The 72,089-nt window shown below is 46.2% G+C and overlaps 1 protein-coding gene across 1 annotated transcript; it reads right to left on the bottom strand.

Moving 5' to 3' along the window:
• Positions 1-20,496: 20,496 nt before the first annotated feature.
• Positions 20,497-64,955, bottom strand: fat1b (FAT atypical cadherin 1b). The gene is made up of 30 exons (XM_055888519.1): positions 61,672-64,955; positions 61,138-61,256; positions 60,905-61,000; positions 60,709-60,808; positions 58,514-58,575; positions 57,991-58,371; positions 56,718-56,928; positions 55,817-55,956; positions 51,728-52,003; positions 50,606-50,816; positions 46,381-50,436; positions 46,053-46,249; positions 45,393-45,546; positions 45,026-45,259; positions 42,710-43,096; positions 42,371-42,585; positions 42,046-42,183; positions 41,718-41,861; positions 41,043-41,240; positions 37,685-38,510; positions 37,046-37,168; positions 36,654-36,811; positions 33,709-34,028; positions 33,428-33,588; positions 33,134-33,287; positions 29,279-29,389; positions 28,722-29,010; positions 28,291-28,636; positions 27,907-28,023; positions 20,497-21,605 (listed from the first exon to the last, which is right to left on the bottom strand). The coding sequence occupies exons 1-30, from the start codon at positions 64,952-64,954 to the stop codon at positions 21,427-21,429; spliced, it is 13,386 nt and encodes a 4,461-aa protein (XP_055744494.1). The 5' UTR covers position 64,955; the 3' UTR covers positions 20,497-21,426.
• Positions 64,956-72,089: the final 7,134 nt, after the last annotated feature.

Here is a 72,089-nt window from a genome sequence, read left to right as displayed (position 1 = left end):
AGAGGTAGATCAAGGATACTGGTGGTAGTAGAGGTAGATCAGGGATACTGGTGGTAGTAGAGGTAGATCAGGGATACTGGGGGTAGTAGAGGTAGATCAGGGATACTGGGGGTAGTAGAGGTAGATCAGGGATACTGGTGGTAGTAGAGGTAGATCAGGGATACTGGTGGTAGTAGAGGTAGATCAGAGATACTGGTGGTAGTAGAGGTAGATCAGGGATACTGGTGGTAGTAGAGGTAGATCAGGGATACTGGTAGTAGTAGAGGTAGATCAGGGATACTGGTAGTAGTAGAGGTAGATCAGGGATACTGGTGGTAGTAGAGGTAGATCAGGGATACTGGTGGTAGTAGAGGTAGATCAGGGATACTGGTGGTAGTAGAGGTAGATCAGAGATACTGGTGGTAGTAGAGGTAGATCAGGGATACTGGTGGTAGTAGAGGTAGATCAGGGATACTGGTAGTAGTAGAGGTAGATCAGGGATACTGGTAGTAGTAGAGGTAGATCAGAGATACTGGTGGTAGTAGAGGTAGATCAGGGATACTGGTAGTAGTAGAGGTAGATCAGGGATACTGGTAGTAGTAGAGGTAGATCAGGGATACTGGTAGTAGTAGAGGTAGATCAGGGATACTGGTGGTAGTAGAGGTAGATCAGGGATACTGGGGGTAGTAGAGGTAGATCAGGGATACTGGGGGTAGTAGAGGTAGATCAGGGATACTGGGGGTAGTAGAGGTAGATCAGGGATACTGGTGGTAGTAGAGGTAGATCAGGGATACTGGTGGTCGTAGAGGTAGATCAGGAATACTGGTGGTCGTAGAGGTAGATCAGGAATACTGGTGGTCGTAGAGGTAGATCAGGGATACTGGTAGAGGTTGATCAGCGATACTGGTAGAGGTTGATCAGGGATACTGGTGGTAGTAGAGGTAGATCAGGGATACTGGTGGTAGTAGCGGTAGATCAGGAATACTGGTAGTAGTAGAGGTAGATCAGGGATACTGGTAGTAGTAGAGGTAGATCAGGGATACTGGTAGTAGTAGAGGTAGATCAGGGATACTGGTGGTAGTAGAGGTAGATCAGGGATACTGGGGGTAGTAGAGGTAGATCAGGGATACTGGGGGTAGTAGAGGTAGATCAGGGATACTGGGGGTAGTAGAGGTAGATCAGGGATACTGGTGGTAGTAGAGGTAGATCAGGGATACTGGTGGTCGTAGAGGTAGATCAGGAATACTGGTGGTCGTAGAGGTAGATCAGGAATACTGGTGGTCGTAGAGGTAGATCAGGGATACTGGTAGAGGTTGATCAGCGATACTGGTAGAGGTTGATCAGGGATACTGGTGGTAGTAGAGGTAGATCAGGGATACTGGTAGTAGTAGAGGTAGATCAGGGATACTGGTGGTAGTAGAGGTAGATCAGGGATACTGGTGGTAGTAGAGGTAGATCAGGGATACTGGTGGTAGTAGAGGTAGATCAGGGATACTGGTGGTAGTAGAGGTAGATCAGGGATACTGGTAGTAGTAGAGGTAGATCAGGGATACTGGTGGTAGTAGAGGTAGATCACGGATACTGGTAGTAGTAGAGGTAGATCAGGGATACTGGTGGTAGTAGAGGTAGATCAGGAATACTGGTGGTAGTAGAGGTAGATCAGGGATACTGGTAGAGGTTGATCAGGGATACTGGTAGAGGTTGATCAGGGATACTGGTGGTAGTAGAGGTAGATCAGGGATACTGGTGGTAGTAGAGGTAGATCAGGGATACTGGTGGTAGTAGAGGTAGATCAGGGATACTGGGGGTAGTAGAGGTAGATCAGGGATACTGGTAGTAGTAGAGGTAGATCAGGGATACTGGTAGTAGTAGAGGTAGATTAGGGATACTGGTAGTAGTAGAGGTAGATCAGGGATACTGGTGGTAGTAGAGGTAGATCAGGAATACTGGTGGTAGTAGAGGTAGATCAGGGATACTGGTGGTAGTAGAGGTAGATCAGGAATACTGGTGGTAGTAGAGGTAGATCAGGGATACTGGTAGTAGTAGAGGTAGATCAGGGATACTGGTAGTAGTAGAGGTAGATCAGGGATACTGGTAGTAGTAGAGGTAGATCAGGAATACTGGTAGTAGTAGAGGTAGATCATGGATACTGGTAGTAGTAGAGGTAGATCAGGGATACTGGTAGTAGTAGAGGTAGATCAGGGATACTGGTAGTAGTAGAGGTAGATCAGGGATACTGGTGGTAGTAGAGGTAGATCAGGGATACTGGTGGTAGTAGAGGTAGATCAGGGATACTGGTGGTAGTAGAGGTAGATCAGGGATACTGGTAGTAGTAGAGGTAGATCAGGGATACTGGTGGTAGTAGAGGTAGATCAGGGATACTGGTGGTAGTAGAGGTAGATCAGGGATACTGGTAGTAGTAGAGGTAGATCAGGGATACTGGTGGTAGTAGAGGTAGATCAGGGATACTGGTGGTAATAGAAGTAGATCAGGGATACTGGTAGTAGTAGAGGTAGATCAGGGATACTGGTGGTAGTAGAGGTAGATCAGGGATACTGGTAGTAGTAGAGGTAGATCAGGGATACTGGTGGTATTAGAGGTAGATCAGGGATACTGGTGGTAGTAGAGGTAGATCAGGGATACTGGTGGTAGTAGAGGTAGATCAGGGATACTGGTGGTAGTAGAGGTAGATCAGGGATACTGGTGGTAGTAGAGGTAGAGCAGGAATATTGGTAGTAGTAGAGGTAGATTAGGAATACTGGTGGTAGTAGAGGTAGATCAGGGATACTGGTGTTAGTGTAGGTAGAGCAGGGATACTGGTAGTAGTAGAGGTAGATCAGGGATACTGGTAGTAGTAGAGGTAGATCAGGGATACTGGTAGTAGTAGAGGTAGATCAGGGATACTGGTAGAGGTAGATCAGGGATACTGGTGGTAGTAGAGGTAGATCAGGGATACTGGTGTTAGTGTAGGTAGAGCAGGGTTACTGGTGGTAGTTGAGGTCAGGGATAATAGTGACTGGGCAGCAAATAATAATAAATAATAGGAGCAGTGTAAAAGGTGAATGTGTGTATGCATGTGTCATTGTGTGTACCTGTGTTTAGGTGTGTGTGCGTTATATCGGCATTGAACACATCACCCTCCCTAGGAGAGGGGGTGACCTCGACAATTTATTGTTAAAATGAGAGGCTGCCTGGATCTTAAATTTAAAAACCCTTGCTCCCTTCGGTCTCAACGTAGACTTTGATCTTAATCCATTCTTGTGATTTTGCTATTCATTGTAAATGTTTGTAGGCCTATGTAGCCAAATTGTATCTATGATCGTATGCTATCCATTTGTTTTTTAAAAATATGTTCTATTTATATCTGTAAATTAACCAATGATATCAAGCCACACCCGGCCATGATTACAGACACCTGTGTGTGTCCTTTGACACTATATAAACTAGTGACCCGCAGTGTTTGTCATTATACCCTGAAGAGGACAGTTTGTCTGTCCAAACCTTGGTTATTAGGTTATTAAATTAATGTATCTGAGCTCCTAGTGTGTGGATCTCCTTTTCTTTTTCAAGTGTTCTACTCCGCTAACCAGCACCTCGCCTAAACAGGTGTTCTACTCCGCTAGCCAGCACCTCGCCTAAACAGGTGTTCTACTCCGCTAGCCAGCACCTCGCCTAAACAGGTGTTCTACTCCGCTAGCCAGCACCTCGCCTAAACAGGTGTTCTACTCCGCTAGCCAGCACCTCGCCAAAACAGGTGTTCTACTCCGCTAGCCAGCACCTCGCCTAAACAGGTGTTCTACTCCGCTAGCCAGCACCTCGCCTAAACAGGTGTTCTACTCCGCTAGCCAGCACCTCGCCTAAACAGGTGTTCTACTCCGCTAGCCAGCACCTCGCCTAAACAGGTGTGCATTTCTTGTGCCTCCAGATTTATGTGTGGATAGAGACCTGTGAGTGTGCATAGAGTCAGTGCAGATAGTCCAAGGGTGAGGGTGGGCAGCCATTGATTAGCTGTTCAGTCTTATTGCTTGGAGATAAACTCAGCAAAAAAAGAAACGTCCCTTTTTCAGGACCCTGTCTTTCAAAAATAATTCTTAAAAATCCAATTAACGTCACAAATCTTCATTGTAAAGGGTTTATGAACCATAAACAATTAATGAACATGCACCTGTGGAACGGTTGTTAAGACACTAACAGCTTACAAACGGTAGGCAATTAAGGTCACAGTTATGAAAACTTAGGACACTAGAGAGGCCTTTCTACTGACTCTGGAAAACACCAAAAGAAAGATGCCCAGGGTCCCTGCTCATCTGCGTGAACGTGCCTTAGGCATGCTGCAAGGAGGCATGAGGACTGCAGATGTGGCCAGGGAAATAAATTGCAATGTCCGTACTGTGAGATGCCTAAGACAGCGTTACAGGGAGACAGGAAGGACAGCTGATCGTCCTCACAGTGGCAGACCACGTGTAACAACACCTGCACAGGATCGGTACATCCGAACAGTACACCTGCGGGACAGGTACGGGATGGCAACAACAACTGCCCGAGTTACACCAGGAACGCACAATCCCTCCATCAGTGCTCAGACTGTCCACAATAGGCTGAGAGAGGCTGGACTGAGGGCTTGTAGGCCTGTCGTAAGGCAGGTCCTCACCAGCATCACCGGCAACAACGTCGCCTATGGGCACAAACCCACCGTCGCTGGACCAAACAGGACTGGCAAAAAGTGCTCTTCACTGACAAGTCGTGGTTTTGTCTCACCAGGGGTGATGGTCGGACTCGCGTTTATTGTCGAAGGAATGAGCGTTACACCGAGGCCTGTACTCTGGAGCGGGATCGATTTGGAGTTGGAGGGTCCGTCATGGTCTGTGGCGGTGTGTCACAACATCATCGGACTGAGCTTGTTGTCATTGCAGGCAATCTCAACGATGTGCGTTACAGGGAAGATATCCTCCTCCCTCATGTGGTACCCTTCCTGCAGGCACATCCTGACATGACCCTCCAGCATGACAATGCCACCAGCCATACTGCTCGTTCTGTGCGTGATTTCCTGCAAGACAGGAATGTCAGTGTTTTGCCATGGCCAGTGAAGAGCCCAGATCTCAGTCCCATTGAGCACGTCTGAGACCTGTTGGATCGGAGGGTGAGGGCTAGGGCCATTCATCCCAGAAATGTCCAGGAACTTGCATGTGCCTTGGTGGAAGAATGGGGTGACATCTCATAGCAAGAACTGTCAAATAAGGTGCAGTCCAGAGGAGATGCACTGCAGTACTTAATGCAGCTGGTGGCCATACCAGATACTGACTGTTACTTTTGATTTTGACCCCCTCCTTTGTTCAGGGACACATTTCTGTTAGTCACATGTCTGTGGAACTTGTTCAGTTTATGTCTCAGTTGTTGAATCTTATGTTCATACAAATATTTACACATGTTAAGATTGCTGAAAATAAGTTTGCTGAAAATAAACTTGCTGAGTTTAGAAGCTGCCTCTGAGACTGTTAGTCTGAGACCTGATGCTCTGGTAGCGCTTGCCAGACGGTGGTGGAGATAACAGTCCATGGGTGGGGTGGCATAAATCTTTGGCAATTTTCCTCAGACACCGCCTGGTATAAATATCCTGGGTGGCTGGGAGCTCGCCCCCTGTGATGTACTTGACCGTCTGCACCACCCTCTGTAGAGCCTTGGGGCCGAGGGCAGTGCTCTCAATAATGCATCTGTAGAAGTTCTTGAGGATCTGAGGCCATGCCAAATCTCTTCAGCCTCCTGAGGGAGAAGAGGCGCTGTTGCACCTACAATATCTCTGTTCATTGCCAGATTATGCCGTGAGTAAAATATCTATATTATTTTGTGACACAAATGCATGTGTGTAATGGGGAAATCTAAGATGAATAAAGTTTTCCAGTGATTAACACAATGCATAGCATATTGATGTTTTCAGTTTCTGTAATACAGTACACATGATTTCCAGTGTACTATTTGTGACACTCATGCTAATTACTTCTGTTCCTACCTTTGACCTGTGAAACTGCCAGTATGAAATGTCTGCCAGTGTTGAATGGTATGGTTAAAGTTTGGCTACATTCTGTGCCGGAGACACTTATAATGTATCTGTGAACCTGTTTGATTCTGTACCAGCTGATGACTTCCTACAAGCCTCTTGAGCTGATGTTCAGAGAACGTTTGGTACAGTCTGATAAGGATATAAAGGGCACGTCTCCAAGAGGTTTGTTTCTGTTCTGTGTCACCCTGTTGATTTACGATTGACTATATCTGCTCTTCTCTTTTATTCACCTAAACATCCCCTTTAAAATTTGTATAGGCAATGGTACAAACCATGAATGAATGAATGAATGCGGTCTCTTCTGAATGGACAATAAGCACTCAGTGCGGGGAGTAAGCGAAGAAGAGTTTGTGTGAGAGTTAGGCATCCATGTTATTGTTGTGAAACGGTCTGCTAAAGTGACTGGGCCAGGGCTGACCTGGGGAGACAGCGTTGGTTTACTGCTCTGACTGGGTCAGGGCTGACCTGGGGACAGTGTTGGTTTACCTCTCTATGACTGGGTCAGGGCTGACCTGGGGACAGTGTTGGTTTACCTCTCTATGACTGGGTCAGGGCTGACCTGGGGACAGTGTTGGTTTACCTCTCTATGACTGGGCCAGGGCTGACCTGGGGAGACAGCGTTGGTTTACTGCTCTGACTGGGTCAGGGCTGACCTGGGGACAGTGTTGGTTTACCTCTCTATGACTGGGTCAGGGCTGACCTGGGGACAGTGTTGGTTTACCTCTCTATGACTGGGTCAGGGCTGACCTGGGGACAGTGTTGGTTTACCTCTCTATGACTGGGTCAGGGCTGACCTGGGGACAGTGTTGGTTTACCTCTCTATGACTGGGTCAGGGCTGACCTGGGGACAGTGTTAGTTTACCTCTCTATGACTGGGCCAGGGCTGACCTGGGGACACAGTGTTAGTTTACCTCTCTATGACTGGGTCAGGGCTGACCTGGGGACACAGCGTTGGTTTACCTCTCTATGACTGGGTCAGGGCTGACCTGGGGACAGTGTTGGTTTACCTCTCTATGACTGGGTCAGGGCTGACCTGGGGACAGTGTTGGTTTACCTCTCTATGACTGGGCCAGGGCTGACCTGGGGACAGCGTTGGTTTACCTCTCTATGACTGGGCCAGGGCTGACCTGGACACAGCGTTGGTTTACCTCTCTATGACTGGGCCAGGGTTGACCTGGGGACACAGCGTTGGTTTACCTCTCTATGACTGGGTCAGGGCTGACCTGGGGACACAGTGTTGGTTTACCTCTCTATGACTGGGCCAGGGCTGACCTGGACACAGCGTTGGTTTACCTCTCTATGACTGGGCCAGGGTTGACCTGGGGACACAGCGTTGGTTTACCTCTCTATGACTGGGTCAGGGCTGACCTGGGGACACAGTGTTGGTTTACCTCTCTATGACTGGGCCAGGGCTGACCTGGGGACAGTGTTAGTTTACCTCTCTATGACTGGGTCAGGGCTGACCTGGGGACACAGCGTTAGTTTACCTCTCTATGACTGGGCCAGGGCTGACCTGGGGACAGTGTTAGTTTACCTCTCTATGACTGGGCCAGGGCTGACCTGGGGACAGTGTTAGTTTACCTCTCTATGACTGGGTCAGGGCTGACCTGGGGACACAGTGTTGGTTTACCTCTCTATGACTGGGCCAGGGCTGACCTGGGGACAGTGTTAGTTTACCTCTCTATGACTGGGCCAGGGCTGACCTGGGGACAGTGTTAGTTTACCTCTCTATGACTGGGTCAGGGCTGACCTGGGGACACAGTGTTGGTTTACCTCTCTATGACTGGGCCAGGGCTGACCTGGGGACAGTGTTAGTTTACCTCTCTATGACTGGGCCAGGGCTGACCTGGGGACAGTGTTAGTTTACCTCTCTATGACTGGGCCAGGGCTGACCTGGGGACACAGTGTTGGTTTACCTCTCTATGACTGGGCCAGGGCTGACCTGGGGACAGTGTTAGTTTACCTCTCTATGACTGGGCCAGGGCTGACCTGGGGACAGTGTTAGTTTACATCTCTATGACTGGGCCAGGGCTGACCTGGGGACAGTGTTAGTTTACCTCTCTATGACTGGGCCAGGGCTGACCTGGGGACAGTGTTAGTTTACCTCTCTATGACTGGGCCAGGGCTGACCTGGGACACAGTGTTGGTTTACCTCTCTATGACTGGGTCAGGGCTGACCTGGGGACACAGCGTTGGTTTACCTCTCTATGACTGGGCCAGGGCTGACCTGGGGACAGTGTTAGTTTACCTCTCTATGACTGGGCCAGGGCTGACCTGGGGACACAGCCTTGGTTTACCTCTCTATGACTGGGCCAGGGCTGACCTGGGGACAGTGTTAGTTTACCTCTCTATGACTGGGCCAGGGCTGACCTGGGGACAGTGTTAGTTTACCTCTCTATGACTGGGCCAGGGCTGACCTGGGGACAGTGTTAGTTTACCTCTCTATGACTGGGTCAGGGCTGACCTGGGGACAGTGTTAGTTTACCTCTCTATGACTGGGCCAGGGTTGACAGCGTTGGTTTACCTCTCTATGACTGGGCCAGGGCTGACCTGGGGACAGTGTTAGTTTACCTCTCTATGACTGGGCCAGGGTTGACAGCGTTGGTTTACCTCTCTATGACTGGGCCAGGGCTGACCTGGGGACAGTGTTGGTTTACCTCTCTATGACTGGGTCAGGGCTGACCTGGGGACACAGCGTTGGTTTACCTCTCTATGACTGGGCCAGGGCTGACCTGGGGACAGTGTTAGTTTACCTCTCTATGACTGGGCCAGGGCTGACCTGGGGACAGTGTTAGTTTACCTCTCTATGACTGGGTCAGGGCTGACCTGGGGACACAGCGTTAGTTTACCTCTCTATGACTGGGCCAGGGCTGACCTGGGGACAGTGTTAGTTTACCTCTCTATGACTGGGCCAGGGCTGACCTGGGGACAGTGTTAGTTTACCTCTCTATGACTGGGTCAGGGCTGACCTGGGGACACAGTGTTGGTTTACCTCTCTATGACTGGGCCAGGGCTGACCTGGGGACAGTGTTAGTTTACCTCTCTATGACTGGGCCAGGGCTGACCTGGGGACAGTGTTAGTTTACCTCTCTATGACTGGGTCAGGGCTGACCTGGGGACACAGTGTTGGTTTACCTCTCTATGACTGGGCCAGGGCTGACCTGGGGACAGTGTTAGTTTACCTCTCTATGACTGGGCCAGGGCTGACCTGGGGACAGTGTTAGTTTACCTCTCTATGACTGGGCCAGGGCTGACCTGGGGACACAGTGTTGGTTTACCTCTCTATGACTGGGCCAGGGCTGACCTGGGGACAGTGTTAGTTTACCTCTCTATGACTGGGCCAGGGCTGACCTGGGGACAGTGTTAGTTTACATCTCTATGACTGGGCCAGGGCTGACCTGGGGACAGTGTTAGTTTACCTCTCTATGACTGGGCCAGGGCTGACCTGGGGACAGTGTTAGTTTACCTCTCTATGACTGGGCCAGGGCTGACCTGGGACACAGTGTTGGTTTACCTCTCTATGACTGGGTCAGGGCTGACCTGGGGACACAGCGTTGGTTTACCTCTCTATGACTGGGCCAGGGCTGACCTGGGGACAGTGTTAGTTTACCTCTCTATGACTGGGCCAGGGCTGACCTGGGGACACAGCCTTGGTTTACCTCTCTATGACTGGGCCAGGGCTGACCTGGGGACAGTGTTAGTTTACCTCTCTATGACTGGGCCAGGGCTGACCTGGGGACAGTGTTAGTTTACCTCTCTATGACTGGGCCAGGGCTGACCTGGGGACAGTGTTAGTTTACCTCTCTATGACTGGGTCAGGGCTGACCTGGGGACAGTGTTAGTTTACCTCTCTATGACTGGGCCAGGGTTGACAGCGTTGGTTTACCTCTCTATGACTGGGCCAGGGCTGACCTGGGGACAGTGTTAGTTTACCTCTCTATGACTGGGCCAGGGTTGACAGCGTTGGTTTACCTCTCTATGACTGGGCCAGGGCTGACCTGGGGACAGTGTTGGTTTACCTCTCTATGACTGGGTCAGGGCTGACCTGGGGACACAGCGTTGGTTTACCTCTCTATGACTGGGCCAGGGCTGACCTGGGGACAGTGTTAGTTTACCTCTCTATGACTGGGCCAGGGCTGACCTGGGGACAGTGTTAGTTTACCTCTCTATGACTGGGCCAGGGCTGACCTGGGGACAGTGTTAGTTTACCTCTCTATGACTGGGTCAGGGCTGACCTGGGGAGACAGCGTTGGTTTACCTCTCTATGACTGGGCCAGGGCTGACCTGGGGACAGTGTTAGTTTACCTCTCTATGACTGGGCCAGGGCTGACCTGGGGACACAGCGTTGGTTTACCTCTCTATGACTGGGTCAGGGCTGACCTGGGGACAGTGTTAGTTTACCTCTCTATGACTGGGCCAGGGCTGACCTGGGGACAGTGTTAGTTTACCTCTCTATGACTGGGTCAGGGCTGACCTGGGGAGACAGCGTTGGTTTACCTCTCTATGACTGGGCCAGGGCTGACCTGGGGACAGTGTTAGTTTACCTCTCTATGACTGGGCCAGGGCTGACCTGGGGACACAGCGTTGGTTTACCTCTCTATGACTGGGCCAGGGCTGACCTGGGGACAGTGTTAGTTTACCTCTCTATGACTGGGTCAGGGTTGACCTGGGGACAGTGTTAGTTTACCTCTCTATGACTGGGCCAGGGCTGACCTGGGGACAGTGTTGGTTTACCTCTCTATGACTGGGCCAGGGCTGACCTGGGGACAGTGTTAGTTTACCTCTCTATGGCTGGGTCAGGGCTGACCTGGGGAGACAGCGTTGGTTTACCTCTCTATGACTGGGTCAGGGCTGACCTGGGGACACAGCGTTGGTTTACCTCTCTATGACTGGGCCAGGGCTGACCTGGGGACACAGTGTTAGTTTACCTCTCTATGACTGGGCCAGGGCTGACCTGGGGACAGTGTTAGTTTACCTCTCTATGACTGGGCCAGGGCTGACCTGGGGACAGTGTTAGTTTACCTCTCTATGACTGGGCCAGGGCTGACCTTGGGAGACAGCGTTGGTTTACCTCTCTATGACTGGGTCAGGGCTGACCTGGGGACAGCGTTGGTTTTCCTCTCTATGACTGGGTCAGGGCTGACCTGGGGACAGTGTTGGTTTACCTCTCTATGACTGGGTCAGGGCTGACCTGGGGACAGTGTTGGTTTACCTCTCTATGACTGGGTCAGGGCTGACCTGGGGACAGTGTTGGTTTACCTCTCTATGACTGGGTCAGGGCTGACCTGGGGACAGTGTTGGTTTACCTCTCTATGACTGGGTCAGGGCTGACCTGGGGACAGTGTTAGTTTACCTCTCTATGACTGGGCCAGGGCTGACCTGGGGACACAGTGTTAGTTTACCTCTCTATGACTGGGTCAGGGCTGACCTGGGGACACAGCGTTGGTTTACCTCTCTATGACTGGGTCAGGGCTGACCTGGGGACAGTGTTGGTTTACCTCTCTATGACTGGGCCAGGGCTGACCTGGGGACAGCGTTGGTTTACCTCTCTATGACTGGGCCAGGGCTGACCTGGACACAGCGTTGGTTTACCTCTCTATGACTGGGCCAGGGTTGACCTGGGGACACAGCGTTGGTTTACCTCTCTATGACTGGGTCAGGGCTGACCTGGGGACACAGCGTTGGTTTACCTCTCTATGACTGGGTCAGGGCTGACCTGGGGACAGTGTTGGTTTACCTCTCTATGACTGGGCCAGGGCTGACCTGGGGACAGCGTTGGTTTACCTCTCTATGACTGGGCCAGGGCTGACCTGGACACAGCGTTGGTTTACCTCTCTATGACTGGGCCAGGGTTGACCTGGGGACACAGCGTTGGTTTACCTCTCTATGACTGGGTCAGGGCTGACCTGGGGACACAGTGTTGGTTTACCTCTCTATGACTGGGCCAGGGCTGACCTGGACACAGCGTTGGTTTACCTCTCTATGACTGGGCCAGGGTTGACCTGGGGACACAGCGTTGGTTTACCTCTCTATGACTGGGCCAGGGCTGACCTGGGGACAGTGTTAGTTTACCTCTCTATGACTGGGCCAGGGCTGACCTGGGGACAGTGTTAGTTTACCTCTCTATGACTGGGCCAGGGCTGACCTGGGGACAGTGTTAGTTTACCTCTCTATGACTGGGTCAGGGCTGACCTGGGGACAGTGTTAGTTTACCTCTCTATGACTGGGCCAGGGTTGACAGCGTTGGTTTACCTCTCTATGACTGGGCCAGGGCTGACCTGGGGACAGTGTTAGTTTACCTCTCTATGACTGGGCCAGGGTTGACAGCGTTGGTTTACCTCTCTATGACTGGGCCAGGGCTGACCTGGGGACAGTGTTGGTTTACCTCTCTATGACTGGGTCAGGGCTGACCTGGGGACACAGCGTTGGTTTACCTCTCTATGACTGGGCCAGGGCTGACCTGGGGACAGTGTTAGTTTACCTCTCTATGACTGGGCCAGGGCTGACCTGGGGACAGTGTTAGTTTACCTCTCTATGACTGGGCCAGGGCTGACCTGGGGACAGTGTTAGTTTACCTCTCTATGACTGGGTCAGGGCTGACCTGGGGAGACAGCGTTGGTTTACCTCTCTATGACTGGGCCAGGGCTGACCTGGGGACAGTGTTAGTTTACCTCTCTATGACTGGGCCAGGGCTGACCTGGGGACACAGCGTTGGTTTACCTCTCTATGACTGGGTCAGGGCTGACCTGGGGACAGTGTTAGTTTACCTCTCTATGACTGGGCCAGGGCTGACCTGGGGACAGTGTTAGTTTACCTCTCTATGACTGGGTCAGGGCTGACCTGGGGAGACAGCGTTGGTTTACCTCTCTATGACTGGGCCAGGGCTGACCTGGGGACAGTGTTAGTTTACCTCTCTATGACTGGGCCAGGGCTGACCTGGGGACACAGCGTTGGTTTACCTCTCTATGACTGGGCCAGGGCTGACCTGGGGACAGTGTTAGTTTACCTCTCTATGACTGGGTCAGGGTTGACCTGGGGACAGTGTTAGTTTACCTCTCTATGACTGGGCCAGGGCTGACCTGGGGACAGTGTTGGTTTACCTCTCTATGACTGGGCCAGGGCTGACCTGGGGACAGTGTTAGTTTACCTCTCTATGGCTGGGTCAGGGCTGACCTGGGGAGACAGCGTTGGTTTACCTCTCTATGACTGGGTCAGGGCTGACCTGGGGACACAGCGTTGGTTTACCTCTCTATGACTGGGCCAGGGCTGACCTGGGGACACAGTGTTAGTTTACCTCTCTATGACTGGGCCAGGGCTGACCTGGGGACAGTGTTAGTTTACCTCTCTATGACTGGGCCAGGGCTGACCTGGGGACAGTGTTAGTTTACCTCTCTATGACTGGGCCAGGGCTGACCTTGGGAGACAGCGTTGGTTTACCTCTCTATGACTGGGTCAGGGCTGACCTGGGGACAGCGTTGGTTTTCCTCTCTATGACTGGGTCAGGGCTGACCTGGGGACAGTGTTGGTTTACCTCTCTATGACTGGGTCAGGGCTGACCTGGGGACAGTGTTGGTTTACCTCTCTATGACTGGGTCAGGGCTGACCTGGGGACAGTGTTGGTTTACCTCTCTATGACTGGGTCAGGGCTGACCTGGGGACAGTGTTGGTTTACCTCTCTATGACTGGGTCAGGGCTGACCTGGGGACAGTGTTAGTTTACCTCTCTATGACTGGGCCAGGGCTGACCTGGGGACACAGTGTTAGTTTACCTCTCTATGACTGGGTCAGGGCTGACCTGGGGACACAGCGTTGGTTTACCTCTCTATGACTGGGTCAGGGCTGACCTGGGGACAGTGTTGGTTTACCTCTCTATGACTGGGCCAGGGCTGACCTGGGGACAGCGTTGGTTTACCTCTCTATGACTGGGCCAGGGCTGACCTGGACACAGCGTTGGTTTACCTCTCTATGACTGGGCCAGGGTTGACCTGGGGACACAGCGTTGGTTTACCTCTCTATGACTGGGTCAGGGCTGACCTGGGGACACAGTGTTGGTTTACCTCTCTATGACTGGGCCAGGGCTGACCTGGACACAGCGTTGGTTTACCTCTCTATGACTGGGCCAGGGTTGACCTGGGGACACAGCGTTGGTTTACCTCTCTATGACTGGGTCAGGGCTGACCTGGGGAAACAGTGTTGGTTTACCTCTCTATGACTGGGCCAGGGCTGACCTGGGGACAGTGTTAGTTTACCTCTCTATGACTGGGTCAGGGCTGACCTGGGGACACAGCGTTAGTTTACCTCTCTATGACTGGGCCAGGGCTGACCTGGGGACAGTGTTAGTTTACCTCTCTATGACTGGGCCAGGGCTGACCTGGGGACAGTGTTAGTTTACCTCTCTATGACTGGGTCAGGGCTGACCTGGGGACACAGTGTTGGTTTACCTCTCTATGACTGGGCCAGGGCTGACCTGGGGACAGTGTTAGTTTACCTCTCTATGACTGGGCCAGGGCTGACCTGGGGACAGTGTTAGTTTACCTCTCTATGACTGGGTCAGGGCTGACCTGGGGACACAGTGTTGGTTTACCTCTCTATGACTGGGCCAGGGCTGACCTGGGGACAGTGTTAGTTTACCTCTCTATGACTGGGCCAGGGCTGACCTGGGGACAGTGTTAGTTTACCTCTCTATGACTGGGCCAGGGCTGACCTGGCGACACAGTGTTGGTTTACCTCTCTATGACTGGGCCAGGGCTGACCTGGGGACAGTGTTAGTTTACCTCTCTATGACTGGGCCAGGGCTGACCTGGGACACAGTGTTGGTTTACCTCTCTATGACTGGGTCAGGGCTGACCTGGGGACACAGCGTTGGTTTACCTCTCTATGACTGGGCCAGGGCTGACCTGGGGACAGTGTTAGTTTACCTCTCTATGACTGGGCCAGGGCTGACCTGGGGACACAGCCTTGGTTTACCTCTCTATGACTGGACCAGGGCTGACCTGGGGACAGTGTTAGTTTACCTCTCTATGACTGGGCCAGGGCTGACCTGGGGACAGTGTTAGTTTACCTCTCTATGACTGGGCCAGGGCTGACCTGGGGACAGTGTTAGTTTACCTCTCTATGACTGGGCCAGGGTTGACAGCGTTGGTTTACCTCTCTATGACTGGGCCAGGGCTGACCTGGGGACAGTGTTGGTTTACCTCTCTATGACTGGGTCAGGGCTGACCTGGGGACACAGCGTTGGTTTACCTCTCTATGACTGGGCCAGGGCTGACCTGGGGACAGTGTTAGTTTACCTCTCTATGACTGGGCCAGGGTTGACAGCGTTGGTTTACCTCTCTATGACTGGGCCAGGGCTGACCTGGGGACAGTGTTAGTTTACCTCTCTATGACTGGGCCAGGGTTGACAGCGTTGGTTTACCTCTCTATGACTGGGCCAGGGCTGACCTGGGGACAGTGTTGGTTTACCTCTCTATGACTGGGTCAGGGCTGACCTGGGGACACAGCGTTGGTTTACCTCTCTATGACTGGGCCAGGGCTGACCTGGGGACAGTGTTAGTTTACCTCTCTATGACTGGGCCAGGGCTGACCTGGGGACAGTGTTAGTTTACCTCTCTATGACTGGGCCAGGGCTGACCTGGGGACAGTGTTAGTTTACCTCTCTATGACTGGGTCAGGGCTGACCTGGGGAGACAGCGTTGGTTTACCTCTCTATGACTGGGCCAGGGCTGACCTGGGGACAGTGTTAGTTTACCTCTCTATGACTGGGCCAGGGCTGACCTGGGGACACAGCGTTGGTTTACCTCTCTATGACTGGGTCAGGGCTGACCTGGGGACAGTGTTAGTTTACCTCTCTATGACTGGGCCAGGGCTGACCTGGGGACAGTGTTAGTTTACCTCTCTATGACTGGGTCAGGGCTGACCTGGGGAGACAGCGTTGGTTTACCTCTCTATGACTGGGCCAGGGCTGACCTGGGGACAGTGTTAGTTTACCTCTCTATGACTGGGCCAGGGCTGACCTGGGGACACAGCGTTGGTTTACCTCTCTATGACTGGGCCAGGGCTGACCTGGGGACAGTGTTAGTTTACCTCTCTATGACTGGGTCAGGGTTGACCTGGGGACAGTGTTAGTTTACCTCTCTATGACTGGGCCAGGGCTGACCTGGGGACAGTGTTGGTTTACCTCTCTATGACTGGGCCAGGGCTGACCTGGGGACAGTGTTAGTTTACCTCTCTATGGCTGGGTCAGGGCTGACCTGGGGAGACAGCGTTGGTTTACCTCTCTATGACTGGGTCAGGGCTGACCTGGGGACACAGCGTTGGTTTACCTCTCTATGACTGGGCCAGGGCTGACCTGGGGACACAGTGTTAGTTTACCTCTCTATGACTGGGCCAGGGCTGACCTGGGGACAGTGTTAGTTTACCTCTCTATGACTGGGCCAGGGCTGACCTGGGGAGACAGCGTTGGTTTACCTCTCTATGACTGGGCCAGGGCTGACCTGGGGACAGTGTTGGTTTACCTCTCTATGACTGGGTCAGGGCTGACCTGGGGACACAGCGTTGGTTTACCTCTCTATGACTGGGCCAGGGCTGACCTGGGGACAGTGTTAGTTTACCTCTCTATGACTGGGCCAGGGCTGACCTGGGGACAGTGTTAGTTTATCTCTCTATGACTGGGCCAGGGCTGACCTGGGGACAGTGTTAGTTTACCTCTCTATGACTGGGTCAGGGCTGACCTGGGGACAGTGTTAGTTTACCTCTCTATGACTGGGCCAGGGCTGACCTGGGGACAGTGTTGGTTTACCTCTCTATGACTGGGCCAGGGCTGACCTGGGGACACAGTGTTGGTTTACCTCTCTATGACTGGGCCAGGGCTGACCTGGGGACAGTGTTAGTTTACCTCTCTATGACTGGGTCAGGGCTGACCTGGGGACAGTGTTAGTTTACCTCTCTATGACTGGGCCAGGGCTGACCTGGGGACAGTGTTGGTTTACCTCTCTATGACTGGGTCAGGGCTGACCTGGGGACACAGCGTTGGTTTACCTCTCTATGACTGGGCCAGGGCTGACCTGGGGACAGTGTTAGTTTACCTCTCTATGACTGGGCCAGGGCTGACCTGGGGACAGTGTTAGTTTACCTCTCTATGACTGGGCCAGGGCTGACCTGGGGACAGTGTTAGTTTACCTCTCTATGACTGGGTCAGGGCTGACCTGGGGACAGTGTTAGTTTACCTCTCTATGACTGGGCCAGGGCTGACCTGGGGAGAGAGCGTTGGTTTACCTCTCTATGACTGGGCCAGGGCTGACCTGGGGACACAGCGTTGGTTCACCTCTCTATGACTGGGCCAGGGCTGACCTGGGGACAGTGTTAGTTTACCTCTCTATGACTGGGTCAGGGTTGACCTGGGGACAGTGTTGGTTTACCTCTCTATGACTGGGTCAGGGCTGACCTGGGGACAGTGTTAGTTTACCTCTCTATGACTGGGCCAGGGCTGACCTGGGGACAGTGATAGTTTACCTCTCTATGACTGGGCCAGGGCTGACCTGGGGAGACAGCGTTGGTTTACCTCTCTATGACTGGGCCAGGGCTGACCTGGGGACACAGCGTTGGTTCACCTCTCTATGACTGGGCCAGGGCTGACCTGGGGACAGTGTTAGTTTACCTCTCTATGACTGGGTCAGGGTTGACCTGGGGACAGTGTTGGTTTACCTCTCTATGACTGGGTCAGGGCTGACCTGGGGACAGTGTTAGTTTACCTCTCTATGACTGGGCCAGGGCTGACCTGGGGACAGTGATAGTTTACCTCTCTATGACTGGGCCAGGGCTGACCTGGGGACACAGCGTTGGTTTACCTCTCTATGACTGGGTCAGGGCTGACCTGGGGACAGTGTTGGTTTACCTCTCTATGACTGGGCCAGGGCTGACCTGGGGACACAGTGTTGGTTTACCTCTCTATGACTGGGCCAGGGCTGACCTGGGGACAGTGTTAGTTTACCTCTCTATGACTGGGTCAGGGCTGACCTGGGGACAGTGTTAGTTTACCTCTCTATGACTGGGCCAGGGCTGACCTGGGGAGACAGCGTTGGTTTACCTCTCTATGACTGGGTCAGGGCTGACCTGGGGACACAGCGTTGGTTTTCTGCTCTATGAGGCCAGGTGTGAAGAGACTGCAAGGGACAGTTAATATGTTAAATATGGTTATTACCACCTGGGCTCCTCATTAACATGAATACATTTTTGTTTATTTATTTGTGTGTGAGAGAAAGTGTGTGTGTGTGTGTGTGTGGCGAGAACAGTGTTTCTGAGTCTGTGTGCATGTGAGAGAGAGTGTGTGTGTGGTGGGGAGTATTTGGGTCATTGTGTGTGAGAATAATTGTGTGTGTGTGCATGCATGTGTTCTGCCCAGGGATTTACATGTGTGTGTGCCTGTGTCACATGTTCCTGTTTGTCAGTCAGTCAGTCAAGGTGAAGCAGGCTGCCACATCACGTTACACACAAGGCTCTGCTCCTCTCCCCTAAGGGCCACCCACTACATGTCACAGAATTTATGTCACTGTCTGACAAAGATTTGTGCTACATGTAGGCCAGAAGTAGACCTGTTTAATCCAAATTATAAACTGGGTGGTTCCAGCCCTGAATGCTGATTGGCTGACAGCCGTGGTATATCAGACCGTATACCACGGGTATGACATTTATTTTTACTGCTCTAATTATGTTGGTAACCAGTTTATAATAACAATAAGGCACCTCGGGGCTTTGTGGAATATGACCAATATACCACGGCTAAGGGCTGTGGTATATTGGCCAAATACCACACCCCCTCGTGCATTATTGCTTAATAATACCATCCTGTAGTTGGTAATGCCCTCCCTCCTTTCTGGTTTGATAATGTGATGAAGTCTGACACATCCATTCAGAGTAACATTGACATCTGAGCTAGACCACATGAATCCAGGTTACTTATGGTGTCTAATCCACACCATTCCCAAGAAAAGCTTTCTGGGGTTATACTGCCATCTTGTGCTGTGCAATGAACATCTTTAGCTCTCACTATAAAGAACCTACTCTAAAACAGGGGCGTCAAACTCACTTTCCCTGTGGGCCGCATTCCATCTTCACCAGGTCTGGAGGGCCGCACTTAAAATAGATTATTAATCCTAGCTGTCAAAATTTGCAAAAAAATTATTTATCCATCGCTTTTGGAATTTTCAATGCTTCCTGTCTAGCTTTCCTTTCGAAAACTGTTAGCAAGCTGGACAGAGTGAAGAGACTATAAATATAGGTCCATTATCATTTCTACACCGTTTTCGAAAATGGTTTCAGTCATTTCAATGTCAATTGAGTTTTTGCTCTTTTTTTTTTTAGGACATTTTACTCAAACCACCCGCGGGCTGGATGGTTTGAGTAAATAGGCCTAGAGTTTGACATGTGCTCAAAAAATCTAACTACATCAACCATTACAATGCTAAGAGTGTGCAAAGTTGTCATCAAGGCAAAGGATGGCTACTTTGAAGAATCTCAAATATAAAATACATTTAGTCTTGTTTAATACTTTTATGGTTACTACATGAGTCCATATGTGTTATTTCATAGTTTTGATGTCTTCACTATTATTCTACATTGTAGAAAATAGTAAAAATAAAGAAAAACCCAGGAATGAGTAGGTGTTTCCAAACTTTTGACTGGTACTGTATATCTTTAGTTTTACATCATATTGAGCTCATGTATACAGGACTGAACAGAATGGATACAATATATTTGTTGTGTATCTCTGACTTGCTGTAGTGTGATAAGATCCTATGGAAACAGAAGTATCTGCCATTCTATTTCTCACAGAGGGTTAACCTTGTGAAAAGAGCTATATGTTCCTTGAGAAACATGAAACAAACAACAGCTTCTAAAATGATTTTCCTCCAATGGAAACTGCATAAGAAGTAGAGGTGACCGTACTATCAACAGGCTAGATGACCACCATCAAGTCAAGTGCATCTGGTGAGGGGACGAGCAGCAGTCTTCCTTTGAAGCCCAATAATGCATCCCAAATGGCACCCTATTCCCTACATGGTGCATTACACCCGTATGGGACTTGGTCAAAAGTAGTGCACTACATAGGGAATAGGGTGCCATTTGGGAAGAACACAGCTCTTTTACATCTCACAAGTTAAACTGGAGTAAATTACGTTTTTTGAAAGTGTTCCAAAGTAAAATTCTTCATTCTTTGATGTCCTATTCAGTCCAACTTTAAACATATCAGTCCAAGGTAGAAGTTAGAAACTGTTACCCCCTTTTTAAAAGAATGAGCTTGAGGTTGAAGAGAGGACTTTCCTCTCATCCTCTTCCTCTTTCCTTACTGATGATAGCAGGGTATGGCAGGACAACAGGATAGCTAATGCTAAAACTGTTTTGCTGTCCCTTCTGCTGACAGATCTGTATTAATTTATTAAAACAAACGTAACAGCAAAATGATTCAATGACAGAATCATTCATATAAATGTTTATTGTACAGTACAATTAAATAGCTAATTAATATATAATCAGTTTAAACCTAACATAAGCTTCATGCAATGCAATGTCACTGATGAGAATATGCAGACATGTATGGTATTTACAGTATTAGCCATTACAGATGGACGTAAGGTGTGAGCTTTTTCTTCTAAAATTACATAACATTCACTACACCTTTCCTGCAGTCAAATGACCAAATTGCCCTCTAGTGGCCTCATGGGTGGAATGTTATTAATATTTTTTATAATTTCATAATTAATAAACATTATTTTACAACACACCAAAAATCTCACGGTTATGTTATATTTCAGTCTTCTGTGAAGTATATAAAGTATAATATTGGGATGCAAACTCAAAGTGTAATACATTTTAACTCTATATCTGACATGGTAAAGGTGTCTTCTTTTTTTAAAGCCCATAACCATGTGTATGAGATGTATACTTTTGTTTCAAGTAGATTTGATTAAGACTACCAAGACATATTTCCAATAGAGCGCCAACGCTCTGATCATCAGGGTCTATCTCTGAATTCTCTAAATTAAGTGTATAGTTTCAGTCGCCTGTCAGAGGCCTTGTGTCCAGAGGTTAGGGTGTGAGATAACCAAACATGCCTGCTGGTCACTCTGACCCTTCACCCAAGCCTGACAGGTCAGAGCTGGAGGCATGGGAGACGGGCACACTGCCGCTGAGCTCCTATCCACAGCTCATGTCCAAGGGGTCACTTTGTGTCCCTATATAGTGGGGTCTGTAGGGTAGAGGTGGTGCTGCTGGTGCTGGTAAATGCTTTCCCCCTGCTGGCTACAGGTGAAGTATGTGTCTGGATGGAGTCTTCATAACTGGCCCTGAGGCCTAACAGGTAGGTGGACATCATCCAGATCCAGAGAAAGGAAATCAGTTGGTGGAGTCACTCTCAATGTCTATACCTCCTACATAGCAGTCAAGGTTGATGAGCTCAGGGTCAGAGTCAGTGCAGGAGGGGGCAGGCTTTTCTATACATATACACTGCAACAGTTCCTGGTCTACGGGACGCTGAGCACTCGGCATCCAATCAGATGTGTCCCAGTGATAGCCTATTCAGGGCGAAAATGTTAGTGAAAAACAAGCATCACAACTATGTAACAATGGTTCATATTTTGGCACTAATAAGCTGTGCTTCGCTGTGAATGAGATGTGATTTAGCTTTATAATTAGTACACAATTAGATTCTCTCAAAGTGTCTGTCTCCCCTTACACACAAATACAGACATGCATAGATCATCTTAGTAGTCTGTTACTGTGACCATTGTTGGAGAATAGTCTGATAGGTGGTTTGGAGAATATAGACTGTGGATAATTATAGGGTGTCCAATCTAAAAAACAATAGGTAAAATAATGTGTAGACTCTCCACTAAGAAAACCAATGGTCCAAACCTTATGTCTCCATCATAATCTGTTAAAAAGTTTACCCTTGTAGGGTGGCCAAGATTAGGGTCACAGTAACTAAACTCATCATCTGTCTTCTCCAATCAGGAGGACATAAAACAACATAGAGGTAAGACACAGTTGAAGTCGGACGTTTACATACACCTTAGCCAAATACATTTAAACTCAGTTTTTCACAATTCCTGACATTTAATCCTAGTGAATATTTATAATGTTATTTCTAACTTCTGTTGACTCCAACATGGCGGATATTTCTTTGGCTGGATTGAGCGCCGTACTCAGATTATGCTTTTTCCGAATTTTTTAAACATTTTTTTTAAACATCTGACACAGCGGTTGCATTAAGGAGAAGTCTATCTTTAATTCTGTGAATAACACTTGTATCTTTTATCAATGTTTATTATGGGGTATTTCTGGGATTTGATGTGGCTATCTGCAAAATCACCGGATGTTTTGGAATCAAAACATTACTGCACGTAACGCGCCAATGTAAACTGAGATTTTTGGATACAAATATGCACATTATCGAACAAAACATACATGTATTGTGTAACATGTTGTTCTATGAGTGTCAACTGATGAAGCTCATCAAAGGTTAGTGATTAATTTTATCTATATTTCTGCTTTTTGTGACTCCTATCTTTGGCTGGAAAAATGGCTGTGTTTTTTTGACTTGGCTCTGACCTAACATAATCATATGTTGTGCTTTAGCTGTAAAGCCTTTTTGAAATCAGACAGATGGGTAGATTAACAATATGTTTCTTTCATTTGCTGTATTGGACTTGTTAATGTGTGAAAGTTACATATTTATAAAAAATATTTTTGAATTTCGCGCGCTGCCTTTTCAGCGGTATGTTGTCGAGGGGTTCCGCTAGCGGAACGCCTGCGCTAGAAAGGTTAACAAGAAATTTGTGGAGTGGTTGAAAAACTAGTTTTAATGGCTCCAACATAAGTGTATGTAAACTTCCGACTTCCACTGTAGATATACATTTTGAGACATGACATTTTAATATACGCTTTTTTTAGTATACGCTGTTAATGATACATTTCTCAAAAAAACAAGTGTATCTCTATGAAATGTCAACGGAGCACTGAGCGTACCGCAAGCTATTTATTTTCAAAGTCTTTTACATTTCATTTAATTTCCAACATATTCAAATAATGATTGATAGACAATTTCATTAAAAACATTATTTCAATGTCAACAAAACAAAAGGAGATGATTGTGGACTTCAGGAAACAGCAGAGGGAGCACCCCCCTATCCACATCGACGGGACAGTAGTGGAGAGGGTAGTAAGTTTTAAGTTCCTCGGTGTACACATCACGGACAAACTGAATTGGTCCACCCACACAGACAGCGTTGTGAAGAAGGAGCAGCAGCGCCTCTTCAACCTCAGGAGGCTGAAGAAATTTGGCTTGTCACCAAAAGCACTCACCAACTTCTACAGATGCACAATCGAGAGCATCCTGTCGGGCTGTATCACCGCCTGGTACGGCAACTGCTCCGCCCACAACCGTAAGGCTCTCCAGAGGGTAGTGCCCTCCAGGACACCTACACCACCCGATGTCACAGGAAGGCCATAAAGATCATCAAGGACAACAACCACCCGAGCCACTGCCTGTTCACCCCGCTACCATCCAGAAGGCGAGGTCAGTACAGGTGCATCAAAGCAGGGACAGAGAGACTGAAAAACAGCTTCTATCTCAAGGCCATCAGACTGTTAAACAGCCACCACTAACATTTAGTGGCCGCTGCCAACATACTAACTCAACTCCAGCCACTTTAATAATGGGAATTGATGGAAATTTATGTAAAAATGTATCACTAGCCACTTTAAACAATGCCACTTAATATAATGTTTACATACCCTACATTACTCATCTCATATGTATATACTGTACTCTATATCATCTACTGCATCTTGCCATCTATGTAATACATGTATCACTAGCCACTTTAAACTATGCCACTTTATGTTTATATATCCTACATTACTCATCTCATATGTATATACTGTACTCTATACCATCTACTGCATCTTGCCTATGCCGTTCTGTACCATCACTCATTCATATATCTTTATGTACATATTCTTTATCCCTTTACACTTGTGTGTATAAGGTAATAGTTGTGGAATTGTTAGGTTAGATTACTCATTGGTTATTACTGCATTGTCGGAACTAGAAGCACAAGCATTTCACTACACTCGCATTAACATCTGCTAACCATGTGTATGTGACAAATAAAATTTGATTTGATTTATTTCAAACTGAAGCTGGAATGACAACAAACTAGCTGCATTTTGTGTTTTTCTATTGACATTTCTTTGTATATATCCATAAAATGCTGATTCATGATTTCGACTGGCTGAGAAAAGCTGCCAGCCTGTCTGTTTCGTCACGGCACCACATTCATTACCATAGAACAGCTGGAGACTGAATTTCAATATTGAAACAAACAGCAAGGTTATTACACATCTCCGCGGTTGAAAAACAAATGCTAGTCTAAAAGAAATGGGAGATAATGTCTAGATACTTTTTAGAATGTAGATCTAGTATATAAAATGCCTGTCTGAGCTGATGAGACTGTTCCGTCTGACTGCGCAATCCACAGAGTAAATAGGCATTTTAACGTCATAGATTTAGCCGATGGTAACTTGTGGAATAGACACTGTCTGGAATGCATTTTTAACCAATCAGCATCAAGTATTAGACCCACCCGTTGTATAATTAAGCTTTTTGCGACCCACAGAAAAAACTTTGCAGACAACCACAGCATATAAAATCCTCAAAAGTCACTGTGAGAAATTCTTGGTACGTATTATTGGATGTATTACGTTACAAAATCCAACTTTTAGAATACAATGTTAATGATATGTTAGAGAAAGACCTCACGGAGTGATTCAGAACATGAACAATCATATTTGTCTTGGTGAAATTCCATCACCAAACACGTTTTCACCCACTCTGTGCAGAGTGGGCGGACACCTAATAATTAGTGATTTCACAACATCATTGTGAAATCTCCTCTGTATTAAATCAGATTAGACACCCGCAGGCCTTCAGCAGCACATTCAATGGTAAGATGTTATAAAGGGGTTTATTTACAAGCCAGCACATTGTTAAACGGTCCTTTCGGAGTACCATTCTGCATTCGCTACGGTAAGCTAACAGAGCATGAGAGAAGACAAGCACATCACCTCTGGTGTTTTGAAGATCACAAGCCTAGTAATGACAGCTGAGAGAGAAATAAAATATTTCAAGTTTAAAATCAAGAGTTTATACTACAAAGAGACAAATTAACACCCATGGTAGTCAGTGTATTGGACTGATGCCCACTGAAGAGCATATACTGCATGTAAGGATATAGACAGAACCACTGAGACCTAGTCAGAACCACTGGGACCTCGAGCCAGACCCACTGGGACCTCGAGCCAGACCCACTGGGACCTCGAGCCAGAACCACTGGGACCTCGAGCCAGAACCACTGGGACCTCGAGCCAGAACCACTTACAGCCAACATTACCTCATCTACTGACTCCCTAAACACAACTGCAGTGGCTTGCAAAAGTATTCACCCCCTTGGCACTTTTCCGATTTTGTTGCCTTACAATCTGGATTTTTCGGGGGTTTGTATCATTTGATTTACACAACATGCCTACCACTTTGAAGATGCAAAATGTGTTTTATTGTGAAACAAACAAATAACACAAAAAAACATAACTTGAGCGTGCATAACTATTCACCCCATCAAAGTCAATACCTTGTAGCAATTACAGCTGCAAGTCTCTTGGGGTACGTCTCTATAAGCTTGGCACATCTAGCCACTGGGATTGTTGCCCATTCTTCAAGGCAAAACTGCTCCAGCTCCTTCAAGTTGGATGGGTTCCGCTGGTGTACAGCAATCTTTAAGTCATACCACAGGTTCTCAATTGGATTGAGGTCTGGGCTTTGACTAGTCCATTCCAAGACATTTAAATGTTTCCCCTTAAACCACTGGAGTGTTGCTTTAGCAATATACTTCGGGTCATTGTCCTGCTGGAAGGTGAACCTCCGTCCCAATCTCAAATCTCTGGAAGACAGGTAGAAGGTGTTTCCTAATAACATGCATTAGCCTGGATTCCAGCACTTACACTGTGTTGTCTCAGTGGGTCATTGTCCTGCTGGAAGGTGAACCTCCGTCCAAATCTCTGGAAGACGCCATCCAGCATTCCTTCAATTCTGACCAGTTTCCCAGTCTCTGCCGATGAAAAACATACCCACAGCATGATGCTGCCACCACCATGCTTCACTGTGGGGATGGTATTCTCGGCGTGATGAGAGGTGTTGGATTTGCTCCAGACATTGTTTTCCTCAACGGCCAAAAAGCTCAATTTTAGTCTCACCTGACCCAGAGTACCTTCTTCCATATGTTTGGGGAGTCTCCCACATGCCCTTTGGCGAACAGCAAACATGTTTGCTTTTTTTTTTCTTTCAGCAATTACTTTTTTTATGGCCACCATAAAGCCCAGCTCTGTGGAGTGTATGGCTTAAAGTGGTCCAATGGACAGATACTCCAATCTCCGGTGTGGAGCTTTGCAGCTCCTTCAGGGTTATCTTTGGTCTCTTTGTTGCCTCTGATTAATGCCCTCCTTGCCTGGTCCGTGAGTTTTGGTGGGCAGCCCTCTCTTGACAGGTTTGTTGTGGTGCCACATTATTTATATTTTTTTAATAATGAATTTAATGGTGCTCCGTGGGATGTTCAAAGTTTTGGATATTTTTTTATAACCCAACCCTGATCTGTACTTCTCCACAACTTTCTCCCTGACCTGTTTGGAGAGCTCCATGGACTTCATGGTGCTGCTTGCTTGGTGGTGCGCCTTGCTTAGTGGTGTTGCAGACTCTGGGGCCGTTCGGAACAGGTGAATACGTACTGAGATCATGTGACACTTAGATTGCACACAGGTGGACTTTATTTAACTAATTATGTGACTTCTGAAGGTAATTGGTTGCACCAGATCTTATTTGGTGGCTTCACAGTAAAGGGGGTGATTACATATGCATGCACCACTTTTCCGTTTAAAAATATATATATTTCACTTCACCAATTTGGCCTATTTTGTGTATGTCAATTACATGAAATTCAAATAAAAATCAATTTAAATTACAGGTTGTAATGCAACAAAATAGGAAAAACGCAAAGGGGGATGAATACTTTTGCAAGGCATTGTATCTCCTGCCTCCCTGAACACAACTATCTCCTGCCTCCCTGAACACAACTATCTCCTGAAACAACTAGTGTAGTATAAGATAGGAATGATACCTTATTTTCCACAGTAAATACTGTGTGATTGAAGTCCTATGAGGGCTAAGGAGGGAGTAACAAGAGAAATCTAACATTAGCACACAATAAATGTACCAAAAACTACATAGGGTTAATACTCCATTGAGTAATGGAGGTGGAAATAAATAGACGGGAATTTAACCATATGTTTCAGAATAAACAAATGCTAATGGTATGGATTGGAACCACAGAAGCCACAAACTACACTTAACACAAGAGTTCAAGACAACACAAGGATGTGATATTACACTTACATCAGGAGACTATCAGGAGACAGTCTGGCAATCTACATGTACAGTACTGATAGTTTGACAATCAGGAGACTATCAAGAGATTGTAAGACGATCAGGAGACTATTGGGCTACTTCCCTCAACGTCAATGTAAATGACAACTTACACTGTGTCCCCTGTTAAACCCTGACCTGGGGCTGTGCATAGATTTAATCCAAACTGGAGTTGAGACTAGAGAAAAGGAGAGGAAGAAGGACAAGTGACATAAGAGAGAACACTCATTTGGAGGTATCATTACAGGTAGAAGGTGTTGCCTATTAACATGCATTAGCCTGGATTCCAGCACTTACACTGATGTCTCACACTGTCATCTTGGACGAGTAACGAAACCTACCGCTCTCATCTCCTGATCCTGACTGGTAGGAACAGAGTGACTCTGAGGCAATGCCACGGTTTTCCAGGTCTTTCCTAGATCTCTGAGTGGAGACCGGATCCAGCTCCACTACCTCTTCTGGGGGAGACAAAGATACAAATCACTTATTCATCCTTATGACCTTGCTGATGAAGACAAGATTGTTTGATTCACCATAAACACAAAGCTATCATACTGTACTATATGTAAAGCCACATCAAATGTGCAATTTAATTTTGTTGTTTACAATAAAAATACATGCACGTTATCAAAGTAAAGCTGATAGGTCAAACTGTGAAAACTATGAATGACAAAACAGTGTCTTCTCATTTCCTGCTCCCAGCCTCCAGTCATCTGCTCTCTCACCATCATAATGGTAGTCCCAGCAGGGTTTCTGGATGGACTCCGTCTCTGAAGGGGTGTTGGAATGCAGGCGGCGTGGCAGGGTGGGAGCCACACTGCACACTGCCACCCCTCTCCTCAGCATGTGCACGGGGTCTGGGTCAGGGGTGCTGTGCTCTGTGGGTTCCACCAACCCAAGGCCTTCGCAGGAACCCTTGTTCAGGTTGTGGCGTGAGTTGCTGGGGTAACTAGGGGTGTAGGAGATGGGTCTAACTGGGATCTGTGGTGGAACGTCCAAGTAGACTGGGACTCCCCGGCTGGACTTGACCTCCAGGTAAGCTCTCCCAAAGAACTCTTTACCATCTTCATCCTTAAGGTTCAAATTTCGAACGTCACAATTATTTGTCATATATTCAAATATACAATCAATCACTTACTGACAACAGATATGATACCTCATATTCCTTAGATCCGCCCTGTTTGGCCCTCTTCCGGACGGCTACAAAGAGCAGAGACAGGCCGAAGATGGTGACCAGGAACAAGGCCAGTCCCAGGAGTTCCTCCAGGCCGATGGACCAGCTGGTGAACAGCAGCTCGTTCCTGACCAACACCTTGAGCTCACACTGCTGCCCAGCGAACCCCACCACGCAGCTACAGTTGAAGGAGCCGTAGGTGTTTACACACACACCTCCGTTAGAGCAGAGGCTCTCTGTCTGCATACACTCATTTACATCCCCAAGGCACCTGGGCAGAAGAACACCGTCCAGAGTCACATTCACATACAGCATCTATATGGAGTGTGTTCCAAATGGTCCCAATATAGTGCACTACTTTTGACCAGAGCTCTGTAGTGCACTATGTAGGGAATAGGGTGCCATTTGGGATGCATATATCCAGAACCTATATACAGTATATATTGCAGCTCTGGCACAGTGTGACATCATGGATGTGTCAAACCAAACCCGGAGTGGAAGAAAGCGGGTTAGTGAGAGTAATGGATGTTTCTGCTTACCGTTCTCCCTGAAAACCCGGCTCACACTCACACACAGCCCCATCCAGACTGTCGATACAATGTCCACTGTTTCTGCAGGGGTTATCTTTGCAGTACGGACCAACCGCACACCTGGAACATAAACACGCTTTTAAACTTCCCATACATCATCTATTTTCTTCAATTTTTCACCAACAACAACAATGCTATGAGAAACGTCCAACCCCACGGGATAGCAGACATGTGACTAACACTATAAGGTTCTATCTGCGCAAAGCATAGTTCAGAGAAAATTAGCATTAAAGTCTCAGAACTGTTTTGTAGTGATTTCTTCTTTCATAACCCATTAAGGTCCTCACCATAAAGGTACAGTGCTTTCAGAAAGTATTCACACCCCTTGACTTGTTACACATATTGCTGTGCCATATTTGAGCCAATGGCCTACATACAATACCCCATAATGTGGAATTGTGTTTTTCGAAAAATGAAAAGCTGAAATATCTTGAGTCAATAAGTATTTAACCCCTTTGTTATTGCAAGCCTAAATAAGTTCAGGAGTAAAAATGTGCTTAACAAGTCACATAACAAGTTGCATGGGCTCACTCTGTGTGCAATCACCTTTCAGCAGGACAATGACCTAAAACACAAGGCCAAATCTACATTGGAGTTGTTTACCAAGAAGACAGTGAATGTTCCTGAGTGGCCTAGTTACAGTTTTGACTTAAATATACTTGTATGGCAAGACTGAAAATGTATGTTCAGAAATTGTTGTCCGGACCTCTGGCAGTCTCTATGGAGGTGCCACGGGGTTCAATTCTCGGGCCAACTCTTTTCTCTGTATACATCAATGATGTCGCTCTTGCTGCTGGTGATTCTCTGATCCACCTCTACGCAGACGACACCATTCTGTATACTTCTGGCCCTTCTTTGGACACTGTGTTAACTAACCTCCAGACAAGCTTCAATGCCATACAACTCTCCTTCAGTGGCCTCCAACTGCTCTTAAACGCAAGTAAAACTAAATGACTCTTCAACCGATCGCTGCCCGCACCTGCCCACCCATCTAGCAACACTACTCTGGACGGTTCTGACTTAGAATATGTGGACAACTACAAATACCTAGGTGTCTGGTTAGACTGTAAACTCTCCTTCCAGACTCACATTAAGCATCTCCAATCCAAAATTAAATCTAGAAAGGGCTTCCTATTTCACAACAAAGCATCCTTCACTCATGCTGCCAAACATATCCTCGTAAAACTGACTATCTTACCGATCCTCGACTTCGGCGATGCCATTTACAAAATAGCCTCCAGCACTCTACTCAGCAAATTGGATGCAGTCTATCACAGTGCCATCCGTTTTGTCACCAAAGCCCCATATACTACCCACCACTGCGACCTGTACGCTCTCGTTGGCTGGCCCTCGCTTCATATTCGTCGCCAAACCCACTGGCTCCAGGTCATCTATAAGTCTTTACTAGGTAAAGCTACGCCTTATCTCAGCTCACTGGTCACCATAGCAGCACCCACCCGTAGCATGCGCTCCAGCAGGTATATTTCACTGGTCACCCCCAAAGCCAATTCCTTCTTTGGCCTTTCCTTTCAGTTCTCTGCTGCCAATGACTGGAACGAATTGCAAAAATCACTGAAGCTGGAGACCCATATCTCCCTCTCTAACTTAAAGCATCAGCTGTCAGAGCAGCTCACAGATCATTGCATCTGTAAATAGCCCATCCAACTACCTCATCCCCATATTGTTTTTAATTTTTTTGCTCATTTGCACCCCAGTATCTCGACTTGCACATTCATCTTCTGCACACCTATCGCTCCAGTGTTAATTGCTAAATTGTAATTACTTCGCCACTACGGCCTATGTATTGCCTTACCTCCCTAATCTTACCTAATTTTCACACACTGTATATAGATTTTTTCTATTGTGTTATTGACTGTACGTTTGTTTATTCCATGTGTAACTCTGTGTTGTTGTTTGTGTCGCACTGCTTTGCTTTTTCTTGACCAGGTCGCAGTTGTAAATGAGAACTAGGTCTCAACTGTCCTACTTGGTTAAATAAAGGTGAAATAAAAATAAATAAAAAGATCGACTACCAATGTGACAGCTTGAAGAATGTTGAAATTAATAAATGGCAAAATGTTGTACAATTCCGGTGTGGAAAGACTTACCAAGAAAAATTCACAAGGGCCTCCCGGGTGGCGCAGTGGTCTAGGGCACTGCATCGCAGTGCTAACTGCGCCACCAGAGTCTCTGGGTTCGCGCCCAGGCTCTGTCGCAGCCGGCCGCGACCGGGAGGTCCGTGGGGCGACGCACAATTGGCATAGCGTCGTCCGGGGTAGGGAGGGTTTGGCCGGTAGGGATATCCTTGTCTCATCGCGCTCCAGCGACTCCTGTGGCGGGCCGGGCGCAGTGCGCGCCAACCAAGGGGGGCCAGGTACACGGTGTTTCCTCCGACACATTGGTGCGGCTGGCTTCCGGGTTGGAGGCGCGCTGTGTTAAGAAGCAGTACGGCTGGTTGGGTTGTGCTTCGGAGGACGCATGGCTTTCGACCTTCGTCTCTCCCGTGCCCGTATGGGAGTTGTAGCGATGAGACAAGGTAGTAATTACTAGCGATTGGATACCACGAAAATTGGGGAGAAAATGGGATAAAATTAAAAAATAATAATAATAATAATAAAATAAAAAAAAATCACAGCTGTAATCGCTGCCAAAGGGGCTTCTACAAAGTATTGACTCAGGGGTGTGAATACTTATGTAAATGAGATATTTCTGTGTTGAACTGAGGTCTGTGCCCAGAGGGAAGGTTATATCTGGCACGGAATGTTAAAATAATTCACATTTCCATAGAGAAGTACAGACATTTAATGATTAATTAAATAAAGAGAATAGCCTTCCTTCTTTCTAATCACATCAAATATATTAATTCATGTTCATCACACATTTCTTAAAGCGATAGCTCTCGAAAATGACAAATACACTATATCCTATGGATAACTAGCAGCATTGCTAAAGCTTAGCTCTGGATGAGTAAACTGATATGTGTGTCTGGTCTCTGACACCCAAAGTCAGTAAACTACTTGCTAGTTATAAATCAAATGTGGCAAGTTTGACATTTTTGTGAAATACCTCTTCCTTGGAGGTTTTCATATTGATATAGAACAAGACAAAAGCAGCAATGCCTCTCCTAAGGGCCTTAAACATGCCCTAAGGCACCTGTATTAAGTGTTGGGAAAAAGAGGACCAGAACCTATGATATGAATAATCAAGGACTTGGGACTAGAACCCATGATATGAATAATCGAAGACCTGGGACTAGAACCCATGATATGAATAATCAAGAACTTGGAACTACAAGGTTCTACCTGTAAAATGTATAGTACGGAGTTAATGAGTATTTTTCAAGTCCCAGAACTATTTTGTGATGTCTTCCTCTTTCATGACTCAATAAGTATAGGACCTTACATACAGTTAATTTTGATTGGCAGCCCAACATTATGTGATTGGATTGCAGATATAACCTTAAGGCATCAAGTTAAAAGGTGTTTGCGCACAAAGAACATTCTGATTTTTCTTTTTTTTTCATTGTAAATTTACTTCAGAACAAATCTGACAGATCTCACATGTAAAGGGCCACCTAATGAGCAACTCTATGTGAATAACTAATTTTTTACCAAGATGTCAAATAGAATCTCAAGGTCACGATTGGATATGTCCCAACTGTCACCCTGTTCCCTATACAGTGCACTACTTTCAACCAGAACCCTAAGGGTCCTGGTCAAAAGTAGTGCACTACAAAGGAATAGGGTGCCAATTGGGACACATTATTCCAAATTTCAGTTCATAATGGGTAACTGCTCTATGTACCGTGGTCCTGAGTACTGTCCTCTACACTGGCAGTAAAAGTCCTGCTTGTCCAGCACACAGGTTCCTCCATACAGACAGGGGTTGGAGGAACAGGGGCTAGCTGTCACCTCACAGTGAGACCCCATGAACAAGTCACTGCATTTACAGAAGTAACCTGCAATAGAAACAAGTGTATAATGTACAAAATAATATATATAGGATAACAAGATGTTTGAGACCAATATGTTCTGTATAGACTGTGAATAGGACTGTATGGTGATTTATCTATGTCAATAAATGGTGTCTGTCTCCTACCTCCATGAGGCAGAGTGGAGCAGGTTCCTCCATTCACACAGGGCTGAGAGGAGCAGTCTAGGACAGGGAGGGCCCCACAGCCCGGTGCCACCCCCACCACCTCCTCTACTAGAACATGGGCCTGGGCCTCACTGTCCAGGTTCAGATCATAGCCATTAAACCTGACAAAATAAAATCAACAGTTATTTAGTCATTTCACAAGCAAGTTTGTCACAAATCACGTTACAAAAATATATTTTTTAACAAAAAGGTTGATAAAAAGGGAGGCAAACATCAAATACCTGACTGCCTCCATACAACCCTGTAGATCACGACTGTGAGAGACTGGCAAACGCTGTGAGGCTGTCTTTGCTGCCCTCTGCTGGTCGGATTCAGAAACACCACCCAGGAACAGGCTTCCGTCCAGGTTGAGGGAGCGGAGTGTGCCTGGTGCCGTGCCCGAGGCCGTGTAGAGCTGATCCAGAACCAGCATGGCGTGGTTGCCGTTTACCTCAAGGGATACGGTGTGCCACTGGCCATCACTGACCTGGGCACTGTGGATAGAGACGATGCCTGGGCCACTGCCACAGTCAAACTGGTACTGCAGCCTACCGTCCACTATCTGGGGTCAGGAGTGGGTACATAAAGATAGGAAATGGCTGTTAGGCCTGGGAATTGCCAGGGACCTCACGATACGATATTATCACGATACTTTGGTACCGATTCGATATGTATTGCGATTCTCACTATTCTATATACACTATATATACAAAAGTATGTGGACAACCCTTCAAATTAGTGGATTCGGCTATTTCAGCCACACCCGTTGCTGACAAGTGTATAAAATTGAGCACACAGCCATGTAATCTCCATATACAAACATTGGCAGTAGAATGGCCTTACTGAAAAGCTAAGAGACTTTTCAACATGGCACCGTCATAGAATGGCACTTTTCCAACAAGTCAGTCCCGGTCAACTGTATGTGCTTTTATTGAGAAGTGGAAATGTCTAGGAGCAACACAGCTCAGCCGTGAAGTGGTAGGCCACACAAGCTCACAGAACAGGACCGCCGAGTGCTGAAGTGCATAGCACGTAAAAATCTTCTGTCCTTAGTTGCAACACTCACTTCCGAGTTCCAAACTGCCTCTGGAAGAAACGTCAGCACAAGAACTGTTCAACGGGAACTTCATGAAATGGCTTTCCATTACTGAGCAGCCGCACACAATCCTAAAATAACCATGCGCAATGCCAAACGTTGGCTAGAGTGGTGTAAAGCTTGCCGCCATTGGACTCTGGAGCAGTGGAAACGCATTCTCTGGAGTGATGATTTGCGCTTCACCATCTGGCAGTCTGACGGACAAATCTGTGTTTGGCGGATACCAGGAGAACCCCCTGCCCGAATGCACAGTGCCAACTGTAAAGTTTGGTGGAGGAGGAATATTTTTCATGGTTTGGGCTAGGCCCCTTAGTTCCACTGAAGGGAAATCTTAATGCTACAGCATACAATGACATTCTAGACGATTCTGTGCTTCCAACTTTGGGGCAGCAGTTTGGGGAAGGCCCTTTCTTGTTTCAGCATGACAATGCCTCTGTGCACAAAGCGAGGTTCATACAGAAATGGTTTGTCGAGATCGGTGTGGAAGAACTTGACTGGTCTGCATAGTGCCTCGACCTCAACCCCATCGAACACCTTTGGGATAAATTGGAACGCAGACTGCGAGCCAGGCCTAATCACCCAACATCTGTCCCCAACCTCACTAATGCTCTTGTGGCTGAATGAAAGCAAGTCCCTGCAGCAATGTTCCAACATCAAATGGAACGCATTCCCAGAAGAGTGGAGGCTGTTATAGCAGCAAAGGGGGACCAACTCCATATTAATGCCCGTGATTTTGGAATGAGATGTTCGACGAGCAGGTGTCCACATACTTTTGGTGATGTAGTGTATATTGAAATTCGATACTGTGATTTTTTTGCGATTCGATGTTCCACACATACTGCACACAATATCTCTGTTGCAGAGGGACAAGAAAGCCATGCGAAAACAAGTTTTGATCAGACATAAAAGTGCTGAAAAGAAATTGCCTCCCTATTTAAAAAGAAGATGGAGAAGAAGCTATGAAGGAAAAATACTGGAACTTTGGAACAGGTACAGTCAACTAGAGCAGCAAATTTATTTTTTAATATTGTCAAAACTATATGATATACTGGATTGAGTTTTTACTCATCACAAATGGTTATGTCTCAAATTGCACCCTATTCCCTATATAGTGCACTCAGGGGCCAGTTTATTAGGTACACCACCCCATTCACGAAAATGGTTTCTAGGGTTTACCGACAATGGTGCGACAAACAAAAAACATCCATTCAGCGGCAGTCCTGTGGGCGAAAACAGCTTGTTGATGAGAGAGGTTGAAGGAGAATAGTAAGTATTGTGCAAGCTAACAGGTGGACAAATAACAGGGCATTACCACAGTGGTGTGTAGAACGGCATCTCAGAATGCACAACTCGTCAGTCTTTGTCACAGACGGACTATTGCAGCAGACGACCACAGCGGGTTCCACTCCTATCAGCTAAAAACAAGAAGAAGCACGCCCTCACCAGCACTGGACAACTGAGGAGTGGAAGAACGTTGCCTGGTCTGACGAATCCCGGTTCCTGTTGCGTCATGCTGACGGCAGAGTCAGGATTTGGCGTAAGCAGCATTAGTTCATGGCCCCATCCTGCCTGGTGTCAACGGTACAGGCTGGTGGCAGTGGTGTAATGGCGTAGGGAATGTTTTCCTGGCACACGTTAGGTCCCTTCATACTAATTGAGCAACATTTGAACTACACAGCGTAACTGAACATTGTTGCTGACCAGGTGCACCCCTTCATGGACACAGGGGGTCCGACCCGGTACTAGATTGGTGTACCTAATAAATTGTGTAGATGGAGTAGGGTGCCATTTTGAACACAAGACAATGTGATGCTAGAGAATACTGACTAAACACATACTATTTTCCAATGAAGCATGTGAGTGTCTACATGTGTACAGTACAGTGTTGTAGTGACTGTATTCACTGTAATTTCTTCTCAAAGTTTAAATCCTGAGTTTATGGCCTGTTTTATTAAAATGTAATTATTGATTTCCTAACTGAACAACCAACAGCAACTTGCGACCTATCCCCTACTACTTTATAGTGCACTACTATTGACCAGATCCCTATATAGGGAATAGGTGCCATCTGGGACTTATCTATAGACCTACCTCTAGAATGCAGTAGTCTGTTCCTCTGGCAAACAGGAGAGTGGCATGGTGGGACAAGGTTCTCAGTCTGAGAGACAGTTTCATCTCCTCTCTATAGCGGTTCTCCATCAGACGGTACCTGATGTAACCCTTCCCACTGAACCATAGAGACTGACCTCCTGTGGTTTAAAAATAACATGTAGACGGATCAGTTATGTGACATCTTCCATCTCTGTTACTAATATCGGTTTTGCTGGTGACTGAAGTAATGGTTATATCGGATCTGAAGAAACGGGAGCCATTCTATTCATCTTGAATGTGAGAATAATGTCTAGCAAAGTTAGACTAAAGAAACAGTCATTGAAACACTATCTTGGTTGATGATGTTTGGTTGTTTGAGTGACAGACAGTACCTGAGCAGCCTCCCTGTTGGTCAGGTGGACAGACACAGCTGTATGGTCCCTCTCTTTGGTTGGACACACATCCCTCAGGACAGGGCTTCTCCTCACAGAGCTTCAACACAGGACACTCACCACCTAGTACCGAACATATCAAATCATTACAATGAGGGAGAGGACACATCCTAAACGGCACTCCATTCCCTATACAATGCACTACTTTTTTTAGGGAAAAAAAGTGCCATTTGGGATGCGGCCTAAATGCAGTGTATTGGACGACTTCTATTGTTTTATCAATAACTTGACGATATGTGATGTGTGTTGGTGTGTGGTGTGTTGTGGTAGTGTGTGATGTGTTGTGGTAGTGTGTGATGTGTTATGTGGTGTGTGATGTGTTATGTGGTGTGTGATGTGTTATGTGGTGTGTGATGTGTTATGTGGTGTGTGATGTGTTATGTGGTGTGTGATGTGTTATGTGGTGTGTGATGTGTGGTGGTGTGTGATGTGTGGTGGTGTGTGATGTTTGGTGTGGTGTGAGGTGTGGTGGTGTGTGAGGTGTGGTGGTGTGGTGTGTGATGTGTGGTTGTGTGTGGTGTGTGGTGTGTGAGGTGTGATGTGTGGTGTTGTGTGTGATGCGTTTGATGTGTGATGTACCTTTACAGAGGCACACAGCAGATCTGTGATGTGGCGGGGTGATGAGGCTGAGTCTAGCCGTGCTGTAGGTGGTCAGGAAGTTCTGGTCCAGGGTGACCACCTCACTACAGAGCATGGCAGGACAGTCCAAGCCTGCACATAGCTTCCTAAACACCCTGACCACGCGGAGGCCTGTAACCTCCTGGATTGCACCCACAGAGGCATTGAGCTTACGAAGGAGGATCCCGTCCTTGGTAGTGGTCAGGGGGCTACCGGGAGGTGACCGCTCCAGAGCCAGCAGGACATCCAGGCTACCAGGGGGCTCACAGGGCTGCAGACTGACCAGCTGGACATCACTCCTCTTGATCCCTGCCACCATGCGTAGCGCCCTCAGGAAGCCCCTCCAGTGCTCCCCTACGAACTCCTCGGGGCCCACCCCAGCCAGACGGACGGCCACGGAGCTCTCCAGCATGCGCTTGGTCACCTGGTGGACGTGCACACTGACACCGGTTGCCGTGGTGAAGCGTCCGTCAGTAACGGTGACGTTGAGCAGGTAGTGGCCCAGCTTGAGGACGTGACCCGGCCGGGTCACCAGACGGCCATCTGAAGGGGACAGGGAGAACAGTAGCGTATTGGCTAAATTGGGCTGGAGGTTGTAGGTCAGGGAGTCATAGAGGTCCTGGTCAGTGGCTCGGATCTGACCCAGCACCCCGCCCGGATACCCCTCTCCTGGGGTGGAGATGAGTACCTCCAGGGGGAGGACAGCAGGGGGGTGGAGGCTCTCTTGGATCACCCTGATATTGATCACTGTGGAGGCCAGGATTGGTGGTCTGCCACTGTCTAGCACCTGAGGAAACATAACACAACAGAACCACAACCATTACATCATTATTACAACCTATCACTATAATCACTACCCAGTGCTTGAATTCCTCACTTCAGGTTAAGAGGATAAAATAACAGGCTTGTAAGTGCCATTGATTTGTTGTTGGTGGACTGGAGGTCACTGCTGCTTCTGGGATAAAGGACAGAATCAATACTGGAATGAGGGCAATCTGTACAAACTCTGGGATTAAAGGAGAAAATCAATACTGGAATGAGGGCAATCTGTACCTACTCTGATATTAAAGGAGGGAATCAATACTGGAATGAGGGCAATCTGTACCTACTCTGATATTAAAGGAGGGAATCAATACTGGAATGAGGGCAACTTGTACAAACTCTGGGATTAAAGGTGAGAATCAATACTGGAATTAGAGCAATCTGTACAAACTCTGTTATGATCACACAAGTTAACAATCATTCCTGTGTTTCCAGTGAACCTACTGGTGCTCCCTGATACAGACAGCAGGTATACTACCCTTCCACTATTCCCTGGGTGCCGATCAAGTGGATGTCAATTAAGGCAGCCCCCCGCAACTCTCTGATTCAGAGGGGTTGGGTTAAATGCGGAAGACACATTTCAGTTGAATGCATTCAGTTGTACAGCTGACTAGGTATCCCCCTTTCCCTTTCAACCATTCCTGTATTTCCGGTGAACCTACTGGTGTTCCCTGATACAGACAGCAGGTATACGACCCTTCAACCATTCCTGTGTTTCCAGTGAACATGGGGAGCCATTTGATTAGCTGTTCAGGAGTCTTATGGCTTGGGGGTAGAAGCTGTTAAGAAGCCTTTTGGACCTAGACTTGGCGCTCCGGTACCGCTTGCCGTGCGGTAGCAGAGAGAACAGTCTATGACTAGGATGTATTTGACCATTTTTAGGGCCTTCCTCTGACACCGCCTGGTATAGAGGTCCTGGATGGCAAGAAGCTTGGCCCCAGTGATGTACTGGGCCGTACGGACTACCCTCTGTAGTGCCTTGCGGTCGGAGGCCGAGCAATTGCCATACCAGGCAGGGATGCAGTCAGGATGCTCTCAATGGTGCAGCTGTATAACTTTGAGGATCTGAGAACCCATGCCAAATCTTTTCAGTCTCCTGAGGGGGAATAGGCATTGTTGTGCCCTCTTCACGACGTCTTGGTGTGTTTGGAATATGATAGTTTGTTGTTGATGTGGACACCAAGGAACTTGCAGCTCTCAACCTGCTCCACTACAGCCCTGTCAATGAGAATGGGGCAGTGCTCGGTCTTACTTTTCCTGTAGTGAACAGGAAGTACAGGAGGGGACTAAGCACGCAGCCCCTAAGGGCCCCCCGTGTTGAGGATCAGCATGGCAGAAGTGTTGTTACCTACCCTTACCACCTGGGGGTGGCCTGTCAGGAAGTCCAGGATCCAGTTGCAGAGGGAGGTGTTTAGTCCCAGGGTCCTTAGCTTAGTGATGAGCTTTGAGGACACTATGGTGTTGGACACTGAGCTGTAGTCGATGAATAGCATTCTCACGTTGGTGTTCCTTTTGTCCAGGTGGGAAATGGCAGTGTTGAGTGCAATAGAGATTGCATCATCTGTGGATCTGTTGGTGCGGTATGCAAATTGGAGTGGGTCAAGGGTTTCTGGGATAATGATGTTGATGTGAGCCATGACCAGCCTTTCAAAGCACTTCATGGCTACAGACGTGTGTGCTACGGGTCGGTAGTCATTTAGTCAGGTTACCTTTGTGTTTTTGGGCACAGGGACTATGGTTGTGTGCTTCAAACATTAGGTATTAGGTATTACAGACTCAGTCAGGGACATGTTGAAAATGTCAGTGAAGACACTTGCCAGTTGGTCAGCGCATGCTCGTAGTACACATCCTGGAAATCCATCTGGCCCTGCGGCCTTGTCAATGTTGACCTGTTTAAAGGTCTTACTCACATAGGCTATGGAGAGCGTGATCACACAGTCGTCCGGAACAGCTGATGCTCTCATGCATGTTTCAGTGTTACTTGCTTCGAAGCGAGCATAAAAGTAATTTAGCTCGTCTGGTAGGCTCGTCTCACTGGGCAGGAGGATAGAATTACGGTCAGATTTGCCAAATGGAGGGCGAGGGAGAGCTTTGTACGTATCTCTGTGTGTGGAGTAAAGGTGGTCTCAAGTTTTTTCCCTCTGGTTGCACATTTAACATGCTGGTAGAAATTGTATTTTATTTCACCTTTATTTAACCAGGTAGGCTAGTTGAGAACAAGTTCTCATTTGCAACTGCGACCTGGCCGAGGTAAAACTGATTTAAGTTTCCCTGCATTAAAGTCCCCGGCCACTAGGATGAGCGTTTCCCTGTTTGCTTATGGCCGTGTCCAGTGAACCTACTGGTGCTCCCTGATACAGACAGCAGATATACCACCCTTCAGTCACCTCAATGGTTGATCTATTACTATTCATTTACTGTATCAAGTACAAAACACATTTCAGAAAAGTGTAATACTACTGTTAGCCTAATTAGCATTTTGTGAATGTAGTCCAACCTGAGCATGTAGTATGTAGTGGTCCTTTACTGTGCGGTCCAGCAGTGTGGTGGTCCTGAGGGTTCCCTGGGGGTCTATTAGGAAGGAGCCTCCCTCATCTCCCCCAAGGATGATGAAGGAGAATGGGGGGCCGTTGTGGGAGGCATCCCTATCTGTTACAGTCAGCTTGAGAACACTGCTCCCTACTGGGACACTCTCCTGGGGTAGAGAGGGGGGTGAGGAGAAAGAGGGAGGGAGAGCGAGACAGAGGGAGGGGGACAGAGGGGGGGGGGGGACAGAGGGAGGGAGAGCGAGGGAGGGGGACAGAGGGGGGGGGGGGGAGAGCGAGGGAGAGGGAGACAGAGGGAGGGGGAGAGAGAGAGGGAGAGAGATTCCATATCCATGCCTTTCGATGTTGATTCAGGGGCTACTGTTCAGAGGCTTAATGAAGTTCCCTCGTTTATCCTTTCTATTCTCAGCTATACATCCTGTATCTGTACCTCACACTATTCCTTACACTCATCTGCTTCAAGTGCAACTCTATGGCACCCAATAACGTTTCTGAGGCGTCTTAACTTCAGTTAACTTGCACCCTCCAGCTAAACCTCACTTCATTTAAGAAGTGTAGTCAGTGTTGTTGGATTTAATCTCTATCTCATCTCTGTGGCATGTCTACCTCTGACCTGTCTGTCTTACCTGGATGACAAGGCTGTAGTCAGCCTCAGAGAACACGGGCGCATTATCATTCACATCCGACACGTCAATGTTGACCAGGGCACTGCTGGATCTGGATGGACTCCCACTGTCTGATGCCAGTACCGTCAGAGTGTACGCAGGCACCTAGTTTAACACAGAGTAAAGGGGTGGGGAAAAAATCATCTCTAGACTTTGTGAGCAATTAAAAACAATTGAGGCTTGTAACATTGCCAATACTTGTCTGCTTCAAACTGTGACAATTGGAGTGTTAATTGTGCTCTGTTGAATGAGAGGAACATGGGAAGAATGTGGAAAGTTAGTTCGCTACCTTTTCTCGGTCTAAGGGGCAAACAACCTTCACCTCACCGCTGACCGTGTCTATGGTGAAGGGCCCGGCTTGGTTGCCCTTGACGATTGAAAAGTGGATGTGATTGTTGGAGGGACCATCGATGTCATCAGCCATCACCTTAACAACAAAGAACAGAGTGCATGAATGGACATGTTAACAATAGTAACAATAGTGCATCAGACGTTTTCTAGTAAAATGACACTGCAGGATTTCCCTTTCTTTCTACAGAGCATTTGAGTACAAATCAAAGCTTGAAAATGTTTCATTTATAGTGATTGGAGTCTTCATACCACTGGACACTCACCGTCAACATGGTCAGGCCCATGTCGGTATCTTCACTGATCACAGCAGAGTACACCTCCTGGCTGAAGACAGGAGAGTTGTCATTGACATCTGTCAAGTAGATGGTTACCGTGGCAATGTCACCTTGGCTCGTCCTGCCTTTGTCCGAGGCCTGTACTGTCAAATAGTGCTCATGGGACGCTTCATAATCCAGAGCCTTGGTCACAAATATGTCACCTGTAGACACACATACATACGCTCAGTAAAGGGACACTAAACTCACATGACTAGGACAGCCTTTTCAATGGCAATCCTCATTTTATGTCATAAACAATAAAGTTCACATTTATGGTATAGCTACCGGTGTATGAGTCCATGCTGAACATCCCATGCTCGTTGCCGTTGACGATGGAGTAGGTGATGTCAGCGGTGGCCTTGGGGTCTCCGCTAGCTGCAAACACCCTGACCACCTGGGTCCCCAAGGTGACGTCCTCTGACACCGTGACGCCATAGTCCCTGTTTTGGAAGGCCGGGGGTCTGTCGTTGACGCTGAGCACAGAGACCAGCACGGAGCAGACAGAGGACAGTCTTCTGGGTGAGCCCTGGTCTGTGGCCCGGACACGCAGCGTGTACCCAGCCTGGGTCCTCACCAGGGGCCGCTCCACACGGACCAGCCCTGAATGCTGCTGGATGGAGAACCGGCCATCGGCTGAGTCCTCAAAGGAATACAGGATCCTGCTGTTGTTTCCTAGAGAGAGGGACAGAGAGTTTAACCCATAAACGCACAGCCATCTCCACTCTATCCTACATGAACAATCCAGATGAAATGGGAGGTCAATGGCGTTTTGACCAGAGCTTGCCCAGCCCAAGCATTTCCAGCATACTATATCTGACCACAGTCATTTGTTAGGATAACTGCACGGCAGCTGAGTGAATTGGGGCCAAATCTCTCCATGATCTCAACGACCTCCGGCCATCAGATGACAAGGCATTTCATTAACTGATCCTGAACGATGCACGTTATTGAGGCCAGGGAGAGTGAGTCTGTCTGTGATGACATGGACATCCTCTGGGCAGGTCTGTGTTTAGGTCTGTGATTAGTGTACACATTAGGGTTGTTTATGATAGAGGCCCAGCTGTGGCACGACACAACTGCCTCACAACAACAGACCCTAATGAATACAGCCAGGCAGGCATCACAAATTAAACCCAACTCAAATTAAACCCAAGGACCATTTATGATGCAACCAAAGAAAGAGAGGAGTATGCTGCATAACTCAACTCTTATCACAGATTAAAGTCTGTCTGGCTCTCTATCACAGCAGGCACCAGTGGAGATACGGAAAGTCCAAGGTAGGAGTCCAAGGAGAAATATCTAGGCGAAATACAAATGGCTCCAAGGAAAGCAATATTTTCTCAATATGAAGTGCTGAAAAGCACCAGTAAGAGGTCAATTAGAGGTATATTGGAACAAACAGCTACAATGTGTTGTAAATCCACACAACAACACTGTTGTTGCCCAACTACATCCTCATACAGTAAACTCTTTCTACTGGGAACAGAACCTGCGTCCCAAATGGCATACTCCCTACTACATAATACTCTACTTTTGGCCAAACCCTTATGGGCCCTGGTCAAAAGTAGTGAACTAAATAGGGAATAAACAGAGTGTCATATCCAGTGTGACTTAAGTCAGTGCATTCATCTTAAGATAGCTAGGTGAGAGAACCACATTTCACAGTAAGTACATTTTCCCTCAAAGTAGTAATCAGCAAAGTAGATGCACTTGTAAATTCATACTAGCAAGTGTTTCAAAATATATACTGTATATATATATATATATATATTGACCATGTGTGAGTGTGTTTTCACCCTGGTTAGGGCTGTTGACTGAAGCAAACTACCTAATGTATAGTGGATACCATCTCTTTATACTCGTATCGCTGAGGACCAATGGACAAAAGCACTGTCCGTATCAATCACTCACTGCATTAAGTCCATATAGAGGAAGTCTTTCATTCTTTTGTGTCGAGGAAAGGAAGAGGAAATATTATTTACACAGCTTGCCAGTGTTTAATTGGATTTCAAGGAATATTTGGGCTTGACTGTTAACTGTTAAGAGGAAAGGACTACTGTCAATAACAGACTAAATAACACTGTCAGTTTATCATCAAACCAATCTTTTTCCAGTTGAATATTTCGATCAGCCTGGGTCGTGTTAATTTGTGTTTCTATGTGTGTGTGTCTTCCGTTAATACCAGGATAAAGTACAGACCTCATTTCTCTGTCTTACTACATAACTGATTACTTGCAACAAAGAGCAACCAGCGCTTGCTTACACTTTCATTATGATTTTGGAAACTTCTGCAAGGCTAACTTCAAAAGGTATACCACACCAACCATTTATTATGAATGTGAATTAGGACTTTTCTCAAGGCTCTTTATTCATTACATCAGCATATCTATTCTAATTGATCCGTAAATAGTGATATTGCCGCACATTTATTACATTAGCTCTGTCTAATAACTGGATATATCTTATCATAACATGAATACTTTTTGGCAAGTGTTACAGGTGTCTGCCACAGACTCAGACAACAACAAAGTGCTGTTTTACCAGTTAGTGGAGGAGGGGGGTGGCTCAGATTACTTCACCATTTTGGTTAATGCCTCTTACCTGCATCCAGATCAGTGGCCTGTAGCCGTGCCACATACGCGTTTATCTCAGTGTTCTCAAAGACAGTGACAGGGTAGGGGTCAGCTGTGAACTCAGGAGCGTTATCGTTGACATCTCCCACTGTTATCACCACATTAGCCTGGCAGTAACGCTGTCCTCCGTCCTCCGCTTGCACCAATAGACTGTACACATCCCTCTCCTCACGGTCCAACGGCAACAGGGTTCTCAGCCGGCCTTCAGAAAACACACAGCACAGACAACTACGTCTTAGGTTCTACAGGCTCCACTCCTAGAACATTTACTAGTAACATTTGGTGAACAATTTTCACCAAACATGATGATTATATGTTTGATTGATATACAGTACCTGTGTCTGATTCAATGCTAAAGTAATCAGCTCCATCTCCAGAGAGAGTGTATGAGATCTGAGCGTTGGATTGGATGTCTGCATCAATGGCAGAGACTTGCAGGACCAGCCTCCCTTCAGGAGTGTCCTCAGGGACTGTCTGGTCATAGAGAGCCTGTAGAGGAGTCATGGACGTTACATGACGTAAACAACTGTGTAAGAAACTCAACAAAATAAATAGAAACTTTTGGACTTCGTATTACATAGAAACGTCATATTATAAAGAAACTTCATAGGACTTCATATTACATAGAAACTTCGTAGGGTCATTTTGTTTAAAAGTACTTTCACTCTGTTACAGTATGTTCTCTAAGTACCTTTGTACTGTCCAACCCTTACCCTCTCACAGACAGGACTGTTGTCGTTTTGTACTGCCCAACCCGTACCCTCTCACAGACAGGACTGTTGTCGTTTTGCACTGCCCAACCCGTACCCTCTCACAGACAGGACTGTTGTTGTTTTGCACTGCCCAACCCGTACCCTCTCACAGACAGGACTGTTGTCGTTTTGCACTGCCCAACCCTTACCCTCTCACAGACAGGACTGTTGTCGTTTTGTACTGCCCAACCCTTACCCTCTCACAGACAGGACTGTTGTCGTTTTGTACTGCCCAACCCTTACCCTCTCACAGACAGGACTGTTGTCGTTTGCGTCGAGGACACTGATCTCCACAGTGGCTGTGGTCACAGACGTTCCGTCGGAAGCAGTGACGTTCAGGAGGTAACTGTCCCTCTCCTCCCTGTCCAGAGCTCTCCTCACCACCACCCTCCACTCCCCCTGAGAGTGCTCTAGGTCAAACTGAGCCTGTGGATCACCTCCTGGGAGAGGCAAAATACATTTCACATTCAGGGTAACAAACAATCTTGCAAAATTATCCAAAGCAACTGAAACATCCCTGTAACATTCTGTAATTCAAAGACAATCTGTTTACTCAAGCTAGCTAGAGTACCTGTGATGAAACAGCAGATTGGCTTGTTGAGGTCTTCAGAGTCTCTGTCGGTGGTCCTCAGGACTGCTATGGCCCTGCTAGGAACGGGGATGTCCTCACTGACACTGGCCCTGAACACCTCCGCCATGAAGCGCATAGGATTGTCATTCACATCTACCACCGTCACCTCCACTGTGGCAGCGGCATTCAGCCTCCCGTCATGCCCTCTGTCTGTAGCTAGTACTGCTACTGAGTACCAATCCTGCTGCTCCCGGTCCAGCTCCTTCAGGGTTGTGACCCACCCTGACTCTCCATCCACAGCAAACATCCCCAGGACCTCTACAGAGTTTTGATACTGGTCCAGACTGTAGGTAACCTGGCCGTTCACTCCTGAGTCTTGATCAGTAGCTTTCACCTGAATCACTGAGGTCCCTTTAGGTAGGTTCTCAACAACAAATGATCTGTAAGAGTCCGATTCAAACTGTGGACTGTTATCGTTGACGTCCTGTACCTGAATATGGAGTTGGGCAGTAGTAATCACATCAATGTCCTCTAGGTTGCCCTGTGCCTGCAGAGTCAGCAGGTACCATTTAGTGGTTTCAAAGTCAAGACGTTTGGCTAGTTTGAGCTTCCCTGTGTCTGTGTTGACAACGAAGACTTGGTCTTGGTTGCTCTCAGGGGTGCTGCCTTTAACAAGGTTGTATATCAAAAGCTGCTCACTCTCTTGGATGACATCAATCTCAGAACCTATAGGAAGACCCTCACTGACTGACCATCTCTTCTGTAACTCAACTAGTTTTGGCACGGTCACCTCCTTGGGCAGTAGTCTGATGTATACTGGCACCAAAGTTTTTTTCGGTGGATCTCCAGCGTCTTTAGCACTCACATAAAAGGAAAAGAGGTCATTTTTATAAGCTGTAAAATTGTTTTTGGCAATTATATCACCATTGAGAGGATGTATGTCAAAACCTCCCACCTCAGATTGTACAATGTAAGTGATGTCAGCATTGCTGCCTTCATCTGCGTCCACAGCAGTAACTCTGACTATGACAGTTCCTTCAGAGACATCCCTGGGAATATTGGCTTTGTATTCTGCTGCCCTGAACTGAGGAGCGTTATCGTTAACATCAGTCAGGATCACGTTGACAGAGGTGAAGCCTAGCTTTCCCCCTCCATCTTTAGCCATCAGACTAATAGAGATTAGGTTACTGATTACATTCTCTCTGTCTAAGCTTTCCACAGTAAAAATCTCCCCATTTTCATTGATAGTGAATTTGTCCTTTGCGACATCATTCACTATGTAATATGTCACCTTGCCATACACTCCAAGATCTTTATCGGTAGCTGTGACTTGAGTGACCAACGTGCCAACAGGTGAGTTCTCCAACAGCTCTACAACAGAGTCAGTGTGGGAGAAAGAGGGGCTGTGGAGGTTAGAAGTGACCACTGTGACCTGTACGTTACATACACTACTATAAAGCCCATCAGACACAGACACACTGAGGTTATAGAGTGTCTCCCTGTTCAGCTTGCGGTATTTCGATATGACAATCTCTCCACTCCTTCCGTCTATGGTGAAGCTGGAGTCCTCATTGCCAGAGAGTAGGGAGTACTCCAGGCGGTAAGTGTCTGACAGGTCAGCATCAGAGGTCCTCACACAGGCTACAAAATGACCCCTTTGGGCCAGCTGGCTAACCATAGCCTTATACAGATGCTGTGTGAAGACTGGTGGGTTGTCATTGATGTCTGTCACTGAGATGATGACTGGGACCTCACTGGATTGGGCAGGGACACCCCCATCCACAGCTCTGACCACCAACCTATGTTGTGGCCCCACCTCAAAGTCTAACAGGCCAGAGGTCATGATCACCCCACTGTCTTGGTCAATGGTGAAGTAATCTGAGCCACCCCCCTCCTCCACTAACTGGTAAAACAGCACTTTGTTGTTGCCCGAGTCTGAGTCTGTGGCAGACACCTGTAACACTGACGAGTCAATGTCAGCCAACTCAGACACACTAGCCTCATATAACCTCTCTTTGAATGTCGGAGCATTATCATTGACGTCCTCCAAGATAATGTCAAGGAAAACCTCAGAGTGAGCCCCTGTAAGTGAGTCTGAGGCTCGGATACTAAGTCTGTATGCTGGGTGGGTCTCGTAGTCCAACGGCTGTACAACATGCAAGACACCAGTGATGAAACTAATGGAGAACTGACCTAAAGGGTCTCCCTTTGATATGCTATAGACAGTCCTTGGTCCCTCTGAAGCATTGGCCTGGATCTTTACAATGGAGGTGTCTAATGGAACATCCTCTGGTATAACTATGTCATAGGATGATTTTTCAAACACAGGTACGGCTTTGCTCACCACTGTCACCGCCACCTCCACTGTTGCCGAGTGAGATGGGTCCCCTCTGTCTTTAGCGATGACGCTGATTGCAAACTTAGTGTCAACGTCTTTTGGGTGAATAGTCCTTTTAAGTGAGATTTCCCCTGAGGGGCTGATCTGAAAATATCCCCAGTCTTCTTTCAGCTGGTATTTAATCTCAGCATTCCTACCAATGTCTTTATCCACTGTGGTTATCTGCCTGACAACCTGACCCACTGCTGAATCTAACTGCACCAGGGCTGAGTAGGGGAGTCCCACGAACACAGGCTCATTGTCATTTACATCTTCAATGGTCACCACCACAAGAGCATGAGCCACCCCTGAGGATCTGTGTTCCTTCGTCACCTCCACAACGATCTTAAATGTGTCCTGTTCCTCTCGATCGAAAGGTACTCCAGTCGTAAACAGCACACCAGAGGTGTGTCCAATTTCAAACCTCCCCTGTGGGTTCAGGATGGTGTAAAACAGAGGTTCGTTTAACCTTTTTCTCGCAGCAGTCACCACAGCCAGAGTTTTCCTCTCAGATGAGTTCTCTGGTAGAGAGACAGTATACAGGTCCTTGGCAAATGCCAGATCTTTGTTCTGATTCTCTCTTATGTTAATTTTGACCATGGCAGTCTTGGTGAACTTCCCATCAGACACTCTGACTGTCAACTCGTACCCATTTCGTAACTGGGCTGGATTCAAAACAGAAATAACGCCTGACTTGGGATCAATCATGAATTGACCTCCTATGTTTCCATCTGAGATAGAGAACAGTAGTTTGGAACCAGCTCCTGAATCCAGATCAGTGGCGTTTATAGAAATCACCTTCACTCCACTGTAGGTTGGCACTATGACAGACGTCTCAAACACGTCTTGGCTGAATGTTGGGGGGCAATCATTGACATCAGTGATGTGGATGGTGACATAGGCTATGATCTCAGAGAAAAGTTGTGGCTTTCCACTGTCATGGACCTGCACAGTGAAGTTGAACTCTGACCTCTGCTCATAATCCAGGCCAGTGACAGTGCGAATGGCTCCGGTGCTGGAGTCAATGGCGAAGTATTCAAGGGCATAGGGCTCTACAATCTGGTAGACCAGCCTGCCATTCAGATCACTGTCAGCATCAGTGGCTTGGATAACCAGAGGAGACTTTCCATTGGTTAGCACCACACTGTTAACAGGGGCGGACTCACTGACAACTCCTCTGAACTCTGTCTGTGTGAACACTGGACTGTTGTCATTCTCATCTCTGAGGTGAATAAGGACTGTAACATAGTTCACCATCTCTGCCATGTTGGTGGCCTGCACTGTCAGTCTATATGAAGACACACTCTCATAGTCCAACAGCCTCTGAGTGACAACAACCCCAGAGGTTGGATTGATATCAAAGGCGTTGTTGACATTTCCCTCTCTGATCTGGTAGAGGACAGAAGAGTGACTGGAGGCAGAGACCAGAGTAACTAAGCTCCCTACAGGGGCTGTCTCACTGATAACAGCTGAGATCTCCTCCTCAGGGAACCTGGGCCTGGCGTTATCCGGCACAGTGACAGCTATACGTACTGTTGTCACCGCACTCAGTGGAGGCGCTCCTCTGTCTGACGCCTTTACAGCCAGCTCAAACTGACTCTTGTCGTCACGATCTAGCTCCTTAGCCACTGTAATGGTCCCCAGGATTAGGTCGATAGCAAACGAGTTGTCCTCGTTCCCTTGAAGGGAAAACAGCAAAAGAGAGTAAAAACCAAAGATATTAGTAACAGCATGGATTGTTATTCTACAGTCTGGTGTACTGTAGTTATTAATTAATAGTCAAAGACTAAAAAGTCATGGTACACAGAGAGTCATGGTTTCAACAGTGTGGTAGGAACAGTACTGTACCTGACTCTATGATGTAGCTGATCTCTGCATTGCTTCCTCTGTCTCGGTCCTGAGCCGTAACTTGAAGTACAGCCGATCCCACAGCAGCTGACTCAAACACCTGGCCTGAGTACCGGGGGCTGGTGAACCAGGGGGTGTTATCATTGGTGTCCTCCACGTTAACTATCACTCTGACCAGGTTACGCTTTACAGGCACACAATCATCACACACCTGGAAAACACATGGATCACAGTACTCATATAAGACATTATATCACACATGGGTAGGTGCTACACTGTACCAGTTATTCCTACAGGCCTGTTTCTCAAACAAAACATCAACCAAGACATCCACACAGACAAAGAAAGGCCTGTTTATCCGCTTGAATTGAAAGTTTTGTTTATACGCTTGATTTTATCTGAAAGGCTTGTTTAGCAGCTTGATTTGATCTGATTTAAAAGGCTTGTTTAGCAGCTTGATTTGATCTGATTTGAAAGGCTTGTTTGTCATCTTGATTTGATCTGATTTGAAAGGCTTGTTTGTCATCTTGATTTGATCTGATTTGAAAGGCTTGTCATCTTGATTTGATCTGATTTGAAAGGCTTGTTTATCAGCTTGATTTGATCTGATTTGAAAGGCTTGTTTATCAGCTTGATTTGATCTGATTTGAAAGGCTTGTTTAGCAGCTTGATTTGATCTGATTTGAAAGGCTTGTTTGTCATCTTGATTTGATCTGATTTGAAAGGCTTGTTTGTCATCTTGATTTGATCTGATTGGAAAGGCTTGTTTATCAGCTTGATTTGCGTGTTATTAATGATACATGACTCATTGTGCGTTCCAAATAATAGCACCCTCCTCCCTATATAGTGCACAACTTTTGTGGGCCATGGTCAAAAGTAGTGCACTATAAAGGGAATAGGGTGCCATCTGGTACACAGCCACGTTAAATACCTAGTGTTGTCTTACCATGACAGTGAGGGCGTGGTGGTAGATCCCTCATGTCGTCTTACCACGACAGTGAGGGTGTGGCGGTAGATCCCTCATGTTGTCTTACCATGACAGTGAGGGCATGGCGGTAGATCCCTCATGTCGTCTTACCATGACAGTGAGGGTGTGGCGGTAGATCCCTCATGTCGTCTTACCATGACAGTGAGGGTGTGTTTGTTCATGACCTCGTGGTCCAGCGGTTCTGTGGTGTAGAGCTGTCCCGTCCCAGGGTCCAGCCTGAACCTCCTCTGGCTGTAGAGATCAGTGCTGCTCAGCAGAGTGAAGGTTAGCTTGGTCCTCTGGTCTCTGTCTGTGGCACTGAGCTGCAGAATGCCTGTTTCTGGTGCTGTGTCCTCTGGGATGCTGATCTCATACTGGGGCTGAGAGAACTGGGGCTGGTGGTTGTTGGTGTCAATCACTTTGATGAACACCTAGGTAAATGAAGACAGAGGCTGTGTATTTGTTGCACCAATTTCCAACATACTGCAAATTGAAAAGAGGCTGTTTGTTTCAAAATGCATTTAGTTACAACAGTATGCAAATGAAAATAACAGTATGCATTGCATATTAATTGCTGTCATGCATTGCTGTGTAAGTATTTGTTGCACCGATTTCCAACATCTTGCAAATTAACTTAACTGTAAGCTTTAAGTGCGGACATCTTCATTGCTGTCATGCATTACACTTTTATATTTAACATAGTCTTCCCTTGTTTCCTGAGTGGAATCAGCACTAAAAGTGTTCACTTCTAAGATCCTGTTTGAATGTCCAATATTTTGGTACTGTAGCTATTTTCAACATTAGTTCCATACTTCATAAACCCACATAAGAGGGGAAAGAGATGTGACTCAACAGCATTATGTGCAGGAACATATGGTAGTGTTATACTGAGGTAGAAATTGCCATAAATAAATGTGCTTTTTAGAGAAAAAGTTGCTACAAACAAACAAATGAAGAAAATGATTGGGTGTTCGGCAGATGTCTAGATGGCAATAAAACAGCTTGGGTAAACAATTCTCTAAACCTGGACCTTTAAAACCATATGAAGGCCATGGGTGCGTCCCAGATGACAGCCTATCCCTAATGTAGTGCACTACTATTTAAGGAATAGGGTTCGATTTAGTATACAGCTCATGATTATCATTTCATGGTGGAATTTCTCTGGAACCAGAGACACTGAAACTGAGACTGAACCATAACAAAACAGTGAATGTCATTCCCTGTCTAACCAATCGCTTCACCTCAGGCAGTTGGTCATGGTGATGCATGCCATTTATGTGCACACACACCTACAAATCCTCCACCAACAACAAGCACACATGGACGGCCTGAGGATGTTGTGGCTATAGGAACAAGGAGGTATATGTATTTGGTGCAGATCACTCAACACAAACTATACCTAGATAAAATTGCCTTGGTCTCAAGGTAATGTGTGCAGTATATGAAATGTCTTACAAGGTCGCAGCCTAAGGCCCACAACATTATAGCTAGTGCTTCTTCTTTTTGATTCCCTAATGTCAGTCATCACCGATGTACTGCATTTAACAACTATCCTGAACAAAAATATAAACGCAACATGTAGTGTTGGTCCCATGTTTCATTAGCTGAAATTAAAGATCCCAGAAATGTTCCTATGCACAAAAAGCTTATTTCTCTAACATTTTGCGCACAAATTTGTTTACATCCCTGTTAGTGAGAATTTCTCCTTTGCCAAGATAATCCATCCACCTGACAGGTGTGGCATATCAAGAAGCTGATTAAACAGCATGATCATTATACAGGTGCACCTTACGCTGGGGACAATAAAAGGCCACTCTAAAATGTTCAGTTTTGTCACATAACACAATGCCATCAATGACTCAAGGTTTGAAGGAGCGTGCAATTGGCATGCTGAATGCAGGAATGTCCACCAGAGCTGTTGCCAGAGAATGTAATGTTATTTTCTCTACCATAAGCCGCCTCCCAATGTAATTTTAGAGAATTTGGAAGTATGTACACCCGGCCTCACAACCACACGGAACCACGCCAGCCCAGGACCTCCACATCCGGCTTCACCTGCGGGATCGTCTGAGACCAGGCACCCGGACCCAAGTAGGTGGGCCTATGTCCTCCCAGGCCTACCAATGGCTGCACCCCTGCCTAGTCAAGTGAAATCCATAGATTAGGACCTAATGAATTTATTTGAATTGACTGATAACTCAGTAAAATATTTGAAATTGTTGCCCGCTGCGTTTATACACTGCTCAAAAAAATAAAGGGAACACTTAAACAACACAATGTAACTCCAAGTCAATCACACTTCTGTGAAATCAAAACTGTCCACTTAGGAAGCAACACTGATTGACAATAAATTTCACATGCTGTTGTGCAAATGGAATAGACAACAGGTGGAAATTATAGGCAATTAGCAAGACACCCCCAATAAAGGAGTGGTTCTGCAGGGGTGACCACAGACCACTTCTCCGTTCCTATGCTTCCTGGCTGATGTTTTGGTCACTTTTGAATGCTGGCGGTGCTTTCACTCTAGTGGTAGCATGAGACGGAGTCTACAACCCACACAAGTGGCTCAGGTAGTGCAGCTCATCCAGGATGGCACATCAATGCGAGCTGTGGCAAGAAGGTTTGCTGTGTCTGTCAGCGTAGTGTCCAGAGCATGGAGGCGCTACCAGGAGACAGGCCAGTACATCAGGAGACGTGGAGGAGGCCGTAGGAGGGCAACAACCCAGCAGCAGGACCGCTACCTCCGCCTTTGTGCAAGGAGGAGCAGGAGGAGCACTGCCAGAGCCCTGCAAAATGACCTCCAGCAGGCCACAACTGTGCATGTGTCTGCTCAAACGGTCAGAAACAGACTCCATGAGGGTGGTATGAGGGCCCGACGTCCACAGGTGGGGACACCGTGCAGGACGTTTGGCATTTGCCAGAGAACACCAAGATTGGCAAATTCGCCACTGGTGCCCTGTGCTCTTCACAGATGAAAGCAGGTTCACACTGAGCACGTGACAGACGTGACAGAGTCTGGAGACGCCGTGGAGAACGTTCTGCTGCCTGCAACATCCTCCAGCATGACCGGTTTGGCGGTGGGTCAGTCATGGTGTGGGGTGGCATTTCTTTGGGGGGCCGCACAGCCCTCCATGTGCTCGCTAGAGGTAGCCTGACTGCCATTAGGTACCGAGATGAGATCCTCAGACCCCTTGTGAGACCATATGCTAGTGCGGTTGGCCCTGGGTTCCTCCTAATGCAAGACAATGCTAGACCTCATGTGGCTGGAGTGTGTCAGCAGTTCCTGCAAGAGGAAGGCATTGATGCTATGGACTGGCCCGCCCGTTCCCCAGACCTGAATCCAATTGAGCACATCTGGGACATCATGTCTCGCTCCATCCACCAACGCCACGTTGCACCACAGACTGTCCAGGAGTTGGCGGATGCTTTAGTCCAGGTCTGGGAGGAGATCCCTCAGGAGACCATCCGCCACCTCATCAGGAGCATGCCCAGGCGTTGTAGGGAGGTCATACAGGCACGTGGAGGCCACGCACACTACTGAGCCTCATTTTGACTTGTTTTAAGGACATTACATCAAAGTTGGATCAGCCTGTAGTGTGGTTTTCCACTTTAATTTTGAGTGTGACTCCAAATCCAGACCTCCATGGGTTGATAAATTTGATTTCCATTGATAATTTTTGTGTGATTTTGTTGTCGGCACATTCAACTATGTAAAGAAAAAAGTATTTAATAAGAATATTTCATTCATTCAGATCTAGGATGTGTTATTTTAGTGTTCCCTTTATTTTTTTGAGCAGTGTATTTTTGTATAGACTCAGCCGTGGGCAGATGGTCGGGGGGACGCAACATAATTATAATAATTTGTACACTGCAAATTGACCACAACTAAGCCCAAAAATAGTTTTTATTTGAAAATAATCATTTCATACCTTAATTACATTAAACACGATCACCTCTCTTTATTTATTCATTGGAATACTTTTTTTCTAAATAAATATTTTACTAAAAACATTTCCCCTAAATAATCCCTTTACGGGCCTGTTGCCAACCCCTGCTTTACAATATCTCTGAATCATTTAAAATACGTTGGAAGATGTACATAAAAATCCAACAGCCAACTCATTTGTCATTCGGCAGTGTGACAAGACAACGGCATTCCCTGGATGCTAGCATGGCACCCATATGGCAGGAGTTATCTGGAAAAAAATCTATTCAGTCCTGTGTTTTTCAGTGTCGTGAATTACCTGGGTGCTGATGTATCTGTTTCCATCTGTTGCCTCCACTGTCAGGCTGTAATTTGATTTTGGTTCTGCATGGAGGGGTTTGGCTAAAATGACGGTTCCACTGCCCTTGCCTACATCAAAGCGGCTGTCAGCGTTGCCTCCTGTTATCAGCGTAATGAGAAGTGACAGTGGATTAAATTAACGTTTCCCTTTCTCTCAACAGGAGACATATAGAGCTTTTTTTTGGATGCATTGTCTTCTATGCTTAAGAGTAAACCCATATAATCCTATTTAATCTTATTCTATTTGATAACAACACCACAAGAGTGGAAAAATATCAAAAATAGACATACACAATTTGATTTAATCAACAATGTTACATTTTTCTATGAAATCTGTACAAGTTGGGCATTCTGAGAAAGCATCACAAAGCCTAACAAAGAACAGGAGGTAGATAACAAGATCTGGGTAATCTCTGCAGCAGATACCTTCTGTAGTACACGTCAAGTCGCAAGCCATTTGAGCGATGTGAAACACTTCTTTAGCGTGCATGTCTCCTTGCCAATTAAAGAGAAATCCGCAGAGGGTGAGAGAAAGAGTTGGAACGGAGGAGCAGAACAGAAGAGAGATCAAGTTGTCAGTTGTAGGACAGTTAATTAGTGCAGGAGAAGAGGTAAAGAGAAAGAAAAGTGAACGACGTCTAACAGGGGTTGTTATCTAGCAAGCCTTATTTCTGACAGGGGCTGTGAAATTTAGCCTAAAGACTTCAACATAGCAGCTCAAGTTTTTACAGAATAATGGTGATAACAATAGTAACCCACTTTCACACATTTTCTGCCAGGAAAAGGATTAATGTGCTGGGTTCCTGTAATTTTGATGCAGACAGGTGAGTCTGGAAAAACAAATGTATGTTACTGGTTACCTGTGATTTGGAACCAGACAGGTGTGTCTATGGGTTGGGTGGAGATGACCCCCACCATGTGAGCCACTGGGTCAGTCTCCATGACAGAGAAGACGAGGGAGGTCTCTTCAAACACCAAGGGCTCAGAGGAGGGCTCAGGCCTCACGATCCACTCAATGTGCAGCCGACAGGTAGAGGACCTTTGGGGTCTCCCGTTGTCCACCACTTTAATCTGGGCAACGGCACAACATGGGAGAGCAAGGGATAATAACTGGGTTATTAACAGAAATACTTAAGGTGCTGCCTTGTGCTAAATGGACTTAATACACGGTATACATCAGTAGCACGTTGAGCAGAATTAATACACGTTATACATCAGTAGCATGTTGAGCAGACTTAATACACATGTTATACATCAGTAGCATGCTGAGCAGACTTAATACACATGTTATTCATCAGTAGCATGCTGAGCAGACTTAATACATGTTATACTGTACATCAGTAGCATGTTGAGCAGACTTAATACATGTTATACTGTACATCAGTAGCATGTTGGCAGACTTAATACACGTTATACATCAGTAGCATGTTGGCAGACTTAATACACATGTTATACATCAGTAGCATGCTGAGCAGTCTTAATACACAAGTTATTCATAAGTAGCATGCTGAGAAGACTGAATACACATGTTATACATCAGTAGCATGCTGAGCAGACTTAATACACATGTTATACATCAGTAGCATGCTGAGCAGACTTAATACACATGTTATACATCAGTAGCATGTTGAGCAGACTTAATACACATGTTATACATCAGTAGCATGCTGAGCAGACTGAATACACATTATACAGTACATCAGTAGCAAGTTGAGCAGACTTAATACACATGTTATACATCAGTAGCATGGTGAGCAGACTTAGTACACATGTTATACATCAGTAGCATGTTGAGCAGACTTAGTACACATGTTATTCATCAGTAGCATGCTGAGCAGACTTAATACATGTTATACTGTACATCAGTAGCATTTTGGCAGACTTAACACACGTTATACATCAGTAGCATGTTGAGCAGACTTAATACACATGTTATACATCAGTAGCATGCTGAGCAGACTTAATACACATCTTGAGCAGACATATTGCATGTCTTTAACTAGTTCATATTTAAACACAAAGTTTGAAGCTGGTGCTGAATGGATATATAGATATGATAGATAACTGAATACATTTCATTGCTAAACAGATGTAATACCACAGTAGCTACTGCAACAAGCTGTACAGACTTACTGTAAGGATGGCATGCTGTCCTGCCGAGACAGCCTCTCTGGAGAACACATGGCCAGTTTGGGGTTCGATGAAGAACCTCCCCTGCTCGTCTCCCCCCTCGATGCTGTAGGACACCTCAGCGTTGGGGCCCGTGTCTCTGTCAGAGGCGATCACTCTGTAGATGGGCTCTCTCTTAGCAACCCCCCTCCTCTCTGTTGGTCTCTCCCTGTCTCCATCTGACCTGTCCCTGTCCCTCTCTGACCTGTCCCTGTCCCTCTCTGGGAGCTGGACCTTATAGATCTTCTCCAGGAACTGTGGGGTGTTGTCGTTCTCATCCTGCACCCTCACCACCACCCGGACAGCTGTGGACCTGGCTGGGACGCCCTTGTCTGTTACTGTGATCTGGGAGTGAGGAAGGAGGGGAAGGGTCAAGCAAGCATTAGGTGTCACTTTTACAGTTTGTTAGATATTCATATTTTGATTAATTGGATATTGATTTCCAGAACGTCCAATAGGATGACCCTACGTATAAAAGATGGTTCACCTCCAGTGTATGTTCCACTTGCTGCTCTCTGTCCAGTTTTCTGGAAGTGGTTGTCACCAAACCTGTCAGGTCAGACATCAAACACAGACTGTATTAATACAATCAGGATCTACATGTAAGATACTCCCGTGTTCTTGCAAAACTCCCATTTGCATCACTGATAATGTGGGTTAATGTTATTCAAAGGCAAATTAACATGGGTATGTTTCAGAGGCATACTGTAGAATGTTTCTGTCTTGTACCCAGTACATGTAGCTCCACCCAGCTCTGAGGAGCTGGAATAGACCTTCAGATATGTTCTACTTTATATATGGTCCTTAAACACTGGGCCATAAACACAGGTTTTATACACAAATTCATGCACATAAGCCCAAAGAAATGAACCACTTCCATTACAACAAGTTTGTGCCATATTCTGAGGAAAGGAAAACTATTTTTTCCCAAGACTTAACGGGATGCTTGTTAGGTTAAATGTGGAGTCCACTTGCCCATTGAAACCACATAAACAATGGCTGTTTTGTGTGCTATGTATGATTAGCAGTGGGAAAAAATATATATTGTAAGCCAAGCCTGTTGATAGCATAGCATTATGTTAGTTATGCAGGGGGAAAGTCCACCACAACATAGGGCTGGGAAGGTTCTTGATTGCTACTTGAATTAACAATGAAGTAACTAAAGAATGACATAATGGAAGTAACTTATTCTTCTCAACGGTTATAGTATAAAGAAACAAGCCAAGATTTACTGTATCAGAGGGAAAATATATTCTAATACTGTAGCTAAGGATAGGTAACCTGTTATAGGTCTACAGACTACAGTAGCAATGTCTGGAAGTTGTTAGAGAAGGAATCCATTTCCTACTTGGCTGGATCTGTTCTCCACAGGGTCTTTTTTTGTAAAAACGCAGACATTGTTCTCTTCAGAGAATTGATAGCTAAAACCTGATATAGTCCCTGTCCCAAATGGCACCCTATTACCTACATAGTGCACTCCTTTTGATCAGAGCTCTGGCCAAAAGTAAGTGCACAATATAGGGAATAGGGTGACATTGGCGATGCAGACACTGGAAGTGTGTGCAGCGGTATGAAGTTGGTTGATTTACAGTGAACGGGCTTTCTCATGGACAGTAAACCCTGTTGGCTGGGTGCACAAGGGCTTTTTCATGGTCAGTAAAACCTGTTGGCTGGGTGCACAAGGGCTTTTTCATGGTCAGTAAACCCTGTTGGCTGGGTGCACAAGGGCTTTCTCATGGTCAGTAAACCCTATTGGCTGGGTGCACAAGGGCTTTTTCATGGTCAGTAAACCCTGTTGGCTGGGTGCACAAGGGCTTTCTCATGGTCAGTAAACCCTGTTGGCTGGGTGCACAAGGGCTTTCTCGTAGTCAGTAAACCCTATTGGCTGGGTGCACAAGGGCTTTTTCATGGTCAGTAAACCCTGTTGGCTGGGTGCACAAAGGCTCTCTCATGGACACAACAGAAAACAGTCTAGTGTTAGAAATAAACTAAATGACATGGTGTGGCCATCAAGCTCTAGCCTGATCCCAGATCTGTATTTGCATTAGCCAAGTCCTCTGACTGTTTCATGACATTACAAGGACTTGGCTAAACAAGCACACCCAGATGACACTGACATGAAACACAGAGATATATGCTGGACAGGCAGCAACACTATCTCTACACTGGAATAGCAATGCTAGATTTACTTTACAGGGAGTGCTGCCATAAAACTTTGCATAACAGGAGCGCTTCCATGAGAAGAGTTCGTACTGAGTGTGATGTCTATGCAAACTGAAAACGTTCATGTTTAAATTAGCGTACTGTGCAAAACTTTTCAGGGATGTTGTGCTTGTTATGACATCAAATGGTTTACAGTATTACAAAAAGTACAACACTTTTTCTAAAATCACTTAAACATGATGACACAATAGGTTGTCCCACACAAAGTTCAGTGTGTAACAATACAGAGCATAGTGAGGATCTTCCTTTAAAAGTTTTGAGCTTATGCCACGACCGTTTGTGGTAGATGGTGGCAGATTGTGGTAAATTGCGTCATTCTGGCAACAATGGCTGACACTTAAATAACGTGAACTCTGAGGCACAGAATTCTGCGGCACTCCGCTATCTGTGCTGTAGTACGCCGCAACTTTTAAAAGAAGAACCACTGTAAAAATGCATGAATAGTGTTTAGGATTGCACCTGTCTGGTGGTCGATGCTGAAGAATCCCTGTGGGTTCCCGCTGGTTATCTTATAGCAGAACTGGTCACTGTTTCCAGAGTCAGGGTCCACCGCCTCCACCTGGATAACAGAAGGGGAGAGAACACTCAGCAACTCTCGGAGGACAGTGGAAGTTTATAAAAGTGCTTCTTTAAAAGTACGTCTAGAAGTATGGACCTGGAAAACAGATACATCCTTGGGGGAATTCTCCATGACCTCAGGGTAATAAACTGGCTCGGAGGTCTGTGGTGCGTTGTCGTTGACATCTTCAACCTGAATAATAAATAATCATACATTTGATTCGGAACACAGATGTCATTGAAAAACAATCGCAAAGTGCTACATGTGCATTAAGATAAATAAAAAGAGGGACATGGACAAAAAATAACACAATCCAACAATAAACTAACCTCAATGTAGACCTCCATAAAGGACGACTGAGGCACCACAGCTAGGTCGGTGCCATAGATAGTCAGCCAGTAACGATTGGTGGTCTCATGGTCTAAAAGCTCCTGTGTCTGTATGACACCTGTGAGGAGAAAGAGAAGAAGCATGTTTCATGTCAGTCACAGTTTGGGCTGAGCATCCACTGAACAAGGCATCACGGAACTCTGGTCTCTCACATAGCTCAAGATCCCAGCTCTGTGCTCTCTACTTTACATAGCAAACATTACAGGCTGAAAGTCTAGATATAAGTCAAAAACATAATTGAAAATGCAAAGTACGTTCAAGAATAACCAGGTTTTAAATACCTCAGTGATAAAGGGTTGTGTTGGCCTAAAGGGACAAATGTTTTGGCCAAACAAGAAAATATATGAAGACCATTTTGCAATCCACCTGGTTACAACATGCAATATATAGTACATTTCAATGCTATAGCAGGATTAGGGTTAAAGGTTATCATTTTTGTGGGAAAATCATTATAAAAAGAAGAAATCTCTTACCACTCTCTTCATCTATGGTGAATACTCCGAGGCCTGATCCGTCCCTTATAGAATAGCGTATTTCTCCATCTCTAGCGTGGTCATTGTCTTGTGCTGTAACTGTCATTATATTTGTGCCAATAGGAGCATCTTCTCTCACACTTCCCTTATCCACAAAAGAGGCAAACCGAGGCTGGTGCAGATTCTCATCCACATCTACTACGTAGACTTCAATAAAACATGTGCAGGACAACGACTCAGGTTTCCCTTTATCCTTGGCTCTGGCTGTCAGATTATACACCTGTCTCCTCTCAAAGTCCAGGGTCCTTAATATACGAACAGCACCGTTTGTTTTATCAACATCAAAGTCTCCATCTCCATTGTCCAGCAGGCTGAAACGGACCTGTCCAGACTGACCTTGGTCAGGGTCATGGGCCTGTAGCCAGACCACCACCGCCGCTAGCGGGAGGTCCTCCCGCACCTTCACGCGCTGGTGGAGGGGGAAAAACCTAGGAGGGTTGTCATTGACATCCTCTAACACTATCTTCAGAGATACTGTAGAAATCATCTGAGGTTCATCAACTGCCTGATCACAGGCCACAACATTTAGGATAATAGTTGGGTGTAGCTCCCGGTCCAATGGACTTTTAACCTTCACCACTCCCGTCTGGTCATCTATGACAAAGTGATCGGACTCAGCCATCAATGAATACCTGATGATTCTGTTGGCCCCTGAATCTTTGTCTGTGGCATCAACCTGAATGACAGCTGTTCCTACGTCTGTATCCTCCCTTATCGATACAGAGTAGCTATTCTGGAGGAAGATTGGGCTGTTGTCATTTGAATCCAGCACATTGATCTGTAAGACATGTGACGCTGACCGCTGTGGTATTCCCAGATCATACACAGTGATGTTGAGAGTATATTGATCCGTTATTTCTCTGTCTAACGGCTCCATAATCTTTAGCCAACCAGTGTCCATTTCAATCATGAAACGACTCTCAACATCTCCTCCAGATATCACAAACATCAATGTTCCACTGAAGCCACTGTCTGCGTCTATGGCACTTAGATGAGCTATGCTCATCCCAACTTGTAGGTCCTCTTTAACCTCAATGACCTTAGGAGTAGAGTCCACAAAGTGAGGAGAATAATTATTGATTGAATGAATGTCCTCAAAATGATCTTCCCTTTGAGAGTGGGGCATGGTGCCAAGAAGCAGCTTCTCAGCCATACGCCCAACCACTCCTGTATCCACACACTTTTCGAAGACGGCTCCTGAACCAGACAGGACTGTGATGTTCACAAACATTGGCTTACTTGATGTCTCCCCATCGTTGGCACTAATTTGTAAGGAGTGGAAGGATAACCTTGCAGCCTCGCCGTCATTTAAGGGCAACTTGAGTGATAACAGCCCAGTGTCTGGTGTCAAGTCAAAAAGACCAAGGCTGTTACCATCTATGACTACATGCTGAACCCCTTCCATGTCATCTGCATCGATAGCAGACACCGCGACTATCTGCTCACCCACCCTGTAGTATCTTGGTAAGCTCACTTCACAGTCAACCTTCTCAAACAAGGGCTCATTGTCATTAAGGTTGTTGAGTGTAATAGAAATTGGAGTCTCCACTTCACGACGGAAAGGAGAGCCCCAATCTGAAGCTCTGACTCGGAGGTTGTAAACCCTTGGCATCTTTTCATAGTCCAATTCCTTGGCAGTGCTGATGACACCTGTGAAGTAATCTATGGTAAAAGGCTGTGGTGGGTTTACATTGGCGATGGTGTAAGTAACGTAACCATTCTCTCCTTCATCCATGTCGCTGGCACTGACCGTGAGGATGCTGGTCCCCACTGGTACATTTTCATTGACATTGCCTTTGTAGGACGGTTGCTGAAAAACTGGTGCGTTATTATTCACATCAATCACGTTGATGACCACCCTGGTTGATGCTTGTTCTTGGTTATTAATAATCACCTCAAAGTCATACTTGCTGGCACGGTCGGCTTGGATACCTGCAGTTGTTGTTATCAAGCCTGTGTTTGAATTAATAGTGAAAGGATGAGTGATCTGTTGAATCTTGGGGTATTTGATGGAGTATTTCAACATGGGGTGATTTGGCATAGCTCTCACCATTACAACAGAAGTGTTGGGCGGGGCAAATTCTGTCAGGTTGACTCTGTAAATGTTTTTTTCAAATGTAGGAGCCCTTACATCAACAAGTGGGGATCTCACTCTAATGACTTCAGCGGAGGAGAACTGTGGTGGGCTACCTTTATCCTCGGCCTGTAGTGTAAGATTGCATCCAAACTGACAACTATCCCAGTCCACATCCTTAATGGCTTTGACCCTGTATTCTTTTCCACCAGGACTCGTTTTCACTGCCCTAAACTGCTGGAGTGGGTCCCCAGCGACTATACTCAGTGATGCTATCTCACCATTAAGCCCTTGATCATTGTCTTCCACAGTTACTAGAGCATATGTAGGGTCAGTGTCTGTAGCTGATGGAGCTAAGAGAACAGCTGTGAGGATGGGAGCGTGCTCATTGGCCTGCAGTACCCTGACCGTCAGCTTGGCTGTGCTGCTGAAGCCACTGCTCCCATAGAGTTTCATGCCCCGATCTACAGCCAAGACATCCATCTCAAACAGCCTCCGCTCAGCGTAATCCAGCCTGGCCATGAGAGTAATCACCCCACTGGTGGGATGAATGGCAAACATATCGGTGTGTTCTCCTCCCAAGCTGAAATAGTACTCTGCATTTGAGCCGACGTCGGCATCGGTGGCGGTGACTCTCACGATGCTAGTTCTGATGGCAGCGTTTTCAGGCACGGAAACAGTGTAGGAGGTTGGTGAGAAAAGAGGCCGGAGATCATTGGTGTCCAGAACTCGCACTTGAACTCTTGTTTGAGCGACAGCGTTGGTGCTCCATTTTAGTGCTTTGACTCTCAGTGAGTAGAGCTCCTTCACTTCCCTGTTGAGTATAGCAGAGCTGCCTCCTTTGGTCCTAATTCGCAGGAAACTGAAGTCTCCCAGTACATATTCTTCAGCCTTGAATAAAACCTCTCCATCTCCAGATTCTATTTTGTATTGAATGTCCCAGGATGGGTCTGTGATGTATATTCCCATTTTAATTGGGCATTCTACATAGCTTTTAGCAGCTGAGTTTTCATATATAGTGGTATTGTATACTGTTTGTGTAAATTGAAATGGTGATGTCTGCTGTCCAGGTAGTCCTGAGCAACTCCATAAGATCTGCATAACAATTGCTGTGAAGAGCTTTCCCATGTTGGCATCATATATCAACATAGTTCCTGAAAAAATAAAAAATAATGACTCAAGTGTGAATAAATTGCAGTTGGATGTATGTTTTGAGAACTACTATGCTTAGGTATGCTGCCAACTTAAACCAAATCCCAAAATCCAATTAAACATTTCAAGAGTATCTTAAATAAATCCCACGGCCGACTGTAAATCGCTCTGCGTAAGATCCGTCTGCTAAATGGCAAAAATGCCAAAATGTAGGATAATAGAGCACTCTCACACGCACGCACTCTAACAGGCATAAAACAAGTAAACTATTATTGTCCTGTTGCAAGCTACACTTGCGATCATTTGAGAGGAAGACTATAAATAGCCTACTGTAAATTATTGTCAATAGGCTTATTCAATTAATTCACTTCTCAAGTAAGATTTTTAAGCAAATGCATAATTTATAACAGAATGTGCAAATTAACATCAATACTCTGAAAACGATTGCTGGGTAATTAGCCCTACATAGAAACTCACCTTCTCACAACTTTCTGCTACTCAAGTAGTTGCCAATATTCCTTGTTGCCAAAACAAGACGATTTTGAACAGGGATACTGCAAACTGAATTTATCTGAAGTCATGTTTTATTCTTTGATATCTAAAGGAAGAGTGTATTTCGAAGTCGTTAATGAGTCAGAGATTACAATCCAATTGTTGCCTCCTCACTCTGAATGAGCAGCTCGAGCGCAGCGGCAGAGTGGGATACGCGTGCACTGAAAGAAGTGACGTATTTCAAGCTCGAGCGCTCGTTCCTGTCTGAAAAAATCCTTACAGCAGTGATGTAATAAGAATGTCAGACAATGGATGGAGTTGGCAATACAGCACAGAACTTTTGAAAATGAAATCTTGCCCGACACCCACCTATGAGCGTGCACTGGTAATGTTATCAAGCTATTTGATATTTACAGACGGCCAGCCAGGTTCGACTTTCCTTTCCTTTGTATTTTATCGGTGTCAAGGCGAACGGCAGACACCCATTTGTGTTTTTTGCATAAAAAATACCCACAAAAATAAGATTTTTACCACAATTAACTGATTTTCAGTAAAAAGTAAAATATTGTATCAGGTATTATGCATAAAATAGCCATAGCTGATGCTGTATATAAGAGCAATAAAATAGGAAGCTTTTCAAAGGGAGATGAATGCATGCTGTCAATCTTCTCCAACCTCAAGACAATTTCTAATGAGGATCTTGGTGAGAACTGTATAGTACACCATAAAGGACTTAGTCTACTATATCCTCACAACGTTTGGTCTCAGATTGAACTGTTCTTCATCAACACATACACTTTGTGTCTATTTGGCCCACATCTAAGGAAGGTTAATGATGATCCCTGACTGTCAGATATAATTTGTTGTAATTTTGGACAGTGACTTATAGAATGTGGTTAAACATGTACTAATATAATTAGGCTGTGTCATGCCTTGGTCTGTGTGATCCCCTGGATAAAGCTCTTTTGGAAGTAAGTAAGTAAGTTTACACATTATGTAGTAGTATAGTACAGTATGTGGTAGTACATTATGTGGTAGTACAGTATGTGGTAGTACAGTATGTTGTAGTACAGTATGTTGTAGTACAGTACAGTATGTGGTAGTACAGTATGTTGTAGTACAGTCCATTATGTAGTAGTACAGTACAGTATGTGGTAGTGCAGTACAGTATGGTGTAGTATGTTGTAGTACAGTACAGTATGTAGTAGTACAGTATGTTGTAGTACAGTACAGCATGTGGTAGTGCAGTACAGTATGGTTAGGACAGTATGTAGTAGTACAATACAGTATGTGGTAGTACAGTATGTGGTAGTACAGTATGTGGTAGTACAGTATGTAGTAGTACATTACAGTATGTAGTAGTACATTACAGTATGTGGTAGTACAGTACAGCATGTAGTAGTACAGTACAGTATGTAGTAGTACAGTATGTGGTAGTACAGTATGTAGTAGTACAGCACAGTATGTAGTAGTACAGTATGTGGTAGTACAGTATGTAGTAGTACAGCACAGTATGTAGTAGTACAGTATGTAGTAGTACAACACAGTATGTAGTAGTACAGTACAGTATGTGGTAGTACAGTATGTAGTAGTACAGTACAGTATGTGGTAGTACAGTATGTAGTAGTACAGCACAGTATGTAGTAGTACAGTATGTGGTAGTACAGTATATAGTAGTACAGTATGTGGTAGTACTGTATGTAGTAGTACAGCACAGTATGTAGTAGTACAGTGCAGTATGTGGTAGTACTGTATGTAGTAGTACAGCACAGTATGTAGTAGTACAGTACAGTATGTGGTAGTGCAGTATGTGGTAGTGCAGTACAGTACAGTATGTATCCACAAATCGTGGATTGATGGCAGCATTCGCGAGAAACTGAAAGCGCGAACCACTGCTTTTAACCAGGGCAAGGTGACCGGAAACATGACCGAATACAAACAGTGTAGCTATTCCCTCCGCAAGGCAATCAAACAAGCTAAGCGTCAGTATAGAGACAAAGTAGAGGCGCAATTCAACGGCTCAGACACAAGAGGTATGTGGCAGGGTCTACAGTCAATCACGGATTACAAAAAGAAAACCAGCCCCGTCGCGGACCAGGATGTCTTGCTCCCAGACAGACTAAATAACTTTTTTGCCCGCTTTGAGGAAAATACAGTGCCACTGACACGGCCCGCTACCAAAACCTGCGGACTCTCCTTAGTAAAACATTTAAACGTGTTAACCCTCGCAAGGCTGCAGGCCCAGACGGCATCCCCAGCCGCGTCCTCAGAGCATGCGCAGACCAGCTGGCTGGTGTGTTTACGGACATATTCAATCAATCCTTATCCCAGTCTGCTGTTCCCATATGCTTCAAGAAGGCCACCATTGTCCCTGTTCCCAAGAAAGCTAAGGTAACTGAACTAAATGACTACCGCCCCGTAGCACTCACTTCCGTCATCATGAAGTGCTTTGAGAGACTAGTCAAGGACCATATTACCTCCACCCTACCTGACACCCTAGACCCACTCCAATTTGCTTACCGCCCAAATAGGTCCACAGACGACGCAATCGCAACCACACTGCACACTGCCCTAACCCATCTAGACAAGAGGAATACCTATGTGAGACTGCTGTTCATCGACTACAGCTCAGCATTTAACACCATAGTACCCTCCAAACTCGTCATCAAGCTCGAGACCCTGGGTCTCGACCCCGCCCTGTGCAACTGTGTACTGGACTTCCCGACGGGCCGCAGGTGGTGAGGGTAGGTAACAACATCTCCACCCCGCTGATTCTCAACACTGGGGCCCCACAAGGGTGCGTTCTGAGCCCTCTCCTGTACTTCCTGTTCACCCACGACTGCGTGGCCATGCACGCCTCCAACTTAATCATCAAGTTTGCGGACGACACTACAGTGGTAGGCTTGATGACCAACAACGACGAGACGGCCTACAGGGAGGTGGTGAGGGCCCTCGGAGTGTGGTGTCAGGAAAATAACCTCACACTCAACGTCAACAAAACAAAGGAGATGATTGTGGACTTCAGGAAACAGCAGAGGGAGCACCCCCCTATCCACATCGACGGGACAGTAGTGGAGAGGGTAGTAAGTTTTAAGTTCCTCGGCGTACACATTACAGACAAACTGAAATGGTCCACCCACACAGACAGCATTGTGAAGAAGGCGCAGCAGCGCCTCTTCAACCTCAGGAAGCTGAAGAAATTCGTCTTGTCACCAAAAACACTCACAAACTTCTACAGATGCCCAATCGAGAGCATCCTGTCGGGCTGTATCACCGCCTGGTACGGCAACTGCTCCGCCCACAACCGTAAGGCTCTCCAGAGGGTAGTGAGGTCTGCACAACGCATCACCGGGGGCAAACTACCTGCCCTCCAGGACACCTACACCACCCGATGTCACAGGAAGGCCATAAAGATCATCAAAGACAACAACCACCCGAGCCACTGCCTGTTCACCCCGCTATCATCCAGAAGGCGAGGTCAGTACAGGTGCATCAAAGCAGGGACCGAGAGACTGAAAAACATCTTCTATCTCAAGGCCATCAGACTGTTAAACAGCCACCACTAACATTCAGTGGCTGCTGCCAACATACTGACTCAACTCCAGCCACTTTAATAATGGAAATTGATGGAAATAGATGTAAAAAATATATCACTAGCCACTTTAAACAATGCTACTTAATATAATGTTTACATACCCTACATTACTCATCTCATATGTATATGTATATACTGTACTCTCTATCATCTACTGCATCTTTATGTAATACATGTATCACTAGCCACTTTAAACTATGCCACTTTGTTTACATACCCTACATTACTCATCTCATATGTATATACAGTACTCGATACCAACTACTGCATCTTGCCTATGCCGTTCTGTACCATCACTCATTCATATATCTTTATGTACATATTCTTCATCCCTTTCCACATGTGTGTATAAGGTAGCTGTTGTGAAATTACAAAGTGATATCCCATGTTTATCCTTTTAGAATACATTTTCGATTGCAACTTTTAGTCAGAAGCACTAGCCCAAATAGGTCATGCAAATTGTGTTCTCTCTTCTCCTGAATAATTACCTCTGGATGTGTTAGAGCTGTCATGTATCACCTTCCTTCATGAAAAGCATGATACATATTTTAAATAATTCCCGTGGGAAAGTTTTGCTCTTCTGATGAAATTAGGATTATTTATTAAATGACAATATTGCCTCATACAGTCTATCCACATTATTTTTCACAGGAAGACGGGCTGAAAAAATAATAATGTGATACTTCTTTCTCTGAAGAAAGTCATTCTCAGTCCCTCCAGTGAGAAGTATGTATGATAGCCAGGTACTAGACTATATCTGCTGTCCTTGTAAAAACACAATGTCTCTACAGTTTCACATTGCTATGCACCCTGGGGCACCTCACATGAGAGGGAGTTCTGTGGACATATCTTACTCCATGAGTAAGATAACAGCAACTGTAACAGCAGTTCAAGGCAATATCAGCCCAACCCATTCCAGGGGACCCAGGTAAGGATGCTCTGGGCTTTAGGCAATGCTATCTTTCACACTGAAAACTGAAACCCACACCAGAATATGTTTTTCCCCTCTAGGTGTCTCATTGACCCATTCTTACGGAATAGTATCCTAGGTCTGGAACACAGAATGTAATCTGAAAGAATGTTGTATCTATTATTGCTGAGACACCCATCAAAGGAGGGAAGGTGGAGAGACAGGTAGAGAATTCTGTCAGAGGAGAGACGTGTCCAGGCAGGGCTCACAAGACCTCATTTACTGCCTCAAAGGCTAATGAATATGATGAAGAAATACACCATTCTGTACAGTAGCCTGTTGTTTCAATATGCTTTGTGTTGTTGTCATGACAGACAAAGATATATAGTTAGGAGAACCTTACTGAGCATGTTGTCAAGTAGCTACAGTACATCAAGTAGTAAACAAGCGGTTTCTGTTTCCTGTGTAATATCAATATGAGTAACATCAATATTGCTGCTACACCTGTGCCTGCAACCTCTCTGCATCTCAGTGCTGGCTGATACATATTACCCCATCATTTTGGAACGTTTTGCAAATCACCAAGTTGTAGTTAAAGAAGCCTGGCTAAGAGAACAACAACAACATCACTTACAGTTGTATAACTGCCTTAATTTTGCTGGACCCCAGGAAGAGTAGAAGCTGCCTTGGCAGCAGCTAATGGGGATCCATAATAAATACAAATACAGTATATTTATGTAGACTTCAGAATCATATCCACATTACTGAATAAAAATGTAAAAAACACATTGAAGCATAATGAACTTAATAAAATTAAAGCATAATGAAAGCACAATAAACACTAATTGTTAAACGGCTAACCGGTCTTCAATATACTGTTATTATGAAAAAGTATCTCTCAAAAGTATTTCAAACTTTTATATGCCTACATCAATCTCAGAAACCCTGGGCGCCGAAGTCACAGTCCATTATGCTGCTCCCTCCAGGCAGTCAGACGATCCTGTTCAGATTGCTGCCTCTTCCCCTCTATGAAACTGTTCTGAGTGGGCTGATGGGCTGGCATGAGGCCTGGTTTGATGACTTCCCATCTTCAGCTCCATTGAGCTTTGTGCTCTCCACATCTCCTGGGAACTGTGGGGTATCTGAGCTGCCCACTTCTATAGCGAGGCCATCTTTATGTGGCCACTACTGTAGTCACCACCCCTACTTCTTCACAACATGAGGCTCATAGCCGTGGAATGACAGCAGATGTCCTCCCTTTCTCCCTGGATGCACTGACAACCACAGACATGCTGTCTTTGACTTTCAATGCCCTCCCTCTCACAGAGAATCTTACGCCTGTCATGACAAAACTTTGAAATGAGGGAACAACTGAGCGTAAATGGCTTGTGACAGACTTGTGTGTGGGATTTAACTTGGTATACTGGAATCCAAATAAGATTAGGGCTTCCCCCTGGGACCATCTAATTCTATTTTCTCCTAATGCCATGTGACATTGTTTTAATAAGTCACCTCTTAGTCCTGTTTGTAATTATCCTAAGCCGCAAATCATCTTCTGAGCTGGTTAAAGGGTCTTAGTCTAACTAGCTTTGGGCCGGTAAAGGCCAGCTGGACATCTCTCCTAGCTGTTCACAGGGCTCTATACCAGCGCTCTATCCCTGGATTAAAGAGAGGCCAGTAGATCAGAACATAGATCAGAACATGTTCCACTGTTCTTCAGTTAACTCTGTGAGCCGCCTGGGAGAATACATGTTTGACATTTTAGCTGAATTTGTATGGTTAGTCTCATCAAATGTTGACAAGTGTTCAGCAATATCCTTCAATGAGAACAGAAAGAAAACATGTTATGAATGAACAATGAGGAGCAGATGGGTTGTACAGCGTGGTAACTGGATGGCCTGGAGTGACAGACACACCCTCCATCAAGCAATCCAAATCAAATTTATTTATATAGCCCTTCGTACATCAGCTGATATCTCAAAGTGCTGTACAAAAACCCAGCCTTAAAACCCCAAACAGCAAGAAATGCAGGTGTAGAAGCACAGTACACTGCAAACTCACATTAGAGTTAGACTCCCAGAGGTAAATATGGAACAAGGTGGCGAGGGTTCTTGCTGAGTGAAGTGAACTTCCAA

Source organism: Salvelinus fontinalis, chromosome 29, assembly GCF_029448725.1.
Source record: "Salvelinus fontinalis isolate EN_2023a chromosome 29, ASM2944872v1, whole genome shotgun sequence".
Lineage (NCBI taxonomy): Eukaryota > Metazoa > Chordata > Actinopteri > Salmoniformes > Salmonidae > Salvelinus > Salvelinus fontinalis.
Note: the sequence above shows the minus strand (reverse complement) of the source record. Positions and strands in the feature narration are given on the sequence as shown.

What these genes read in the sequence shown, in the direction of transcription:
- fat1b (XM_055888519.1), bottom strand. Translation starts at nt 64,954, where the DNA reads ATGTTGATATATGATGCCAACATGGGAAAGCTCTTCACAGCAATTGTT. An exon ending in GACAGCATGCCATCCTTACA is followed by an intron (nt 56,929 to 57,990) that starts GTAAGTCTGTAC and finishes GCCGTTGCCCAG; the next exon opens with ATTAAAGTGGTGGACAACGG. An exon ending in TGCTGTGTGCCTCTGTAAAG is followed by an intron (nt 37,169 to 37,684) that starts GTACATCACACA and finishes GTTCGGTACTAG; the next exon opens with GTGGTGAGTGTCCTGTGTTG.